The sequence below is a fragment of the Conger conger genome, chromosome 19 (genome assembly GCF_963514075.1).
Source record: "Conger conger chromosome 19, fConCon1.1, whole genome shotgun sequence".
Taxonomy (NCBI): domain Eukaryota; kingdom Metazoa; phylum Chordata; class Actinopteri; order Anguilliformes; family Congridae; genus Conger; species Conger conger.
This window is the reverse complement of record NC_083778.1, coordinates 21,431,262-21,498,761: the sequence shown is the minus strand read 5'-3', so window position 1 is coordinate 21,498,761 and position 67,500 is coordinate 21,431,262. Positions and strand designations below refer to the sequence as shown.

General features: G+C 49.3%; 4 protein-coding genes across 4 annotated transcripts in view; 2 read left to right on the top strand and 2 right to left on the bottom strand.

Moving 5' to 3' along the window:
• Positions 1–117: 117 nt before the first annotated feature.
• Positions 118–17,001, bottom strand: LOC133119170 (decorin-like). The gene is made up of 8 exons (XM_061229629.1): positions 16,864–17,001; positions 10,879–11,096; positions 8,454–8,566; positions 6,214–6,427; positions 3,476–3,589; positions 2,823–2,916; positions 1,948–2,086; positions 118–1,854 (listed from the first exon to the last, which is right to left on the bottom strand). Exons 2-8 carry the CDS (start codon positions 11,087–11,089, stop codon positions 1,654–1,656), a joined length of 1,086 nt encoding a protein of 361 aa, XP_061085613.1. The 5' UTR covers positions 11,090–11,096; positions 16,864–17,001; the 3' UTR covers positions 118–1,653.
• A 17,543-nt stretch (positions 17,002–34,544) lies between these two features.
• LOC133119185 (HMG box-containing protein 1-like) lies at positions 34,545–42,448 on the bottom strand. The gene is made up of 11 exons (XM_061229648.1): positions 42,351–42,448; positions 40,507–40,693; positions 39,946–40,147; positions 39,718–39,784; positions 39,638–39,682; positions 39,127–39,348; positions 37,996–38,152; positions 37,564–37,708; positions 36,673–36,951; positions 36,182–36,323; positions 34,545–35,513 (listed from the first exon to the last, which is right to left on the bottom strand). The coding sequence occupies exons 1-11, from the start codon at positions 42,363–42,365 to the stop codon at positions 35,493–35,495; spliced, it is 1,482 nt and encodes a 493-aa protein (XP_061085632.1). The 5' UTR covers positions 42,366–42,448; the 3' UTR covers positions 34,545–35,492.
• A 2,673-nt stretch (positions 42,449–45,121) lies between these two features.
• On the top strand, positions 45,122–61,394 carry LOC133119019 (nicotinamide phosphoribosyltransferase-like). The gene is made up of 11 exons (XM_061229389.1): positions 45,122–45,284; positions 48,112–48,268; positions 51,511–51,614; positions 52,588–52,716; positions 54,397–54,555; positions 55,238–55,374; positions 56,182–56,407; positions 57,686–57,805; positions 58,706–58,846; positions 59,403–59,537; positions 59,681–61,394. The coding sequence occupies exons 1-11, from the start codon at positions 45,231–45,233 to the stop codon at positions 59,792–59,794; spliced, it is 1,476 nt and encodes a 491-aa protein (XP_061085373.1). The 5' UTR covers positions 45,122–45,230; the 3' UTR covers positions 59,795–61,394.
• Positions 61,395–64,815: 3,421 nt separating this feature from the next.
• LOC133118819 (ataxin-7-like protein 1) overlaps positions 64,816–67,500 on the top strand; it is a 13,451-nt gene continuing 10,766 nt past the window's right edge. The window contains exons 1-2 of the mRNA XM_061229080.1: positions 64,816–64,926; positions 65,472–65,540. Coding sequence (XP_061085064.1) covers positions 64,830–64,926; positions 65,472–65,540 — 166 coding nt within the window. The 5' untranslated portion in view covers positions 64,816–64,829. The remainder of the gene's footprint in view (positions 64,927–65,471; positions 65,541–67,500) is intronic.

Genomic DNA, 67,500 nt, shown 5'->3' with positions numbered 1-67,500 from the left:
AGCTACACTTCCCTCTGCAGGAGACACTGTGGCGCCCTCTACTGGCGGTGCAGCTAAGTGCAGCGCCCCACACCTCCTCCACAGTACAGGTCAGCTCAGTTGCGGAACCCAGAAGTGTTTTTTTTTTTTTTTATCGTTTATTAGATTTTTATATGGTTGAGGACCTCCCCGGGGCAGAGCCCATGGAGGAGAGAGCAGCGAGAGTTTAAGGCAAAGCCAGAGTTTTTATACAGCTCCTATGTACAGCGTCTATACATCAAACATTCACACCACCCCCTGTCACTTGCTCTTTCTTTCACAAAAAGACTCAAACCAAAAAAAAAAGAAGAAAAAAAAATGCACAAATGTCAACCTGCTGATGAAAAAAAAAATCCCAATAACTGCATGCGGACAGATCTGTGTGAGAAGTCTGTGTGAAAACATATACACTGTTTATTCTATAGCTTATAGGACGGCGCACGAGCCGAACGTTTTCTTCTTCTGACTGTATGTTACAAGTGCGGTGGTTATTCTGCGCAAGCAGCGGCTAGGGAAGCGAAAAGATAGTGAACCGTGACAATAAAAGCTTCGTTTTTAATCTACTTCACTTGACTACTATATGAGAAGGACGTGGCACACTTCAGGGTACACGCCGCTCCGCGGCAGCGGGGCACTCTGAACTCTAGCGCTACACACTAATATTCCGGTACATTCTGTGGTTCCTGTGCTTGGCGGTGTTGGTCGGGCTGAAGCTAAGTCTCGGCTCCCTGCTCTGCAGGGCAGCTGTCTCTGTCTCTCGGCACACCGGTGACGTGGTGGCCTGGGTCCAGGAGAGTCAGTGTGGCTGAAGGACTTTCAGTAGCTGTGTGTGCTCTTAAAGGCTGAAATGTGTTTTTCTCATATTATCATTATTATTATTTTTCTCAAGTGGTCATAATTTTATTTATTTATTTGCATTTGCCTTTGAAAATCTTTACAATAAACCTTTTTTCATAATCTCACACCTCCGTCATAAACTCTGCATCATGTATTTTTGGAAGACGTGGTTGAATGGACTTGTGGTTCTGGGTTCTGCTCGATCATTATTCCTATGAAGGGAGGGTTAGGATAGGTGTGTGCCTCGGATATGGACTGTTTTCTCCTGTGGATGGGCTATCACTGTGCTCATTCCTGACTGTATGGAGCGTGTCTGACCTGGTTCTGTTTATGGTTTTATTGCTGTATGAAGTATGGTTCTGGTTTCACTGCTGTCTGGAGTGTGTACGGTACGGACTGGGTTCTGGATTCCTTCCTGTCATCAAATCACGGTCCTCGAGGTCCGAGAAGTGGTTTCCCACCCTCCCTTTACCTGGGAGTCAGGTGTGAAGACAGCCTGGCCAATCAGTAGCACTAATTGTTCAGCTAATTACCCGGGAGTAGAGAAAACCAGGGCCGGATTTGGATTCAAGGTCCAGATCTGATGGTTGGTGCCTCGCTGTGTTTGGTGTGTAACTTGTCCGTTTATTGCAGTGTTGGGGGCATATGATGTGGCTGTTATTGCAGTGGGTTGTTTTGTTTAGTACACACAACTAGGTCAGGGGGGCGGAGGCACACAGTGATACAGAGTCGTGGTCTGGTCTGTGGGGAGGGGGGGGGAGGGGGGTAAAGGGGCAGGGGGTTGGGGGGGGGGGGGGTCTACTTCTTCCGGTAGTTTCCGAGCTGGATGGCGGAGCGGTCGAAGACGCAGCGGAAGGTGATGGGCTGCACCTCCCAGTAGGGCACGGGGTTGCTGAACAGGCTGATCCCTGAGTACATGGCCTTCTTGGTGTTGAACCCGGGCGGGCAGAAGTCCTCCGTCCCCACCGTGGCGATCTTGTTGTTATGGAGATAGACCACCTGCGGCAAACCACAGAGCAAGAGCGGCCTCATTGGATGAAGTGAGTGAAGGTGATGTCACTCAGGTTTGGGGGATGTGGGGGCGGGCCTCACCTGTATGTACTTGTGGTCGGGCAGGCCCGGGGGCACGGTGGTCAGCACGTTGTTGTCCAGGTGCAGCTCACGCAGGTGGGGCACGTTGGCCATGGTGCCGTTCTCCACGAGGCTGATCTCATTGTCACTCAGACCCAGCCTGGGGGGCGATAGCCACACGGCAGCCAATCAGAGAGCTCGGTAACACAACGCCAGCCAATGAGAGAGTTTGGTAACACATCACCAGCCAATGAGAGAGTTCAGTCACCAGCCAATGAGAGAGTTAGGTTGCACACATTGCCAGCTAATGAGAGAGTTCAGTTACACACAACGCCAGCCAATGAGAGAGTTTGGTAACACATCACCAGCCAATGGGAGAGTTTGCTAATGGAAGCGTTCAGTAACATTTCAGAGCCAATAAAAAGGTTTGGTTACATGAGCCAGGGGCCAGATTTGGGTATGCAGTATTTAAGCCAAGCCTGGAACATCAGATAATGTTTAATATTAGGTAATGCTTGCTCAGCATGCTTTAGGAGCCAGTGGGACCGTTAAGATTCGTTCATGTGTCCAGCTTCTTGGAAGTCTGGAAATAATATAGTAATAAATTATATTATTGACAACTCATGGAGACGGTTTCCCAGTTCCCCCATGCAGAGAATAGCAGTCTCTTCTGGGATATCGAAAGGACTCTAAAGTGTCTCTAAAGTGTCTTTTTAACCCCGGCTCACATTGAACAGCACTGAAGTTTGTGCCTCGATAAGAACAAATGGCCTTGTTTGTTTCAGCTGAAAAGCGTTGTTTATGTTAGCAGGCAGTGAGAGGGATGGGACACACAGGGAGGGGAGGAGAGGGATGGGACACACAGGGAGGAGAGTAGAGTAAACGGGCTTCAGTACTTAGCGAGGTGCTTGAGGCCCAGCAGTCTCTCAGCCTGCACCTTGGTGATCTTGTTGCTGTCCAGGTGGAGCTCGGACAGAGAGCTGGGAAGGCCTGGTGAACGACATCGAAACCAATCACAGGCTGTCCCCTTCCGACTCCCACCAATCACACGCCGTCTCCTTCCGACCCCCACCAATCACGTGCCGTCTCCTTCCTCCCCTCCACCAATCACATGCCCTTGCCTTCCTTCCCCCACCCTACCTGGCTGGTATCCCCGTAATTGCGGGGGTGTCCAATCTGATCCGAAAAGGGCCAGTGTGGGTGCAGGTTTTTTGTTTTAACCCAACACCACGACACCTGCTCCAACTAATTAATTAATCATAGTCTTCAATCAAGACCTTGACAAGTAGAAGCTGGTGTCATGGTGCTGGGTTAAAACAAAAACCTGCACCCACTTTTTGGAGAGGATTGGACACAACTGCTGTAATTAGGACAGCATGCCCCCCGTGGAAGGCAGTTAGTACTGCAGCGTCTTCATCTTCTCAATGCCAACCCTCGCCCCCCACCCCCCCTCCCCCCCTCGCCCCCGCTGAGTCTGAGTAAATGTTCCGCAGCGCAGCGTGACCCCCCTGCGGCTCCACACACGTCTCCGCGGGGAGCGGCCGCTCACCTTTGGGGATCTCCGTGAGGTTGGTGTCGGCGATCCGGATGTAGGAGACGCGCCTCAGGTCCGCGAACGCGCCGTCGTCGATCCCGGAGCTCTTCAGCGGGTTGGAGCCCAGCTCTGCGCCGGCGAGCGAGAGAGAGAGAGAGAGAGAGGCAGAGAGAGAGAGGGGGAGGGGTACAGATGGAGCGCATTCATACGGTCATTCATCCGATATTGACACGGACAAAGTCCTCATACCACTGTGGGCGTCTCTGTATGTTTCTGCTCTCCTTCTGACAGGTGATAGGCTGTCGCTGCTGCCAACGTGATGAGTGTTTGGGCTGCCCGCAGTGTGTGTGTTTTCAGTGTGTCAGGCTGAGAACAGAGAGCGTGAATCAGGGTGCTTTATGTTGGCCCCTCTGTGGTGAGTAAGGAGGCCATGCTCTCCTGGCACTGCTGGAGTGCGGAGGGGAGAAAGTGTTCGCTGTTCCTGGCAGTGGAGAGCGAATCAGGGCCCTCTATCACTCACAGCCAATCAGATTTGAGTGATCAAAATGCGGGCATAATGTAGGCCTGAGGTCCTGGTGTCACGCAGGAAACATCAAACAGAGAGTTTGGAGGAACCCAAGTGGGAACCCTCGCTGAATAATAATACTTTGTTATTTAGCTGACACTTTTGTCCAAAGCGACTTACAGTCGATTAGACTAAGCGGGGGACAATCCCCTCTGGCGGAATGCAGGGTTTAGGGCCCAGCAGCCGTGCGGATCTTACCATGGCTACACCGGGGCTGGAACCACTAACCTTCCGGGTCCTAGTCATGTACCTTAGCCACTAGGCTACAGGCTGTCCCAGTCATGTACCTTAGCCACTAGGCTACAGGCTGCCCCAGTCATGTACCGTAGCCACTAGGCTACAGGCTGCTCCAGTCATGTACCTTAGCCACTAGGCTACAGTCTGCCCCAGTCATGTACCTTAGCCACTAGGCTACAGGCTGCCCCAGTCATGTACCTTAGCCACTAGGCAACAGGCTGCCCCAGTCATGTACCTTAGCCACTAGGCTACAGGCTGTCCCAGTCATGTACCTTAGCCACTAGGCTACAGGCTGCCCCAGTCATGTACCTTAGCCACTAGGCTACAGGCTTCCCCAGTCATGTACCTTAGCCACTAGGCTACAGGCTGCCCCAGTCATGTACCTTAGCCACTGGGCAACAGGCTGCCCCAGTCATGTACCTTAGCCACTAGGCTACAGGCTGTCCCAGTCATGTACCGTAGCCACTAGGCTACAGGCTGTCCCAGTCATGTACCGTAGCCACTAGGCTACAGGCTGCCCCAGTCATGTACCGTAGCCACTAGGCTACAGGCTGCCCCAGTCATGTACCTTAGCCACTAGGCTACAGGCTGCCCCAGTCATGTACCTTAGCCACTAGGCTACAGGCTGCCCCAGTCATGTACCTTAGCCACTGGGCAACAGGCTGCCCCAGTCATGTACCTTAGCCACTAGGCTACAGGCTGTCCCAGTCATGTACCTTAGCCACTAGGCTACAGGCTGCCCCAGTCATGTACCTTAGCCACTAGGCTACAGGCTTCCCCAGTCATGTACCTTAGCCACTAGGCTACAGGCTGCCCCAGTCATGTACCTTAGCCACTGGGCAACAGGCTGCCCCAGTCATGTACCTTAGCCACTAGGCTACAGGCTGTCCCAGTCATGTACCGTAGCCACTAGGCTACAGGCTGCCCCAGTCATGTACCGTAGCCACTAGGCTACAGGCTGCCCCAGTCATGTACCTTAGCCACTAGGCTACAGGCTGCCCCAGTCATGTACCTTAGCCACTAGGCTACAGGCTGCCCCAGTCATGTACCTTAGCCACTAGGCTACAGGCTGCCCCAGTCATGTACCTTAGCCACTAGGCTACAGGCTGCCCCAGTCATGTACCTTAGCCACTAGGCTACAGGCTGCCCCAGTCATGTGCCTTAGCCACTAGGCTACAGGCTGCCCCAGTCATGTACCTGAGCCACTAGGCTACAGGCTGCCCCAGTTATGTACCTTAGTCACTAGGCTACAGGCTGCCCCAGTCATGTACCTTAGCCACTAGGCTACAGGCTGCCCCAGTCATGTGCCTTAGCCACTAGGCTACAGGCTGCCCCAGTCATGTACCTTAGCCACTAGGCTACAGGCTGCCCCAGTCATGTACCTTAGCCACTAGGCTACAGGCTGCCCCAGTCATGTGCCTTAGCCACTAGGCTACAGGCTGCCCCAGTCATGTACCTTAGCCACTAGGCTACAGGCTGCCCCAGTCATGTACCTTAGCCTCTAGGCTACAGGCTGCCCCAGTTATGTACCTTAGTCACTAGGCTACAGGCTGCCCCAGTCATGTACCTTAGCCACTAGGCTACAGGCTGCCCCAGTCATGTGCCTTAGCCACTAGGCTACAGGCTGCCCCAGTCATGTACCTTAGCCACTAGGCTACAGGCTGCCCCAGTCATGTACCTTAGCCACTAGGCTACAGGCTGCCCCAGTCATGTGCCTTAGCCACTAGGCTACAGGCTGCCCCAGTCATGTGCCTTAGCCACTAGGCTACAGGCTGCCCCAGTCATGTGCCTTAGCCACTAGGCTACAGGCTGCCCCAGTCATGTACCTTAGCCACTAGGCTACAGGCTGCCCCAGTCATGTACCTTAGCCACTAGGCTACAGGGTGGCCCAGTCATGTACCTTAGCCAGACTGAAGTGCCCCCCCCCCCGGGCCCCTGGGCGAGAGCGTACCCATGACGATGACGTTGAGCAGGCCCTCGAAGGAGGCCTTCTTGATCTTGCTGATCTGGTTCTCGTGGATGCGCAGCTCTTGCAGGCTCTTGGGCATGTTGTTGGGCATGTCCTTCAGCTGGTTCTTGGACAGGTACAGCCTCTGCAGCTTGGCCAGGGGCATGAAGGCCTTGGCGTGGATGATTGAGATCTTGTTGTTCACCAGAATGAGGGCCTGTGGGAGATGAGGGGGAAAACCCTAATTATCTCTGACCTTTCGCCTGGAGTCTGCTGCTGGGTCTCTTAGATCCTCTGAGCAGACACTGCTGTCAGTCCCACTGGCTCAGTCTCTGTGGCCCATTTGAGACCTTCATCAGAGTGTATTCATTGTGTTTACTGTTTCTATGTTTTTATTTATTCTTGTTATTTATGTGTCTTTATTTATTGAGGTTGTACTGCACGTTGGTCAATGTCCGTTCGTTTTGAATGCGCTTCATAAATAGTTGACTTGACTTGAATGAATAGTTGACTTTTCTGTTCCAGTTGACAGCTGCCCTTTGCTGTAGACAGGACAGAAAAAATGTTTTTTTTTACTCTGACAGTCTGAAGTTTTACAGTGTGAAAACAGAGCCTGCTCTGTTATGGGTTTTTATTTTGGATCTTAATTTTTACACACCAGTGGAAAAAAATCTGTCAGTGGACAGCACACATACGCACACACGCACAGGCACACACACATTTACACACACAAAACGCGCACACACACACACACAAAACGCGTATGCCCACACATACACACACGCAAACGTATACATACACACGCACATTCACACACACACACACACATACATGCACACACACTCTGACACACATGTACATCCACATAAAAACACATCCACACACACACACACACTTGCAGACACAAAGGTTTTTTGAGAATGATTTACCGGAGGGGAGGACAATTAAAGTGGGTGGAAATGAGTGGGGACCTTTGACCATTTGGGCATTAGTCAGGACTTCAGGGCTCATGATGTGAGACCAACCTCCCAATCCAAACTCCAGTCATATCTAACACCATGAGAGACCAGCCTCCCAATCCAAACCCCAGCCATCTCTAACATGATGAGAGACCAAACTCCAGTCATCTCGAACATGATGAGAGACCAAACTCCAGTCATATCTAACACCATGAGAGACCAGCCTCCCAATCCAAACCCCAGCCATCTCTAAAATGATGAGAGACCAAACTCCAGTCATATCTAACACCATGAGAGACCAGCCTCCTAATCCAAACCCCAGTCATCGCTAACACCATGAGAGACCAGCCTCCCAATCCAAACCCCAGTCATCTCTAACACCATGAGAGACCAGTCTCCCAATCCAAACCCCAGTCATCTTTAACACCATGAGAGACCAAACTCAGAATTCAAACCCCAGTCATCTCTAACATGATGAGAGACCAGCCTCCCAATCCAAACCCCAGTCATCTCTAACACCATGAGAGACCAGCCTCCCAATCCAAGCCCCGGTCCTCTCTCACGGGCGTGGGGCCACAGAGACGCCACGCTGAGCATTAATAGGAGGGAGGTGCGCGCCACAGAGACGCTTGGAGAACAGTCAGGAGATCGGCTTTCCCAAACAGAGCGCATTGCCATCCAGCCCTTACAAACGCGCTCCAGAATAAATCTTCATTCGGGCCCGTCTGCCCAAGCCAAGCACTTTTTGGATGACGGTTCAGTCTGCAAGCTTGGGCGTGCCCACAATAAGTCTGTTAGCACGCTGGCCAGCATTGCTGACGGTTCGGTGGAAACGCGATTGTGTTGTAAAAGCAGGCTTTCTTAGGTTTTCCTGCTTGGGCTTCAGAAAAGGGTTCAACGGTTGACTGAACTTGCATTTCAGCAACAGAAGAAGTGAGGGAATTCACAAGTCCGATTCTTGTTTCTTAAATCTGCGAGATTTCTCCACTTGTTTTTGATTTAGTGAATATGTGAATGGATATAGGAGACTCTAAACTCTATGCAGGCCTATAAATAATAATAAATAATGAATAAACAATGTTAAAGGATGGTCATGACTTGGACTGTCAGGTGCAGCAGGTTTGGTTTGGTTTGTGATGGTTTCAGTGACGTCTTCAGTGTAGGGGTGGGATCGGGGAGGTGTGGGCGGGATCAGTTTGAAGGAGGCGGGGCCAGAATTGAGGGCTCAGGGAGAAGGGGTGGAGTCAGTGTATGGGGGCGGGGCCCGGTGGGGGCGGTGCTCACATGCAGGCCCTTCAGCACTTTGAAGTCGTTCTCTTTGATCTCGGTGATCTTGTTGTTCTGCAGGTCCAGGAGCGTCGTGTCCGAAGGGATTTTATCAGGAACAGATTTCAGACCTGCAGACCAAACACAGACACAGCAGCTCAGTCAGATGAGCAGGTAAACATACCCCTGTCCTCACACACACACACACACACACACACACACACACACACACTCCTGTCCACACACACACTCACACACTCACACACACACACACACACTCCTGTCCACACACACACACACACAATCCTGTCCACACTCACACACACTCACACACACACACACACTCACACGCACACACACACACTCCTGTTCACACACACACTCACACACACACTCACACACTCACACACACACACACTCCTGTCCACACACACACTCACGCACTCACACACACACACACACACACACTCCTGTCCACACACACACACACACACTCCTGTCCACACACACACACACACACACACACACAATCCTGTCCACACACACACACACACACACACACACTCCTGTCCACACACACACACACACTCCTGTCCACACACACACACACAATCCTGTCCACACACACACTCACACACACACACACTCCTGTCCACACACACACACACACACACACACACACTCACACACACATATTCACACACACACACAGACACACACACTCCTGTCCACACACACACACACACACACACACACACAAACAATCCTGTCCACACTCACACACACTCACACACTCACACTCACACACACACTCACACACTCACACTCCTGTCCACACACACAATCCTGTCCACACACACACTCACACACTCACACACACACAATCCTGTCCACACACACACACGCACACACACACTCCTGTCCACACACACACACAAACAATCCTGTCCACACTCACACACACTCACACTCACACACACACTCACACACTCACACTCACACACACACACACTCACACACACTCACACACACACACACTCACACTCACACACACACACTCACACACACACACACTCACACACACACACACACACACACACACACACACACACACAATGCCCCTGCCCAATATCATGACTCCTGCCAGAAGAACTAGGGAACTAGGGCAAAGGGTGTCTATTCTCTGTGGGTAAAACCGCTCAGCCTACGTGGAGCATGAACACATTACAGAGAGAGGGATGAGGAGAGAGGGAGGGATGGAGGGGGAGAGAGAGGAAGAGAGAGGGAGGGGTGAGGGGGAGAGAGTGAGAGAGGGTGAGAGAGAGAGAGGAAGTGAGGGGGAGAGAGGGAGAGGAAGAAAGAGGGAGGGGAGAGGGGGAGGGAGGGGAGAGGAAGAGAGAGGGGGAGAGAGGGAGAGAGAGGAATTGAGGACAGGAATTCTCGCACATCTGTCTTTGTGTAAAAATATGGATTGAGCTGGGAGTGGGAGGAGCCAGTGACTCAGTGCCCAGGCATGCACCAGGTCTTAGGTAGCGCTCCTGTTCAGTCTGCCCCCCCTCTCCCTGCTCCCCCTCTCCCCTCTCCCCTCTCCCCTCTCCCCCTCTCCCTGCTCCCCCTCTCCCCTCTCCTCTCTCCCCTCTCCCCCTCTCCCCTCTCCCCTCTCCTCTCTCCTCTCTCCCCCTCTCCCCACTCCCCCGCTCTGTGACACAGTGACAGGGGCAAGTGCTGCTAGCCCGCAGAGCTGGGTGATAAGATACACTTTATTGAACCCCGTGGGGTAATTTGTCCTCTGCATTTGACCCATCCTAGTTACCTAGGAGCAGTGTCAGTCAGTCAGCAGTGATAAATGTCAGTGGATTAAGAAGCTGCCCAAAATCACCACACAGTACTACAGGAGAGCCAGTGACTATTGTAGACCCTACAGGCCACACATAGTACTACAGTACGTAGACAGTGGGCGTGGTCTGTGCATAGTGGGCGTGGTCTGTGCATGGTGGGTGTGGTTTCTGCATGGTGGGTGTGGTCTGTGCATGGTGGGTGTGGTCTGTGCATGGCGGGTGTGGTCTGCATGGTGGGTGTGGTCTGTGCATGGTGGGTGTGGTCTGCATGGTGGGTGTGGTTTGTGCATGGTGGGTGTGGTCTGTGCATGGTGGGTGTGGTTTGTGCATGGTGGGTGTGTTCTGTGCATGGTGGGTGTGGTTTGTGCATGGTGGGCGTGGCGTGTGCATGGTGGGTGTGGTCTGTGCATGGTGGGTGTGGTTTGTGCATGGTGGGCGTGGCGTGTGCATGGTGGGTGTGGTTTGTGCATGGTGGGTGTGGTCTGTGCATGGCGGGTGTGGTCTGCATGGTGGGTGTGGTCTGTGCATGGTGGGCGTGGCGTGTGCATGGTGGGCGTGGCGTGTGCATGGTGGGCGTGGCGTGTGGCAGAGCGGGCGTGGCTCACCGAGGTCGGAGCACTGTATCACACGCAGGTGGCACTGGCACCTGAAGGGGCAGACGGGCATGTCCGGGGGCATGGGCGGCATGGGCGCCATCGCGTCAGGCACCCCCGACCCCACCTCGTCCTCCATCATGAAGTCCAGGAATCCCGACTGGCGGAAGGGCAGCGCCCAGCAGGCCGACACCAGGAGCAGGAGGAGGCAGGCCGACTTCATTCTGCGACTGCGGGTGGGTCAGGGGTCAGGGGTCAGGGGTCAGAGGTCAGAGGTGAGCACAATGACACAAATCATATCATTACACATTACAGGGACTGGGACATCTTAACACAGTCGTTATCTGTAGTTATCTGTATTTCAGTTTGGGCCTGCGAAGCCGATCCACTCCCGTTGGTCCGTGTTCCACAATGTTCCCTTGTTCCACCGAGTTTCCGCAAAGTTCCGCAGTGTTCCTCAGAGTTCCGCAAAGTTCCGCAGTGTTCCTCAGAGTTCTGCAAAGTTCCGCAGTGTTCCTCAGAGTTCTGCAAAGTTCCGCAGTGTTTCTCAGAGCTCCTCAGCAGAACTCCACAGCCAGAGACATTGCTTGGACATTGCAAAGCCCTGTCTGCTTTGCTTCTCGACCTGACCGTTGAGAGGGTGAGAGGATGTAGCTGGAGTCATGTGACATCGTCATCTGGTAGCCATTCGGAACGACACTGAACGGGTTTTAAACGGCAGCGACTGAACGTGAACGTGTCAGTGAAATAAAGGCGCAGAGGGACGTGTGTCATGACAGCATGGCTATAACCACGAATACGGCAACGATATGGAATCAGAAATTTAAAAATACACAACAGCAACCTTTGCTCAGACTCCTTCTCTTTTCTTGTATATTTCTCACAAACGCAATAGCAGCCCTGCTGGCTCAGAACCACGATCGCGAATGCTGGCACGGTCAGAACAGCATTTTAGTGACACGTACAGAGCACACACAAAGCGCACTGTTTGCATTTCGGGCAGACTGGCTTCAAATAAATCATCATTATAATGACTCACACAAGGCTCACAAACTGCTGTTTTGCACATTAAATTGTAGCACAGAGCCAGCAGTGCACTGCACTGTGCATGTGTTACTCTGTGGAGCCCTGACAGAACCAGGCCAGTGGCCCAGGCTATCCCAATAATTCAGCATATATACAATAAAGGGCTTTATATTCATTGTAAACCAAAATGCAAATAAGGAGCTATCACATAACGTTATTATGTTATGGCACTGATAGCCCCATCCCCAATGGCCTCTGCTGAGAACTACAGGTCCCATGATGCTTTGCTAGCAGTGTTGACCTTTGGCCTTACACATGTGTAATTACTGTGTAATACACTGAAATTACACTTCCTTATATCCCACCGTCACACTCAGTCCTTTGCTAAACTGGACTGTGTGTAACTACGTCTTTAACTGCTGTGGGGTTTCCCTCTGTTACAAGGCCTACTTACGTAGTCCTTTGAGTGTATTAACGTGTAATTACATAGGGACAAGGCCACGATGTCTCGTAGCCAATGATTATCAAAACATTATATTCGGATAGTAGCAAAGTGAATAGCAAACAAACACCAGTACATGAATTATGTATTTGCCCTGTACATAATTGGATAGATGCAGTATAGGCTTGGGGTCCATAATATTTGTTTCACATGTCTTATGATCAGCTATCATTCAAACTTGAAACTTGGAATACTAAACCATAAATGTATGAATAATATGTTGAATGTATGATAAATGTACAAGAGAGAAAAGAGTACAGAAAAAAACTCTAAATCCCATGATTCATTGGGGGAGCACATTGCATTGTGGGTACCCAGATGACAGTTGACAGTTGACAGTTGTAACTGCTTCTGCTGAAGTTCAGCGGTTGGGATGTTCGAGGCTTTGAGGTGCTGGATGAGCGTGTGATAGCATTCCAGGTGTCGTGGGCCTGTATCTGAGGGCGATTTTGTCTCCGGGAGAGACGCGTGGTGCACTCCCTACTCTGCCTTCCCCTCACCTGCCCGCGTGGCTCACTGCTCCAGGTGAGGAGGTGAGACGGGGCTAGCGTTTCTGGAGCAGGGCCTGACGCGTACAGAGCACCCGGAGGCCTGCCGATAGCCATCAGTCCAGACTTCCGACAAGCCTCAGCCTGACAGAGCATCCACCAAACCAAGCTGCAGCCTTTTTACTGACAGAGCTCATTTTCACTGTCTGTACAGTCACTGCGCTGGAGGGCCTGGCCCCGCCTCCCTGGGTCACACTACAGCCAATTACAGGCTCCACTCTGTGCTGAGCCCTGATTGGACAGAGGTCCTCTGAGCTCCACTCTGTGCTGAGCCCTGATTGGACAGAGGTCCTCTGAGCTCCACTCTGTGCTGAGCCCTGATTGGACAGAGGTCTTCTGAGCTCCACTCTGTGCTGAGCCCTGATTGGACGGAGGTCCTCTGAGCCCCACTCTGTGCTGAGCCCTGATTGGGCGGAGGTCCTCTGTGCCGCATGCTGTGCTGAGCCCTGATTGGGCGGAGGTCCTCTGAGCCCCACTCTGTGCTGAGCCCTGATTGGGCGGAGGTCCTCTGCGCCGCACGCTGTGGGAGCCTTGGTGCAGATGGCTAATGTTCTCCAGCGTGCAGCCAGGCATAATGAGTCCCAGGCACACCAAATAAGAAAACAAACAGCCTCCCCCACTGGTGACACAGACGTGTTTATTAGCTAGAGGCCGATAAAAAAAAAACCCAGTCTAGCGCAGTTCAGACCCTAATTGCTACGGAAAATTAAGTGTCAGATATCAGCGCCTGCCAGGTCGTTACTGCGCCTCATTTCCTTTCTGAGGAAGAGTCGTCGTCCTTCCTCTCAAGCTCTAAAATAACCTTTCCAGCTTGTTCTAGATTTACAGAACATCTTATGGAGACCAGAGTAACATCTTATCGAGGTCAGAGACCTGATTAACATCCTATAGATTATCTCTTTTCTCTCCATTGTCCCCTACTGCTCCTCTCCTGATGTTTCTCACATTGTGAGTTCATGACTCTCTCTGGACCTTCTGTAATTTACTGCTTCCTTATTTCGTCGTAGTGGCTGCAGAATTCCCCTAATTTCCTCATCTTTTCTCAGACAGTACGGAACGCCCAGGGGCTGGGCTCCAGTCAGGGTGTGAGAATAACAGGGTTATTGGTTATTAATTCTAAATTCTCAATGATACTGAGACTCTACTTTCTTCGTAGACTTAGAGTACATGGCGTAGACAACAGGATTATGTTTATTTTTTATCAAGCTGTGCTAGAGAGTATGGTCAGGTATGGGATGTCAGCATGGTATGGCAAACTGACAGTAAAATTAAAATCTAAGCTGATGCGTCTAGTACAGACTGCCATGAAGGTCATGGGGAGGAAGGAACAGCAGTCCCTCCAGTCCTTCTATGAACAGTCTGTCTCTAGTCAGACGCAGAGAATACTGTCTGACCCATCCCATGTCCTCCATAGTGAATATGAGCTCTTGCCCTCAGGCAGACGGTATAAGGTACCTAGATGGAAGCTTAACCGGTTTAGATATTAGTTTGTGCCTACTTCCATCAGAATTTTAAATACTGTATAGTTTGTTAGATAGTGTCATGTGTGTTTGTTAGATGGTGTCATGTGTATTCAAGAGATGATGCAATATATGGAATGGTGCAATATAAGGGTTGGTGCAATACAGTATGTGGGATGGATGGTGCAATATAAGGGATGGTGCAATATATGGGATGGTGCAATATAAGGGATGGTGCAATATGATTAACGTGAATATGCAAGACTGTTGTTTGTGATTGTATGTGTACTTTTTGTAATGTGTTGTCTGTTATCTTTTTTGTAGAGCCATTGATAAGCTGTATGTAGCCATGAGTCCAAGACAAATTTCCCTAAGGGGCTTTAATAAAGTGTATCGTATCGTATCGTATCGTATCGTGATAAATCACACAGTGAGCAGAAGGGTGCTGAAGGCCCACGTTGCGAGGGGACATTGTTTCAGCCAGAAGGTTGTTTATTTTGCTGGTAATCACCAGATTGAACTGTTGCCGCGGTGTTTTTTCCCGGCGAGACCCCTGAACAGTTAAAGCTCTTTCTGGAACATTCCACAAGAAATAGCTTATCATTAGCCACAGCTGTATCATCTGCAGTTGAGCTTGGACAGAAGTCAACTCTCCTCTTTCCTGTCTTATTCTTTCCGACTCCCTCCCTCGCTCTTTCTCTGCTCCCTCCCTCCCTCCCTTCCTCTCTCTCTCTCTCTCTTTCTCTCTCTCTCTGTCTGTCCGTCTCTCTGGACCCAGCGGAAGGTTCAGATGCGTCCCTTTGCAGTGACATCAGCCTGCTGTCCCGGCCCCAGGCTCTGGAAAGTTCTGTTGTTTGAACGTTTGAAAGTATTTTTTTTGACGGTCTCGGCTCCGCCCCCGACGGTCTCGGCCAGGTCGCGCGGAGGCCCGGCCTGCTGTCCAGGAACGCGGGAAACACCGCGTAACGTTTTCTCGCCGTTGCGCCAGCGTTTGGCGAGCACTCTAGAGGAGTCGGGGTTATTATAACGTTTTCTCAGCGTTGCGCCAGCGTTTGGCGAGCGCTCTGCGCCGGACAGGGTTGTTGGAGGACCGATGAGGTGCAGGTCACCGGGTTTCTCCCATTTGCCTCAGACTAGCCCCTCCCTTTTACTCTTGGTTGCCCGCGGCAATACGTGTCGATGCTGGAACATGCAGAGTGAACAGGGCCAACATGGCCATACTGGGCTTAGCTGGGCCAAACTGGGCTTAACTGGGCCAAAAATGGCAAAACTGGGCTTAACTGGGCCAAAAACGGCCAAACAGGGCTTAACTGGGCTAAACTTGGACTGGAACAGGGCTGAACCAGGCAGGAAGAGGACTGAGACAGGGGGGAAAGGGGGATTAAGGGCAGGCTGACGCTCGCAGAGGGGATAAACCGTGCAGAACAGAACTCAGACTTTCCGGGTTGATGCTTGTCTGGTCTCGGATCTCCTGTTTTTCCGTTTCCAGATGCGCTGCCGTTTCCACAACAGCGCCGGCCGCTTCCACAGGCATCAGCGGCGGTAAATTACCCACGACAAAACGCAACAAAGGAGGGAGCCCTCGCTTCTTGTCCCTCTGAATGTGCGAGAGCCGGAGCCGGCGAGGGACTGAAAGCCGGGCTCGTGAACGCCTTGGCTTTGCCCCGCGCGTAGCAACCCAGAGCAGAACGGATCTGAACCTGCAGGGCTTCATTCGCCTCCAATGCACCCCAGCCCAGCGCCCTGCTCACTAACAACACAGGAGCTGTAGCGCTGTGTGTGTGTGTGTGTGTGTGTGTGTGTGTGTGTGAATAACTGCTAACTTACGCACATAGACACACAACACCATCGCCCAAGAAAGAAGAACAAACTTAAATACAGAGAAAAGAAGTCAGCAAAACACTATGCCCCCCCCTCCCCCCCACTCTCCAGTACACAAACACTCTTCCACAGTGCAAGGCGCACACACACACACACACACACACACAATGCAAGGCGCACACACTCACACACAGTGCAAGGCACACACACACACACACACACACAGTGCAAGGCGCACACACACACACACACACAGTGCAAGGCGCACACACTCACACACAGTGCAAGGCACACACACACACACACACACACACAGTGCAAGACGCACACACACACACACACACACAGTGCAAGGCGCACACACACCTGTACGATGTGTGTCAGGTGTGCTGCAGTAACAGGACACAGCACCGGTGGAGGGTGGGCTCCTAAAACCACGTCACACACCGCACACACTCTCACGCAGGAGAGACACCACACACTGCTAAACACAAGGCGGCTGACCACATCCACCCCATGGGAAACGCAACAGCAACAAAACATCAATTTCTCACTTTCTGTCTCCTCAAACTCAGGTCGCCCTCCCTCCCTCTTTCCCTCCCTCCCTGTCGGTGGTGCGGGCGAGGAGCGGCCAGCCTACCTGTGCTCTGCAGACTGAGGTGAGACAGTGTGTGTGGCTCCCAAAATCCAGCCGGGGAAAAGGTGCTCTCTGCCACTCGGTACGCTCGGCGGTAATGAGGCTACAAATGTGTGCAGCCAAAGCAGGCAGGTGTGTGCAGTCACGAGAGAGAGAGAGAGAGAGAGAGGGAGGGAGGGAGGGAGGGAGGCAGGCCGGGGCCACGGAGGGAGGGAGGGGGAGAGAGAGAGAGAGAGAGAGAGAGGGAGGGTGGGAGGTAGAGACAAAGTCAGGGAGAGGGAGGGAGATGTGGAGAGCAACAAAGATGGAGAGAGAGAGAGAGAAAGAGGAAGAGAGAGAAAGGGAGGGTCCCTTTTCTCGGTCCTGCTTGAATGGATGAGACAATCAGTGGAGAACTTCCCTCTGCTCTGAGTAAAGTGTGGGGGGAGGGGGGGGGGTACTTAGGGCTCCTCTCTGTAGGCTCATCCACACCCTGCTCACCCCCCCCGCCCCCATAGCATAGCAGTACTGTCTGCTGCTCACCCCCCCCCCCCCCCCGCCCCAATCCACTTCCTTTCATTTATACACAGTGGGATGGGGGCAGGGAGAGTGTCAGTGTACGCTGGTTCTCAACCCTGGTCCCAGGGGACCCCTGTTTAGCCTGGTTTCCGCTCCAACCACAGTCGCAGCCCATCAGTCGAAATGAACTGTTCTTTCTTTCTTTTTGTCACTTTCACTGTGTTATCAGGGACGACAAAGTCCTCAGGCTTTTAATTTCTGCGATGATTCCTTCAGACGTGGCCTTTTGTTGGAAAAAGAAATGAGGAATTGCAGTTGAATTCACTGGGGTCTTAACTGTTGAAAGATTTCATCGGTGACCCTAAAAACGGAAAGATGAGAGAAAGCAACGCTGTGAGAGTTTTTGAGTTTTCAAAAACCTTCGCTGAGCCGGAGACTGACTGCTACAGCAGACATTCGGGTCAGATGGGTGGATTTAATGCTCTTAAAATAGTTGGCATCGCAGCCCGCCTCAGAATCGGTCTCTGATTTGAAATGTAATACGTGTCTGTTTCCCATTAGCGGAGGCACAGGAGGTGACCCTCCGCAGTCCGTGTGGAAAAAGAAACAGCGGGACGAGCTCGACGCACGGGGGTTCATGGGAAAGTCATCGCGCTAGCGCGCTAACGTGCTAAGCGCGTGTTTAAAGTGCTCGATTGGCCGGCAACAGTGACGCGCCGCAGACGTGTACTTTCGCACGCCTTTAGTCGTGGTGAAGAGCTGTACACTGTGCATCACATCGGTCTGGACTCTCTCAGCGTTTCACTCAGGACTCGATGCCGCTCACAGTTCTGCGTAGTGAGTTCTTCTTCCCAAGGGCAGTTTGGCGACCTCTGAACTCTCCAGACTGTGTTTGTTTGACGCAGAAGAAACAGTAAGGACATTTTTAAGAACCAAGGCTGCCACACATCCATCTCCACATCCTGAAGGGCTGCAGCCCATCAACATGCTGACAGCACATGGGGGGATAGAGTGAAACATGGCCCCCGACATTCAGTTCAACAGACTTACTCAAGTACAGCCTGCTATACCACATTCAGCTCAACAGAGATACTCAAGTACAGCCTGCTATACCACATTCAGCTCAACAGAGATACTCAAGTACAGCCTGCTATACCACATTCAACTCAACAGAGCTACTCAAGTACAGCCTGCTATACCACATTCAGTTCAACATAGCTACTCAAGTACAGCCTGCTATACCACATTCAACTCAACAGAGCTACTCAAGTACAGCCTGCTATACCACATTCAGTTCAACATAGCTACTCAGGTACAGCCTGCTATACCACATTCAGCTCAACATAGCTACTCAAGTACAGCCTGCTATACCACATTCAACTCAACAGATCTACTCAAGTACAGCCTGCTATACCACATTCAGCTCAACAGAGCTACTCAAGTACAGCCTGCTATACCACATTCAACTCAACAGATCTACTCAAGTACAGCCTGCTATACCACATTCAGCTCAATAGAGCTACTCAAGTACAGCCTGCTATACCACATTCAGCTCAACAGAGCTACTCAAGTACAGCCTGCTATACCACATTCAACTCAACAGATCTACTCAAGTACAGCCTGCTATACCACATTCAACTCAACAGAGCTACTCAAGTACAGCCTGCTATACCACATTCAGTTCAACATAGCTACTCAGGTACAGCCTGCTATACCACATTCAGCTCAACATAGCTACTCAAGTACAGCCTGCTATACCACATTCAACTCAACAGATCTACTCAAGTACAGCCTGCTATACCACATTCAGCTCAACAGATCTACTCAAGTACAGCCTGCTATACCACATTCAGCTCAACAGACATACTCAAGTACAGCCTGCTATACCATATTCAGTTCAACATAGCTACTCAAGTACAGCCTGCTATACCACATTCAGTTCAACAGACATACTCAAGTACAGCCTGCTATACCACATTCAGTTCAACAGACATACTCAAGTACAGCCTGCTATACCACATTCAGTTCAACATAGCTACTCAAGTACAGCCTGCTATACCACATTCAGTTCAACAGACATACTCAAGTACAGCCTGCTATACCACATTCAGTTCAACATAGCTACTCAAGTACAGCCTGCTATAACACATTCAGTTCAACATAGTTACTCAAGTACAGCCTGCTATACCACATTCAGTTCAACAGACATACTCAAGTACAGCCTGCTATACCACATTCAACTCAACAGACATACTCAAGTACAGCCTGCTATACCACATTCAACTCAACAGACATACTCAAGTACAGCCTGCTATACCACATTCAACTCCACAGACATACTCAAGTACAGCCTGCTATACCACATTCAGTTCAACAGACATACTCAAGTACAGCCTGCTATACCACATTCAACTCAACAGACATACTCAAGTACAGCCTGCTATACCACATTCAGTTCAACAGACATACTCAAGTACAGCCTGCTATACCACATTCAGTTCAACAGACATACTCAAGTACAGCCTGCTATACCACATTCAGTTCAACATAGCTACTCAAGTACAGCCTGCTATACCACATTCAGTTCAACAGACATACTCAAGTACAGCCTGCTATACCACATTCAGTTCAACATAGCTACTCAAGTACAGCCTGCTATACCACATTCAGTTCAACAGACATACTCAAGTACAGCCTGCTATACCACATTCAGTTCAACAGGCATACTCAAGTACAGCCTGCTATACCACATTCAGTTCAACATAGCTACTCAAGTACAGCCTGCTATACCACATTCAGTTCAGCAGACATACTCAAGTACAGCCTGCTATACCACATTCAGTTCAACATAGCTACTCAAGTACAGCCTGCTATACCACATTCAGTTCAACAGACATACTCAAGTACAGCCTGCTATACCACATTCAGTTCAACAGGCATACTCAAGTACAGCCTGCTATACCACATTCAGTTCAACATAGCTACTCAAGTACAGCCTGCTATACCACATTCAGTTCAGCAGACATACTCAAGTACAGCCTGCTATACCACATTCAGTTCAACATAGCTACTCAAGTACAGCCTGCTATACCACATTCAGTTCAACAGACATACTCAAGTACAGCCTGCTATACCACATTCAGTTCAACAGGCATACTCAAGTACAGCCTGCTATACCACATTCAGTTCAACAGACGTACTCAAGTACAGCCTGCTATACCACATTCAGTTCAACATAGCTACTCAAGTACAGCCTGCTATACCACATTCAGTTCAACATAGCTACTCAAGTACAGCCTGCTATACCACATTCAGTTCAACATTCTCAAGTACAGCCTGCTATACCACATTCAGTTCAACATAGCTACTCAAGTACAGCCTGCTATACCACATTCAGTTCAACATAGCTACTCAAGTACAGCCTGCTATACCACATTCAGTTCAACATTCTCAAGTACAGCCTGCTATACCACATTCAGTTCAACATAGCTACTCAAGTACAGCCTGCGATACCACATTCAGTTCAAACAGACATACTCAAGTCCAGCCTGCGATACCACATTCAGTTCAAACAGACATACTCAAGTCCAGCCCATACCACTTTCAACTCAACACAGCTGTTTGCTCAGCCGTGCTGCCAGCCTTTACACTAACCCTGGGGCCCACTCTGGTTTCCATGCCCGGTGATTGGGGATGATGCTGGATCAGGTCTTTGGGCACATGGGATTCATTTTAAAGCCCTTCATTTCAGGCCAGAGAAGCGGACTCTGAGTGGGTCAGTGCTGGACCAGGCCTGTTCCAGACCTCGCCTCAGTGCCAGCCTGTCTGTGGACCCGTCCACACACACACGCACACACACACACTCACACACACACACACGTACGCACACACACACACATGCACACACACACACGCACGCACACACACACACGCACGCACGCACACACACACACACACACACGCATGCAACACACACGCACACGCACGCACGCAACACACACACACTCGCTCACACACATTCACACACATGCACACACACACACGCACGGTCACACACGCACACGCACACACACTGATACACACACGCACACGCATGCAAAACACACACACTCGCACACACGCACTCACACACTCACACTCACGCACTTGCACACATGCACTCACACACACACACACAATCACACACACGCACATGCACGCAACACACACGCACTCGCACACACACAGGCACACTCACACGCACACACACAGACACTCACACACACACGCACACTCACACACACACACGCTCACACTCACACACGCACACATACTCACACATACACACACTCATACACGCACATACACAGGTGTGTAAAGCCCCAGGTATGCCTGCCTTCCCTGCACCAACCTGGAGGCCCTGGAGGTTAAATATGAGAGAGAGGAAAAAGATGAGAAACAGATAGACAGATAGAGTTTGCGGTCGTATAGTGAAAACGTTATCGCCGGGTTTTAAACACAGCACTGAAACAGACCTCGTCTATTTTTCTCTCTGTTAATTCCCGTGCTAAAATACTTCAGCGTTTGCTTGGTAATGAGTTTGCGATTGCTTTTATGGAGCCTCTTTATGGAGCTGCGGCTCCACGCTTCACTGCAGGTAACGGTGCGAGTGTGCGGGGGCAGAGGCGGTAAACAGGAATTTCGGAGGGGAAAGTTTGTGCGGTGCCAGAGAGGAGGGGAGGGAGAGCGTACGGTTCTGGAGCTGGGTCATAAATACCGGCCTGAGCAGCCGTCCGCACGCCGTCCCGGCGCATATGGTTTCCATTCTGTGTGAAAACAGTGTGGACTGAGCCGCGGCGTATATCGCTCGAGAGCGGCGTCCGACCGACCCGCTGCTGCCGAGGCGGGGATCTGGAGAGGGGGCCGAGCCCGGCGCCCGGTCCTGCCAAAAACACCCACGTCAGGCGTCACACGCCGGAAAAACACACTTCAGCTGACAGGAGGCCCCTTTTCGCTCACTAAAAACGTAACGTCTGATTCAAACAATAAAGAAGGAGAGAGGTCGGGATGGAAGGAGGGTGATGGAGAGAGGGAGAGGGAGAGAGAGGGAGATGAACCACACAGACAGGTAGTCTTGTCTCTTTCCAGTGGGGGGCTGACAGGTTGTGGCGCTGGGGGGTTAAAGCCGTGTTCTCCCCGCTCCTCACACAGCTCGTAGAAGCGTCTCTCATAGCAGGCAGACCAGTCCTGTCCGTCAGAGAGCAGACGTGCCTGGCGGGTAACGGCCCGTCCCCTCCAGCGCGTGAGCGAATGAGTCTGGTTAAAGTAGCCCCGCACCCTGCACTCCTGTGGAAGCAGGCCTAGGTCTGGGCAAACGGACCGGAACAGCCCCCGACACAAAACAGCCCTCAAGTGTCCTTATTCTCGGTTTTACATCCATATAGTGCGTTCATATGTGTAATAGCAGGCTGTGTAGTCATTGAGACCATGCGTGTGTACTCAGCGTCCATGTGCTTACTTTAGTAGAGACGGTGCATTAAATAAACACCACTTGGATCAGATTTATGTCTTAAACAGGAAACGGTTAATAAATAAGCACTTCAGTTTTAAATGGACTGTTTTTTAAACGGCCTCGCAGGGCGGTGAGATGTTTACTTATATTGGTGTCTGTGTTGAAACCGGTGTTGGTGATATCACAGATTACTGCAGCTGAGACCGGGCTCTGCTCCAGGTGCACTCGGGGGAATGTCTCCTGTCTGTAATCTGTTGCTGCGTCTCTGGGACCTGTGCGATGAAGGAGAAGGAGACGATGATATCACAGTCCCATCGGTGAGGTGGTGAGGTCACAGGCCAATTCTGGGACAGTCCCGTCGGTGGTCCTGGGTTGTGTTCTGAGGGATCTCAGTGGTAGCGTTGACTCTAATAACGGCTCTGTCATGTGGCTAAGCCCCTCTTTAGGCCGAAGTGCGGCGGTCTCTAGGCACAGCCGTCTGGATCACCTGCAGCTCACCTGTGTGACACCTGAGGCTCAGGTGTTAATGATGCACGTTTGCATTCCTCTGAGCTGTGGGTCTAACCCCTCTGCCTCTAACCCCTCTGTCTGTAACCCCTCTGTCTATAACCCCTCTGTCTGTAACCCCTCTGTCTCTAACCCCTCTGCCTCTAACCCCTCTGTCTATAACCCCTCTGTCTATAACCCCTCTGTGGGTCTCTAACCCCTCTGTGGGTCTCTAACCCCTCTGTCCATAACCCCTCTGTCTCTAACCCCTCTGCCTCTAACCCCTCTGTCTATAACCCCTCTGCCTGTAACCCCTCTGCCTCTAACCCCTCTGTCTGTAACACCTCTGTCTGTAACCCCTCTGCCTCTAACCCCTCTGTCTATAACCCCTCTGTCTGTAACCCCTCTGTCTGTAACCCCTCTGCCTCTAACCCCTCTGCCTCTAACCCCTCTGTCTATAACCCCTCTGTCTATAACCCCTCTGTCTATAACCCCTCTGCCTGTAACCCCTCTGCCTCTAACCCCTCTGTCTGTAACACCTCTGTCTGTAACCCCTCTGCCTCTAACCCCTCTGTCTATAACCCCTCTGTCTGTAACCCCTCTGTCTGTAACCCCTCTGCCTCTAACCCCTCTGCCTCTAACCCCTCTGTCTATAACCCCTCTGTCTATAACCCCTCTGTCTATAACCCCTCTGTCTATAACCCCTCTGTCTATAACTCCTCTGTCTGTAACCCCTCTGTCCATAACTCCTCTGTCTGTAACCCCTCTGTCTATAACTCCTCTGCCTCTAACCCCTCTGTCTATAACCCCTCTGTCTGTAACCCCTCTGTCTGTAACCCCTCTGCCTCTAACCCCTCTGCCTCTAACCCCTCTGTCTATAACTCCTCTGTCTATAACCCCTCTGTCTATAACCCCTCTGTCTGTAACCCCTCTGTCCATAACTCCTCTGTCTGTAACCCCTCTGTCTATAACTCCTCTGCCTCTAACCCCTCTGTCTATAACCCCTCTGTCTATAACCCCTCTGTCTATAACCCCTCTGTCTATAACCCCTCTGTCTATAACCCCTCTGCCTCTAACCCCTCTGCCTCTAACCCCTCTGTCTATAACCCCTCTGCCTCTAACCCCTCTGTCTATAACCCCTCTGTCTATAACCCCTCTGTGGGTCTCTAACCCCTCTGTCTGTAACCCCTCTGTCCATAACCCCGCTCCCTCTCTGTGGCCGAACATCCCTCTCCTTTTCTCAAACTCTTCTGTGGTCACCTGAAACAACACCGTAGTTCAGTTTCCTGTTTCACTCTGCTGTTTTTGGCATGGTCAAGGATCATCTTACCAAGGCCTAAACGTGTACCAAAAAACTTCAACGTAAGATGGAAGAAATTGGAAATTTTGGAGAAAAAAAACCGTACAAGCGGATTAGCACAGCAAACAGGAAAGTAGAATCTCTCTCTCGCTGTGACTGAAACTTTACTCACTCAAGCTCTCTCTGCAGTCTGAGATAATTATTTATACCCAGCATAAAATACTGCTGTTCTAAACAGTGGAGCTGTCGCTCTGCTAAAGCCATTTTGTCGTTGGGAGCGAGAACTCGCGCGTGATGCAGGAAACAGATCCGCTCGGAATGGGGAAGGAGGTGCCAGGCCCAGGCTCCAGGAAAAGGAGAGCAAGGCGTCTGGAGCCAAGATGGCCGCTGGGCTTCTGGAGCCAAGATGGCCGGTGGGCGTCTGGAGCCAAGATGGCCACTGGGCGTCTGGAGCCAAGATGGCCACTGGGTGACGTGCTGGACGTGGGATTGGGCTCCGTGGTCAGTAAGCCAGGCAGGGCTGGACCAGGACTGGAGGCCCGTAAAAAGACCAGTGTGCTCATCTCTGCCCTCAGCAGGTGTGACTGTACCATGGTGCGCACACAGATACTGGGCATAGACTGGAGGGGCCAATGGCAAAGAGCGGCTTCTCCCTGCCTTGCATGGTATGTGAAGGGTAGCCTTAGGGTCGCATCCAGATGCATAACTGTGTGGTATTTTGAGGCTGTTGTGCAATGAAAAATTCCATCCTGGTTTTCCTGAACTTTCACCTTTAACCTTCAGCACTCCCACTCATCCCTCTCCTTTCACTGTGCCAAACATACCAAATACATACACACACACACACACACACACACAAACACACACTCTCACACACACACACACACACACACACACACACACTCTCACACACACAAACACACACTCTCTCACACACACACACACACACACACATGAACACAACCATAGTCATAAACACACACATGGACACACACACCCTGCTGTTCCTTTGCAGTGGTTAATAAACACCTCAAGCACGTCTCATTAACTCCTCTCCATGTATCATGTACTACTGAGCTAATGTTATATAAGAGTTTATGTAAGAAATTATGACAAACTCGTGTCCCAAATATTGTTCCAATTAAAAGGAGTTTCCTATTAGTGTACGCCACAACCTTCGTATGAAGAAATGTGTCCAGAACACGTCGTTAACAAATGTGGAGCGAGTCAGGGATCGGCCGATTACTGTTGTTGGACAAAACATCTTTGGGAGTCGGCTGAGCTCTCCCCTTTGACTTCGCAGATCGCGTTCTGTCACGTAGTTTGAAACGGAGCTGAATGAGGGAAATGGAGTCAGAATAATAAGCCCCTTTCTGGCTCCAGAGCCGTTCAGGGACTCAGAGGTGCACGAGTCTGCGTGCGCACGGCATAACTCCTGCGGTTTATTGGGTGAATCAAACGGACCGTCTGCGTTTAATCATCTTCGTCATTCCTGTAACTGGACGTCTATTGTTTGAGATGCCACAGAATAGGACAACGATCATCAGATCTGGACCTCAGATCCAAATCCGGCCCTGATTTTGTTTTCTCCCCCGTAATTATCTGACTAATTAGTGCTACTGATTGGCCAGACTGGTCTCCACACCTGACTCCCAGGTAAAGGGAGGGTGAACACACCTGACTCCCAGGTAAAGGGAGGGTGGAAAACCAGCAGTTCTCAGACCTGGAGGACCACGATTTGATCATCTCTGCAGTGGGATGTAAACCAAACCGGAGTTATAAAGCACCCTTAGTTTCACATAATTTATGGCGCTCGCCTGCTTTTAACATCGTTCAGTAATACTACAGACGTCCACAGCCGTCGTCTCAGTGAAACTACTGACACACGTGTGAAAAGAGTGCCTACGAGCGCAGTTTTAACTCTCATTAAATACCCGAGTGTGAAACCTGAGGAGATCAGAGACTGGTGAACAACTCTTACTGCTGCTCTCCCCTGGTTCAGCCACAGGAGGAGCCTGTCAATCAGGAGGGTGAACACATTACATTAATGGCATTTGGCAGACGCTCTTATCCAGAGCGACGTACAGTTGATTACACTAAGCAGGAGACAGTCCTCCCCTGGAGCAATGCAGGGTTAAGGGCCTTGCTCAAGGGCCCAGCGGCTGTGCGGATCTTATTGTGGCTACACCGGGGATTCGAACCACCGACCTTGCGTGTCCCAGTCATGCACCTTAACCAGTACGCTACAGGCCGCCCGAACACAGTCACACAGGCCCTGCGTGAAGGGGCAGAGCTCAGGGAAGGGTCAGTCCTGCTGAGTTAGGCACAGCCAAGGCTGCACGGCGAAGGCCGATCCTGTTGTGAAAGGACGGAGTGGGTCAACGAACCGCGCAGGCAAACAGATCGGAACTTTTAGTCATTATTTATTTATGGGAAATTCTCCTCGCGGTGGGTGCGGCCAAAGAAACGGAGAGAGAGAAAAGCAATGATTCATTAAAAACGCTCTCCCTCTCCAAAAGGAAAACATGCACCGTCTCCGGAGGAGCGCACGGTGTGTCTGAGAGCGGGAGACGGGCCTGAGATGTCTGCAGTTTGTTCTGTTGGACAGGATGTGGGGAAGAACACGGCGCTCAGCATAAATTCTGAAAAGGACAAAAAAAACGCAAACTCCGTCTCTGACGGGCGGTGTGCGTGAAGCAGCGTGAACCGGGGTAAACCCAGTTTGTCCAAGTGTGCGAGCAAGGCTGTCGCAATCTCTGCTCTTAAACAAAGTCCGTTATACCATTGTGTCTGCACGTTTTCTCACGAAAACAAGTGACATTTGTGGTTGATAATCAATATTACTGATTGGTTGGTTTAAATTTATTTTGGAAATCCTAGAACGTATCTGTACAGTCAGGGCCAAGTCCTCCTCAGACCTAGCAGTTTAATTTTGTAACCCTGTAGGGAACAAAGCCTCTGGTCTTCATCTAAAGACCATATATTCTGCAATGCTGAAATGTACACTATCAACTTTCTATTCAGATAAAATAATAATATTTTTCTAAATATATTTACTGCAGCATGTTTTTGTCATCTGAGATACTTGTATTTTATGTCACAAAGTATGAAAATATTTTAACTTCTTTGTGCCGGGTCCCAGGATGATCTAAATACTGAAGGCTTCACGCTGTGTGTAGACGTGTCCTGGGAGGTTCCATTGCGTGGCCAACGAACGCTTCTGCAGTTTGTAAGATTCCGCTGGACCATCAACAGCATGATATCTTTCCCATTTCTCTAATCTCTGGTGACATCACCTGGGACCGAGCTGCAGCGTGTGGGAAATCCATCAACCTTCAGGCCCATCCCAGGGATGGGTGCTCGATTGCTTCGGTCTTTGCGTTTGGAAAAGCACAACAAAATCCCTGGCACTTCTGACAGTCTCGTGGAATGGATTCCGTGATGACGTGGATGTCTTTGGGGTCCAAGATGGAAGACTGTCTTAAGCACACACACACACACACACACACACACACAAACAGTCATAAATTGTCTTAAGCACTGCACACTGACTGGCGAGTGAGGCTGGAGGAAGCTCTGATTTCTCTCGAGACTCAGACTCTCCCTGTGTGTACGGAGATACACGCTCAGGCATACAGAACATTCTCTCACATCCACACACAAACACTGTTACTCTCTCTCTCTCTCTCTCACACACACACGGATGGCAGTGTTACGATAAACCATTCCTCGGTGATGTGAGGGAGAGAGGGGGATGGGCACAGAGAGGGGAATTGTGGGTAAACCTTCGCCGCGTTCGGCCGTCAGAATCGAGTCGCTTGTGATGCCTCACCACAGGCCTCACCGAAAGATAAATAACGGGCGAAACGAAACAGAGCGACGTGAGGAGCCAAGAGCAACATGCACGGAGCTCGGGGGGGGGGGGGGGGGGCGCGGGCGGGCGGGGCGGGGGGGGGTGAGCACGGGGCTCAGACTGAGGGCAGGATGTGAGAGCAGCTCCGTCTCAGTCCCTCAGACCTGCGTGGCATTCTTCAGCCAATTAATGTTCAACACATGACAGAAAGTGTAGTATCAGTCACCCTGTCACCCTGTGTGTGTGCGTGTGTGTGTGTGTTATGGTGTGTGATGGGGTGTGTGTGTGTGTGTGTGTGTGTGTTATGGTGTGTGATGGGGTGTGGGAGTGGTGTGTGTGTGTGTGTGTGTGTGTGTGTGTGTGTGTGTGTGTGAGATATGGTGTGTGTTGTGGTGTGTGTGTGTGTGTGTGTGATGGGGTGTGTGATGGGGTGTGTGAGTGGTGTGTGTGTGTGTGTGTGTGTGTGTGTGTGTGTGTCTGAGTTGGAGCTGGTCTTTCCCGGCAGTCTGCGGGCCCTGACTCAACATTCCTGCTCTGTTATTGCTCCCAGACCCTGGCGATGCTTATCCTCTCAGCTCCCCCGATGGCTTCCCCTTCCCACCAGAGCCCCAGAGCCCCTTCCCACCAGATCCCCAGATCCCCTTCCCACCAAATCCCCAGATCCCCTTCCCCCCAGATCGCCAGATCCCCTTCCCACCAGATCCCCACCCACTGAGACCCAGATACAGTATTGGCCAGTATATCCAGTATATCCAGTGTTGGCCAGAAGGCTCACCCTGAAGGGTACACCAGGCTACACCCTGTTCCTGGAGATCTACCATCTGGTAAGTTTTCACTCCAGCCCTGACAAAGCACATCTTACTCAACAACTAGAGCAGGGCTGCCCAACCCCTGTTCCTGGAGATCTACCATCCTGTAGGCTTTCACTCCAACCCAAACAAAGCAACACCTCACTCAACAGCAAGAGTTCCCATCCAACTGTCCATTGAGTAGAGTCAGGTGTGCCAGATCAGGGTTTGAAATGAAAACCAACAGGACGGTAGATCTCCAGGAACATGTCAGGTGAGGAACATCTCAGCAGCGTTGCTCTTGGGCATCGAACTGGCAGGACGTGGAGCGAACAGAAACCACACCCGGCTACATCCCCCCACCCCCCAATTAAAAACTCATTTGTCTCATTGGGTCAAGTCTACAATAACAGCGGGGTCTTCCAGATTGGGTTATACGGGGATTACAGGATGTTTTTTAGCAGCCCGTTGTTGAGCAGCGCAGAAGTGTGCGTCGTGGAGGAGTGTGTTTACATGCAGTTCAGCTGAACTGCGTCACACACAGTGCCAGAGGTCGGTGTTAAAATGTGTCCGGGACACGCCGATTGAACCCTTTCATTGTTTTTAAGCAGGAAGAAACATTTGGCCCCAAGTGATAACACTCGTGTGCCGTGCGATTCGGCCAGAGTGCCTTGTGTTTACGTGCCGTCTCCTGGAGCCCTCGCTGAAGTTTATACTGTTTACAGAGCGCTCCATTACAGATACAGTATTGTAGATACGCTGCCCGAGAAGGTGCAACACTGCTCAACGCGAAGCGCACATTTTCATGTCGTGTTATTTCACAGTCCGTCATAAAGCTGTCATAGATGTTCCCTTAAGATTTTCCCCCAATAGCCGGGTTCCTCCCAAGATTTCTTCCCATCGGGGAGTTTTTTCCTCACCATTGTTCGAGGGCTTTTATTGTTCTTTTGGGGCTCTGGCCTGGTGTTTGCCCTTCCCCTTCTGTGGCGGTCTCTGTAAAACGAGACTTACACAAATGAATGTGAATTTAAAATGTAAATGCAGCCGTCGAGCTCCGCGGTGTCTTCACCGAGGAGTTACAGTCCGCGTAACGCGTAACACGGCGTTTTCACCGTCGGAAATAAAACCGACGCGGCATCTTGAGTGCGTCAGGCTGCCGTCGTGACCCCGGTCCTGACCTGACTGGTGGCGATGCAGGCCGGGAAGGGAGTGAGTCGAGGCCGGTCTTACTGGAAGTGGGGCACGGGGAGGGGCCCCCGCAGACGCGGGCCTGCACACTCACTCCTAATTAGAGGCAGATATCTGGGCCTGGAGGTAAACACGCTGTCGGGAGGAAGCGGGCGTGGCCTTCCCTCGGCTGCCCCCGCCCCCGCTTCCTGTTCCCAGAGCCCCGGGAGAGAACTGCCCTTTACCGGCTCTGGATCTGCCCTGCGGACGGGGCAAGTAAATCTGATCTGAGTCACCAGCCTCTTTCTGCTGTCCTGTTTTTCGTTTGTTCCCCCGTTCCCCGGGCCCGTGTGAGAGCTCTGATTAAGGAGGGACATGGGGCTACAATTGTATACGTATCTGCATTCGCATTGATTTGCAGAAGGAAGCAGGCTGCGGATTTGTCCACAGTACCTCGTGCACCATCTCGCATGTGGCCAGTTGCTGCTGGTCTCAGCAATGCTCTTTTTTTTTTTGTTTGTTCTGAAACCCCCTCCTTGAGCTTGGCTGGGAGTGGGAGCGTGCCTCGCCTAGCGGGCCACTGGCTGCACACATCTGCTTTCACTCTCTCTGTGCTGCCATGCCAGGGTCTGGTTCTCTATGCTGCCTGTGCCAGGGTCTGGTTCTCTATGCTGCCTGTGCCAGGGTCTGGTTCTCTATGCTGCCTGTGCCAGGGTCTGGTTCTCTCTCTCTACGCTGCCAGTGCCAGGGTCTGGTTCTCTCTCTCTGTGCTGCCAGTGCCAGGGTCTGGTTCTCTATGCTGCCTGTGCCAGGGTCTGGTTCTCTCTCTCTACGCTGCCAGTGCCAGGGTCTGGTTCTCTATGCTGCCTGTGCCAGGGTCTGGTTCTCTATGCTGCCTGTGCCAGGGTCTGGTTCTCTATGCTGCCTGTGCCAGGGTCTGGTTCTCTCTCTCTACGCTGCCAGTGCCAGGGTCTGGTTCTCTCTCTCTGTGCTGCCAGTGCCAGGGTCTGGTTCTCTATGCTGCCTGTGCCAGGGTCTGGTTCTCTCTCTCTACGCTGCCAGTGCCAGGGTCTGGTTCTCTATGCTGCCTGTGCCAGGGTCTGGTTCTCTCTCTCTACGCTGCCAGTGCCAGGGTCTGGTTCTCTATGCTGCCTGTGCCAGGGTCTGGTTCTCTATGCTGCCAGTGCCAGGGTCTGGTTCTCTACGCTGCCAGTGCCAGGGTCTGGTTCTCTCTCTCTACGCTGCCATGTCATGGTTTGGTTCTCTATGTTGGGTACAGTCTGAAGGGACCTGCAGGCCTGGGGGACAGAACTCAGTGTCCAAGAGCGTCTCACAGTAGGTCTCTGTCTTTAGATGAAGAACAGATTTGCAATATAACAGAGAGTACTCAGTACAGTGAGGAGCAGGGCAATGTGCGAATTATCTCGGGGATATAAAACCTTGATGTCAGTAGGAAACATTGCAGTTTGTACACAAAACGTCTTCCTTACCCGTAGCTTTAATTTCTCCCTCATTCTGACACCTCCTCTCTCTCATTCTCTCTCTCCCTCCCCATCTCTCATTTTCTCTGTCTCTTTCCCTCTCTCTCATTCTCTCTGAAAGTAGCAAACGGGCTGCCTTTACAGATGAGGCTAAGGGGAGTTAGGAGGCCAGTTCAGGCTGATGTGTTAGGTAAGGTAACGCTGCTGGTGTGGTAAAGGCTTTTCCAGTAGGTTCTCCTCTCGGCCCCGAATAAGACTTAATTACTCTCGTTTTTAAACGCTGAATATTTTCCACTGGGCTGTGTGGCAATGTACCCTTGGAGGCCAGCGTGTCTAGACTCTGACACGACGCCGTCTGGAAACGCTTCATAAACCCACCGCGTCCGTTTGTCCCGTCAGGGGACGGACACGGAAAGGTCCGTACTTAACTCCAGGTTCCTTGGTCCTCGCTCCTGGTCCCAGAGAGCCGCAGGGTGCCCTGGCTTTCGTTGATACTCGGCGCTAACAGCGATTGATCGATTAAAGCGGTTAATTTCACAGTTACCTCACCTCACCTGGCTTCTTGGGTCTGAATCGGCTGCTGGGTATTAACACCAGAACAATAACCGGCACACCCTGCTGCTCTCCAGGACCTGGAGCGAGGCGCGCTGATGTAAGCAGTGTTGTCACGGCGACTGTAACTTGCACACCAGCATCTCCGCTGGCCGCGTGCCTCTTGCACGGTGACCCCTTCACTTGCAGCGGGTCACGTGACCAGACGACGGAGCCAGATCAGCTGACCGTGATGCATTTCCACAAACACACAACCTGACTCAGCCTGTGCAGCGGTCGGCGTGTTTACACGCTGGGAGCTCCAGTTCAATACGCTGATTACATCACATCTCTCGTGTGTAATGATAAGCTCTGGATAACAAGCGCAAATTAAAGGACTGCAAAAATATTTCAAACAACAGGTTACTTGTGTCTGTGCATTGTCTCACTCTTTATCTCCTGAACAGCACTGTGCAGTTACTGTAAATTTGGTCTTTGGTACTTATTTTTGTGTGTCAGTGCAATAGAGCAAATTTTGAGACTTCCAGGCATTCATTTTCCAAAAAATATAATTTGCAGTGAAATGTCATTTTGTCAAAAAAAGTAAGATATTAAGTAATAAGCCACTTTTCAGATACAGACTTGATCGATGCTGTCTAGGATTACCTGGAGAGCCAGGAGCAAGCAGGACAGCCAAAGTCTGTCAGAGAAGAATAACTGTGGCAAATTCTCCAACATGTTTGGTGCAATCTACCAGCTGATTTTCCTATAAAACTGCAGGACAGTTTTAACTGTTCACAGCTCTTCATATAATTACTTTTATTGTATTGTATTATTGTATTGTATTATTCTTGAAAGCATCTTTGCCTTACGAATGTTTTTTTTTTTTTACTTGTGACTAAAGCTTTCGCACAGTACTGTATGTGCATAGTACACATACATTCCAGTGTTTATCTGTTCTTTAGCTAAGAGACTCCCCCAACCCTCCACCCCCCTACCCTCAGTGTGTCTGACCCCCCCCCCCCCCCCCCAGTTTTAGGAGTGTGTGTGTGTGTGTGTGTGTGTGTGTGTGTGTGTATCAGAGCTGTGTGCAGTGTGAGCTGTGTGTGTGTATGTTTGTGTGCATCAGAGCTGTGTGCAGTGTGAGCTGTGTGTGTGTGTGTATGTTTGCGTTTGTATGTGTGTGCATCAGAGCTGTGTGCAGTGTGAGCTGTGTGTGTGTGTGTGTACGTTTGCGTTTGTGTGTGTGTGTGCATCAGAGCTGTGTGCAGTGTGAGCTGTGGTACTGTATTAAAGGCTGAAGGATATCTTTATGTGTGGAGGTCCGTCTGGCTCCCATGGTTCCCTCCCTCTCTCTCTCTCTCCTCTCCGCTCCTCTCCTCTCCGTTCTGCTGACTCCAGCGCCCCCTCTCTGTCACACGTGCAGCTGCAGGGACCGTGCTCTGATGAAGCCGGCGGATGTGGAGTCGGTTTACACGGCAGCAGCAGCAGCAGCAGCAGCACATGTAGGTTACAGAGCGCGGAGGCTGTGTACGTCACGATATCAGACGACACAAAGCACTGTTTGTCAGAAGGTCCTGGAAGTACGGGTGCTGTTGTTTTCGCACGGTGAACCTCAGTCTGCGTAATTTAGAGAAGCACACAAGCCCTCTCCCCAGCCTCTCAGCCTTGTCCCGACACCCCAGTGATCAGACACTCACACACCGGGAAGACTCAGACTCCCAGCATGCCCTGTTGCCTCTCGACTCTCTCTCCTACATCTCCCAGACGGCTCTAGAGCGTACGCATCATTTCCTGTTGTGAAGTCTGATGTCATTTCCTGCCCAGGTAAAGTCTGGGGCCTCATGTTGCTGTGGGAGGCCTTGCAGTGAGGAAGCTACTGCAGTGTCACTGTTCCGGTACATTCTGTCCGTCTTCTTCATCCGATGTCTCCCCAAGTGACAATCCCCCATTATTTAAGGTACTGTGCTAATGAGGACAATACAGTCACTATCTCACGCTGAGTGGAGTTTCTGCCTCCAAATTGTACATCTGCGCTCACAAAACAACAGCCACAACACAAATAAAGAAGTACACAATGACCTCAGGAGACCAAATAGACAATATTTAAATGTATAGTCATTATACAATACAGTAAATGTTGTGCAAGAGTTTGCCGGAGACCATATATTCTTGGCAAAAGATTTAAAGATTTAAAAATGCAATACAACGGAAGCTCAGAAATTATACACAATATAAAATATATTTTTTATATTTATATTTTTATGTTTGTATATTAAAGTGCAAAGAGACTTGGGGGCAGGTCATAGCCCCTAAGTGGTGTGTGCCTGTGTGTGCCTGTGTGTACCTGTGTGTGTGTGTGTCTGTGTGTGTGTGTGTATGTGTGTGAGTGAGAGAGTCCAAAGGAACATGTGTAAGTTCATGCATGTCAGTGTGTGCATTTGCGTGTGTGTTTGCATTTGTGCACAGGTGTGTGTGTGTGTGTGTGAGAGAGAGAGAGAGAGAGAAGTTCCACCCCATGTGTCATTATATGTTACTCTGTGTTACTCTGATTTCACAGCCATAGTGTATGTGAAGCCGGTCTTCTTACGCAATCCCCCAGTCCTCCAGCAGACGCATAGCAAACACACTCACCATGTCTGTGCAATACATACTGACACGCACAAATATCATCACACGTACAGCGAAAAAATAAAGCATCTCTGTTTCCCCTTTTTACACTAAAAACACTGAAAAACAAAATACATCTCCACCTCCCACTACTTACAATCAGCACCACAAGGTCTCCGTTTCAAGCATAGAATAGATACCTGAAAAAATTTTACCTGAAGTAGAACTGCGTAGCATCTTACTTTGGAAGAATAAGGCATTTTTGTGGTGAAAAAAACAGGAGAAAGTGATTCGGCACACCGGTGTGTGGTTTATAGTTGCTTGTTTCGTGGTGTTGTGTTTGAAGTGGAAGATGGCGACTTTAAAGTGTCTGAGGCGTGGCATCTGGTGCAGTTCCACACAGGCCGTCTGCGTTGGGTCTGTCTGTTCAGTTCGGCTGTGGTCCCTGCTGGAGTACAGGAGAGAGAGAGAGAGAGAGAGAGAGAGAGAGGGAGAGAGGCGTTACCTGATCCCAGATCAGCACTTTAAACTTAAAAAACGTCATCAAGCGGGAGCCGACAGGTGAGCATCCCTGATTGGCCACCGAGGTCACACAGTAACATGCTGATTGGCCAGCGTGCGCATGTGGTTGCGTTCATCAGCACGTAGTGCAGTTCAGTTCACAAGACGCGAATGTGGTGCAAACAAGCAACCCTGTTTACCTTTAAAATAACTGAATGTTGTATCAACACATTCTCTCACAGGTGTGTCCCTTTTCAGAGATCTGTAGTGGGCTGACCTCATTGGCCCATCCCTGCCATGTGACCCTGGTTGAGTCACGCTCAGGTCATGTGGGTGCTGTGCTTGCTGTGTTAGCATTAGCGGTATTGCCTGGGTTGTGTGGTTGTTGTGCTTGCTGTGTTAGCATTAGCGGTATTGCCTGGGTTGTGTGGTTGTTGTGCTTGCTGTGTTAGCATTAGCGGTATTGCCTGGGTTGTGTGGTTGTTGTGCTTGCTGTGTTAGCATTAGCGGTATTGCCTGGGTTGTGTGGGTGTTGTGCTTGCTGTGTTAGCATTAGCGTTAGAGCCTGGGTTGTGTGGGTGTTGCACTTGCGGTGTTAGCGTTAGCGGTGCTCACTGAGCTGGTTCTCCTGCGCTTCCAGCAGTCTGGATTGAGGCGTTTCTGCTCCTCAGCGAGGGCCTTGGCCTCTGTGGCAAACATCCTCCTCTCCTCCTGCTTCATCTTCTTCCACTTATCCCCCAGGATCACACTGATCGCCCTGCACACAGGTCCGGGGTGAGAGGTCACGTCATGTGATATGATGCAGTACTCGCGTGCTGTCTAGATATTTGGCACTATACCACATACCCCACGTGCTCAACACACCCACACACACACACACTCATACACATACACACACACACACACACACACACATACACATGCACACACATACACATGCACACACACACACATACACACTCACACACACCCACACATACACACACACACACACACACATACACACTCACACACACCCACACACACACACACACACACACACACACACACACACACACACACACACACACACACACACTCACAGACAGACAGACAGACACACACACCTGTTGTCCCGGCCAGGGTACATCTGTGTGTACTCCACCCTGTACTTCTTGGCGAAGAGCATGAAGGCATTCATTGGCCGCTTGCACTTTGTGGGCGTGGCCGGGCTGGCTGCCCCCGGGGAGGGTCTCCTCCTGGCCTTGCTGTGGGGGGGCTGGGCGGGGCTGGGGGGGTCAGGCCCGGGGCTGACAGCGCCCCCGCTGGACTGGGAGGTCCTGCGCTGGCGAGCCATGCTGCTCAGGACGTACACAGCTGAGGAGTCCAGAGGCGTGAAGTCAAACCTGCAGAAACACACACACTACAGGGTTACAGTCTCACACACACACACACACACACACACACAGTCCAGAGGACTGAAGTCAAACCTGCACACACACACACACACACACACACATATACACACTCACAGACACACACACATACACACACAAACACATACACACAGTCACACACAGGGACAGGGTTAGTCACACACACACAGGAACAGACAGGGTTACAGTCTCACACACACACACAGACACAGAGGAACAGACAGGGTTTCAGTCACACACACTGGTGCATTACTATACACACATGGAGCACATTATTGCACTACTTCAGTCAGGAAACTTGGACAGAAAAAACAAGTCATAATTTGGATGGACAAGAAAACGTGGACTATAATTTATGACAAAGAACATCATACTGCTCGACATAGCCACTAATCTAAGATGCAGAAAAGGTCTGACCTATTTAGAAGTTAAACGACTACTTTTTAAACTTGTCGAATTTAAACAAGAGGGAAAAAGGCCACTGAAATTCATGCAGCTTGACATCTTGTAAAAATGTGGGTTTTTGGAATCGTTATCTGCAGTTTCTCTGTGCAGACGACAGTGAGCCGCCGGGCCCTTCACCTCCTGAAGGTGTGGAAGACCAGGGAGTGGGCAGAGCCGACGGCGTCGCGGTGGCCCGGGGGCAGACACACGTCGCCCGGCTGGGCCTCGTAGCAGGGGATCCCGTGCTGCACCACCGTCAGGCTCGGGTGGAAGGAGGACCATCCTGAGGGGGCCGGAGAGGACAGCGCTGACATCACTTCCTGAATGTGTTCCGTGTTCTCTCGCTCACAACGCGGGCGCCATTCTCACAGTCCATCCATCCATCCATCCATTATCCTAACCGGCTTATCCTGAACAGGGTCGCAGGGGGGCTGGAGCCTATCCCAGCATACATTGGGCAAAAGGCAGGAATACACCCTGGACAGGTCGCCAGTCCATCGCAGGGCAGCCATTCTCACAGTAATCATTTTTATTTATTTTTAGTTATATATTATTTTAAAGCTTCCCTACCTTTGTTTTTCACATAAAAAGGATGGCCCAGGCTGCACTCTGCGGTCAGTAAGTCATGGCCCGCAGAGCCGGGGTCAAAGGTCAGCTTCAAAACCGACTGGCCAAAAGACACGACCTCTTCGTGTGCCACTAACGTCAGGCCCTCAGAGCCGTAGCCCTGCAACGTCAACAGAGAGGAGCATTACAGAGAGGAGCATTACAGAGAGAGGAGCATTACAGAGAGGAGTATTACAGAGAGAGGAGTATTTACAGAGAGGAGCATTACAGAGAGGAGCATTACAGAGAGAGGAGTATTTACAGAGAGGAGTATTACAGAGAGGAGCATTACAGAGAGAGGAGTATTTACAGAGAGGAGCATTACAGAGAGGAGCATTACAGAGAGAGGAGTATTTACAGAGAGGAGCATTACAGAGAGAGGAGTATTTACAGAGAGAGGAGTATTTACAGAGAGGAGCATTACAGAGAGGAGCATTACAGAGAGAGGAGTATTTACAGAGAGGAGCATTACAGAGAGAGGAGCATTACAGAGAGGAGCATTACAGAGAGGAGCATTTACAGAGAGGAGTATTTACAGAGAGGAGCATTACAGAGAGAGGAGTATTTACAGAGAGGAGCATTACAGAGAGGAGCATTACAGAGAGAGGAGTATTTACAGAGAGGAGCATTACAGAGAGGAGCATTACAGAGAGAGGAGTATTTACAGAGAGAGGAGTATTTACAGAGAGGAGCATTACAGAGAGAGGAGCATTACAGAGAGGAGCATTACAGAGAGAGGAGTATTTACAGAGAGAGCATTACAGAGAGAGGAGCATTACAGAGAGGAGTATTTACAGAGAGGAGCATTTACAGAGAGGAGCATTACAGAGGCGGTCCGGACTGATAACCGTCCTGCTGTATAATCCAGCTATGCCAGCTTGGCCAGCATGAACATTGAGCTGGTCATAAAGCTGGTCTAGCAGGGATATACACCATCACTCCCCCCCCCCCCCCCCCCCCACCACTGACAAGCACCACTAGGAGTTGAAATCCTTGTCCACACCATGCCCTTTGTCCTTTACAGCAGCAGGAAACGTCGTCGTAACGCACAAAAGGATTGTCAATAAAAGCGTTTCGTCAGGAGGACGGCCGTACCTGGCGGGCGGGGCCCGGCGTCTCTCCCTCGCCCTCAGACTCCGAGTCGGACAGGTCTTCCACGTCCCGCCACTCCGCCCCCCGCCCGCCGTGGAACCGCACGCGCGTGCCTTTCAGGAAGCAGAGCCAGGCCGTGGCGGGCCAGGACTGAGACCAGCCCACGTCCTCCTCATCCCAGAGGGACGTCCTGCAGGACGCTCCCGGCTCCCACTCGCTCCTGGCCTGGGTGAGGTTACAAAACACCCGTGACTGTCTGGGTAAGGTTAAAAAACACCCCTGACTGTCTGGGTAAGGTTAACACGCTCAGTTTGACCCCTGACTGTCTGGGTAAGGTTAACACGCTCAGTTTGACCCCTGACTGTCTGGGTAAGGTTAACACGCTCAGTTTGACCCCTGACTGTATGGCGCAGTGTGTGTGGCACGCAGTATCGTGGGGTTGTGGTCTACGAGCAGCTGAACAGGAAGTGAGTGGTTTATGCCGAATATGTAGGTCATAGGTCAAAGGTCATACCCTGAGGCGCCTGCGCTCTCTCCAGTGACTCCGGGCGGGGGCGGGCTCCGGGCGGGGGCGGGGCCAGGTTCATTGCCGGCGGCCAATGGAGGGCGGGCGTAGGAATGTAAACTGCTGCTATTGGCTGAGATGTGTACAGGAGAGGACCTAAAGTGGGAGACAGTGGGATGGTGTCAAACTCCTGATCTCGGCTGTTCACAGAGATGGGATAAACATGCGAGCTGTTTACAGTTACAATGCTGCTCCACACTAACATGGGTTTTGTAAGAGACGGAGCTTTGGCTTGAACGTGTGTCGGAGGAGCTCACCTGTTGCGGGCGGGGCTCAGCAGGAGAGGACTCTGGGTGCTTGTGGCGATGTTGGCCAGCTCAGTCAGCCAGTTGGTGTCGGGGAGGTCACCTGGCCTCCAGGTGTCCCGCGGACGCTCCTGATGGGACACGCCCACCGGCACCTGGAAGGCCTCCGACGACACCTCCACCTCCTGGGCCTCCTGCAGCTCGGGAAGGTCATCTGGGGGGAGCGGGAGCGAGGGCAGGTGCCACGTTTTAACACGGCCGGATCTTCACTGCTCGTTCTCCACAAGTTTAATTCAACTTCAACTTTCTGTCGGTTATGTCGAAATGAAATGGAAATGAAATGCCTTAGTAAGGAGGGGCCTTTCCCCTGGCAAGTAGAGACACAGTGTGTGTGTGTGTGTGTGTGTGAGAGAGAGAGCGCGCGTGTGTGTGTGTGTGTGCGTGCGTGCGTGCGTGTGCATGTATGAGAGAGAGAGAGAGAGATTACTATACTCCACATGACTCTCACTGGACGGGTGTGAGAGAGTGTGTGAGTGTGTGTGTGTGTGAGAGAGAGAGAGAAAGAGAGATTACCATACTCCACATGACTCTCACTGGACGGGAGTGTGAGAGAGGAGGGCGTATTGCACTTGAGCATGTTGAAGGCCTCGGCCGTTCTCACAGCACCCTGCAGCGCCCCCTGGTGGGGCTCCTCGACTCTGTCCGGTGACCCTGCAGTCTTCACCTTCCAAACCATGTTACGCCTTGATGCTTCGCCTGACTACACACACAACAATAAGCGGGATCAGCTCTGTTTTCACAATACCTGGTTAATGTGAATAACACAACACCAACATAACATAATAACAAGAACAGGCCATTCAGCCCAGCGATGCTCACCCTTCCCCACCACAAAAGTGTGCCTACAGCTTAGTTTGCCTAACAGCTAAATAGCATCTAGCAGCATATCAAGCTTATTCCACATATTGACTATGTGATAAAAACAACTGTAGACACTGTTTTAAATTTGCCCAGCACAGCACAGCTGTGACCTGAACATCTTTACATCTTTACATTACATCTTTGTCAGGTAGAACTATAAGGAGACCGTAAACAGAACCAAAAATAAGGCAATAAGATGTCTAGCTGTGGATACAACTTCCCCCTGTAGCCTAATATAGACCCCTCTTACAGGAAAAACTGTTACAATCAGCAGGCATGTCTTCTACAGTCGGCAAATACAGTAAGCTTGCACAACGCATATTCCAGCTAGGCAATAATGGCTTGCCCCATAACGGACACCCCTGTACTTTATACAGCATTTTGCTGAACTGGCAACTTCCTGTTTCGGTTTGCTACACGGTTACCTTGCGCTGATTCATTTGCCTATTAATTCTATTCTATAATCATATAATCCAATTACATTTGACTTTATTATGAATTAGAAATAAGAAATACGTGCTTGTCGGCAAGTGTTCTTATATTTCATCGATCTCTCTCTTTATTTTCGATTTTACGTATGAACTGGCGACAACACTGATTGGCCAGCCTGAGAAGTTAAATGATGGACTCGATATGTAAATTTAAAATGATGTGTTTTTTGGTGGCGTTCAAAAAACAACCTCCCATGAATCACGTCCTTTGTCCACAAACTCTCAGAATGGGTTTCGTAATAACCATCATGTGATCTTTTGCATGCGAGACTTGTTGATAAACTTTAGGGACTTGGCGCATGCGCTTCATAGCCCATTCATTCGAAACTGCGTAACAACAAATGAACAATAACAATGGAATTGGTATGAAAGTGGGAGTCATTAACCATGATCTAGTTTCAAAAGAAATGTGAACCACACTTTTGAATATAATGTACATTGTTTCACTGTCAAATATAAAGAGTTTGTCATAGCAACTGCTGGATAAATCTTTCTTTATTTTTGGATAAAAAACGATTTTAGAAGCGATCAAATGTCGAGCTTTCACGTTGGTTAACTCCTGGCTAACTAGTGAGTTAGCCGACAATGGCTGTCATTATGTGACAAAGCGGAACTCTTTTGTTAGCGGATACCGAAATGAAGAAAGAAAAGAATAGCCTACAAACGATCGTAAGGTATCTGCTTTAAAACGTATTAGTGTACAAAATAATGTCAACACGTTGCACAAATATCCTGAACACCTGTCATTCAAATATATGAAATTAATGAAGGAAAAGCTTAGCTCGCAAACAACAAGGCAAACAAAACAAAACTAACCAGCTGGACTCTGCCAAAACAACAAAGTAACAATGAAAAAATAGTCGAGCAAGAATGACACTCGGAATCGATGCAATCGTTGACAGCCTGACACTTTTTTCCATTGGATTCCGCTTTAAAATGCAAAGTTCACTGCTCATTTCGCGATTAATTTTTTACATTTTGATTCTGTATAACTTTCTCACTTACCCAGACCGTCGCCATTAGCGAATATCTCTGGCATTCTTAGAAATGGGTGGGAATGATTACTTTTAGATAAGCAAATCTATTGGCTAACGGGAACGTTCATCAAAACGATCATCCTCTCGATTGGCTGGAATTTCTCATGACGGTTTTCCTATCCTTTCGCTAATTGGCTGGAATGCACGCCTGTTCTCATATATTTAAATTTATAGCGTAGCTCCGCCTGCATAATTACTGTAGTTTTTAACTCAATTTGTTTTGTGGCGCTATATACGTATTTGACTACAGATCCCATGTGTAACTAGCACCAGAAGTAAACAATGAACATGCCCCGAGTCTTGTTTTCCATTGTCATTTTCTGAAACGCATTTCTATTTACGAATGGAATTTTGGTGACAGTACATGCAATAAAGCTGACACAAATTATGGGAATAAGACCAATAAATTGAGATAAATCATTCCAGATACAAAATTTAACCTGTGTTGGCAAGGTTTATGAGGTTGCAACCAAAGGACAGGACAACATAATACCCCTTCCACTAATTGATGATTAAGTGATTAAGCAATTAAGAAGCCATCATTATTCCGTAACCTATTTTGAGGAGCAAACAGGTGAATGCGGCCATTCATTTTCCTGCAAGCTTTTAAAAAGCCTCAATTAAAACAAGTTGTTAAAAAGGGGCGGCCTGTAGCGTAGTGGTTAAGGTCAAATGACTGTCGCTCTGGATAAGTACATCTGCCAAATGCCAATAATGTAATGTAATGTAATGTAATGTAAAAAAAAGCACACGTCCAGCATATGTCAGGTATGTCCCCTGCCCCGGGAATAGCATTACTGTTAAAAATATCAATAATAATATCATGACGCACGACACACACGTGCCATTGCGCAATCAGCCGAACGCATAACTGCATACACACTGTGCCAAACCATCAACATTAAATCACGGTCATCTGAAGACACTGAATATTAATCTCATCAAACAAACTAATAAAGCAAACAAGGCCTTAGTGATTCATATGCATATATATTATGTATTTAATTGATTTGGTTATTCATGTGTTGAATGTATTGAGTTACGACTAAGTCCAACTTTATCAAATTAAAACATTTATCAAACCAAGTAAGTCATGTGCACAAGCTTTATTTGTAATAAAATGTAACTTTATTGTTGTGAAAATCCAAATATAATGAACAGTGTAGTGTAAATCAGTGGATGCCACACGTGCCACAGGGCAGGATACAATGCACACAGTGGTGTGGGCTCACATTTTAAAGCAATAGCTTTTATTTGCTGCCATTAAAGAGCGTGCATGCACTTTTCCACACCTGTAGCCAGCCTCGTTTTGCTGAGGGGTTAATTGTTACTTTTTGCAGAATCTCCTCTGAATACATTGCCCTCCCAAAAATGCTTCTGGATCTGCTTTTGACGTGTAAGGAAATAACATCGTTAAATCTGGCCCTGGTGGTGACTACTTGCTCCGAAATTACGGTGATTATCCAGTAGAGGGCGCAAAATAGCTAAAAACGGCTCGTCTGTGCAGGTTTCCTTCTTTTGTGAAAATGTTCCTGCATGAAGTCAGAAAGTTAAATATCCTGTTCGTTGTTGTAATGCCAACGAGCATCAGCAAGCTACACAAGATGAACAACAGTATGAACATAAATATACACAAATTGAAGCATGCTGAGTCAATTGTAGTGTGCTTCACTGGATTTTATACCTCATGCACTTCGTTGTACGTCGCTCCGGATAAGAGCGTCTGCTAAATGCCATGTCATGGAATGTTTATAACCCCAAAGATCACAGAACTACATTACAATTGGAACAGTTAAGCCTTATTTTAGCAGATTTGCTGTTCCAGCCAGTTATAATACTCAAGAGGTTTAATCCTTATTATGCTTATCATGCTTATTATGGTTAAATTGACCCATGGTATGTAATTCCCTGGCGAGTCCTGGGTCAAATACATAATTGGTTTGTATTCAAATGCTTTTCTGTCCTCAATGAATCTTGCCTGGTGCAACTGAGCCAACCAAGAAGACCAGCTGTTTGCATATATACCATTTGAGTATATACACCAGACGAGCTCAGTAAAGCAAATAAAAGTATTTGAATCCAAAAGACGTGGAAATGACGTATTTGACCCAAGTCTGCCCCTGACTTGGGTCATACTCAATCACAAGGCACACAGGAACACCAGGCATGCTGGAGAAGCAGGTGATTCATTCCAACATCTTCTGTTCCTCTCCTCTTTTGAAACATACAAGCACACAAAGTGAGAATCAATTCAGAGTTAAATTCCGTTGAAATCAGTTCAGGAAATGAATTGGAATTCGATTAATAATTAGAAAATCATCATGAAAAATTCAACAGAATTCCTAAACGCAATAGTCTGATGTCAGCATTAAAAGACAAATAATTTTGTCACATTATACCGCGACAGCAAAGCATAGCTCTCCCATGTCACTGCCAAATAGATCCAGTTTCACCTAAAGCACGGAAACAAATTACAAACGACTAGATGTTTTGTTTTTTCCACATCCTGATTGACTGTTGCTTTCTTACAATATTAGCTGCCTTTGCTGTTATAACACGAAAGCACAATGAGCGACAGCACGGTTGAGTCGTGCTCTTGCGCACGCGTAAAAAACACCAAACAGTGACGCAATACTCGTCACCTGTCCTTGCGTCATTTGCGTTTGCAATGGCTTATCATTCCCCGCCCCCTGCTCAGAGTCGGCCGTAGACATGCAGGGAACATGAGCTCTTAGACACGCCTTTTTCCGGGTACGTCGTCCCCCACAGCAACGCGCTTGGTTGTGAGAACCCCGGCAGAAGCGCGCATAGTCACAATACTGACAGACGTGACATAAGTCGAAGAAAGATGGAGCACGGAGGCACAGACTTCAATATATTGCTCGCGACCGATTCGTACAAGGTGAGTGCTCGATCGCGTTCTACGAACGGAATTGCCCTATCTCTTAATGCTGGCTGTTCTTTGGTGATTACTGAAAAAGCTACGGTGCTACATATAGTCCAAGGCCATCCCGTTATTCCGTGTGTGCTAGAAAAGGTAGGCCGAACGACTGGGAGGATAGCAAGGATAGTATCTGGCCAACCAGCAACAGTACAATGCAATTGATCTTTCTGATTGGGACCAGCAGTGCGTACGCTTATACATATGACTGTGGAAGGTACAGAGTTCGTGCGACCCACTATACTATGCTGCAATAACCGGGTTGTTTTAACACTGTTTGACGGGATGGATTGATTATAGTTAGCGACCCGATGTTACATTGTAGCAATTGATGCCACCCCAATCATCCGATGTCGTAGCGAAACGCGCTGCCCCGTTCCCAGAAACCGAAAGTCACTGCGGGAAATGCACCTCTAGTTTCGGTGCGCATTGTGGGAACACATGAAGTTGGCTTCAGTATGACGAGTTTGATTGCAGTAATTCTGAAAGGTCAGTCTTGTAAACCACACAGTGTAAGTCAATTATTGTTTTTATGTCGACAGAGTAAAATAAACAATTATATATAGGCTGGTATAATCAAGAGAAATGTAAAATTGCATTTCAATATACACTCAGAAATAAAGTGACTGAGGATCAGATTTCACATTGGTACCCTGAAGGCAAAGTAATGTCCTCGTTGGTTACAAATGAGTACATTTTCCGAGCAAAAAAGCCAGAAATTACTTTATACGGCTGGTCAGAGGTGCACCTATTTTTTAGACACTTTTTGTATCGACTACACACGTGTTCATGACCAGGCAAAGAAGTTAAGTACAGTACACCCACACATAACTACTTTCCATATTCTCTGACGTCGCCATTTCCACTTGAACGTCAATGAATGAGATCACTACTACCGATAGTTTAGCAACTTCTGTGCTGGTGCTGCGCGTTGGCAACCTGTTCATACTTGCGTTCTTTCTACAAAGGACGACTTTACCGTCCCCGCAGTATTACACTACGTTGACCGAGCTGTGAAAATAATCGAAGGAATGTGAATAAAACGGATTATTGAATATTTATTTTTGCTCCTTTCCTGTTTGGGCCGTCATTCAGGTCCCGTTCAGGATGGGTATCTACGCGCGACTGTACGGGTTGGTTTAAGGGTATATGAACAATGTGCAAGACTTAGGGGAAAAACGTCCATGAAGGATGCGTTAAGATTTATTGAAGTCGTAATCATCATCTCAGGGAGAATATATATATGTATGTGTATATATATATGTATATTCAGTATATATATATTTTTTTAATTATTATTATTATTATTTATTTTTTGTTAAACACTCCCAGCTGACAGGCACGTAATTGTTTGTCAGCTGGCAGTTTCAGCAGTGTATCTACTGAAATGGCAATATTGTGTGCCTTGGTTCACAACATTTAGAAAAATGGGTGTCCTTGTGATTCCAGAAGGAAATTATGCAATCAGTTGTGCTTCTCTGTGTTAAAGAAGTGCAGTCCCAAGACTGCAGTGAAGCTTTATTATGTTCATTATTATACGCATAAAAATATATTATTTGGGAGAATGGCTGTTTAGGTCTGTCTACTGATGTTGATCAGAGAGAATGGAGGTATCTGTCTACTGATGCTGCACTCAGTCCTGGCCCTGGCCTCAGGAAGGGGTTAGGAAGGGGTTAGTCATCACATCACATCACATCACATCGCAGACTAGGGTGGAGGGACTCTGCGTCCTCAGCCTCCCAGCCTGGATCAGAGGTCAATACCTCTCCACACACTTTGTTACTGGGACACGTTTCTGTGAAGAACACAATGCACGACACAATTGTCCGGGTTGTGTGTGTCTGTGTATCTGTGTGTGCGTGCAGTGAGTTTCTGTGTCTGCCTGTGCACGTGTGTGTGTGCGACGTACATGTAACTAAGTTAAAGATTTGCCTGAATCCGAGGTGGGATTTGAACCCACGTCCAAGCCAGATGAATGTGTTACCAGTCAGCTAAAGGGGAACTCGCCACTGGCCAAGGGCAACAGTTTATTTATTTATTTAAGGGTTACGTCATCAGGAAGTGTTGTCGTGGTAACATACATTTACATTACATTTACATTTTAGTGATTTGGCAGATGCTTTTAATCCAAAGCGACTTACAAGTGCATAGGTTCTACCATAAGTCAGAGCATCACATCCAGAAACTAGCAAAATACACAGGAAATGCTGTTCTAAACATAGTCGTCATCAGAAGTTTTTTTTTTTTTTTACTGTACTCCAGGCCTTCACCGCATGGGCAAACTAGCTGAGCTAACCCTGTTACACGTGTGTGTGTGTGTGTGTGTGTGTGTGTGTGTGTGTGTGTGTGTGTGTGTGAGAGAGTGTCCGTGTGTGGGTGTGTGTGCGTGAGAGAGTGTCCGTGTGTGTGGGTGTGGGTGTGTGTGTGTGTGTGTGTGTGTGTGTGTGTGTGTGTGTGTGTGAGAGAGAGTGTCTGTGTGTGTGTGTGAGTGTGTGTGTAGAGATGCTCAACTGCATCTTGACACATCAGTGTCTCCTGCATGTCCAGTCTGTGTGCAGATATCACACACAGCCACAGAGACTCCACTTCCTCAGCTGGTTATCTCCCCTCCAGACTGCTCTGTTTCCTGATTGGTGTCTGACAGCATCTGTCCTTCAGACTAAAATGAAACATTAAAGATGCACCACTCTGAGGGTACAGTGTACTAGTATACTGTATATTAGTCGTGATATTACTGTGTGTGGATACTGCTGTGTACTTTAACATGCTGTGTTTGTCTCTCCTCTAGGTCACACATTACAAGCAGTACCCGCCCAACACCAGTAAAGTGTACTCGTACTTCGAGTGTCGCGAGAAGAAGACTGATCCCTCCCGGATCAGGAAGGTGAAATATGAGAGAACGGTGTTCTACGGCCTGCAGTACATCCTGCACAAATACCTGAAAGGTAGGAGCGCTGAGCGCCGTTCCGTTCACATCGTCCTGCTCTCCGCTGCAGGGCGGCCTGTAGCGTACGGGTTCAGGTACGTGACCGGGACACACAAGGTCGGCGGTTCGATCCCCGGTGTAGCCAGAATAAGATCCGCACAGCCGTTGGGCCCTTGAGCAAGGCCCTTAACCCTGCATTGCTCCAGGGGAGGATTGTCACCTGCTTAGTCTAATCAACTGTACGTCGCTCTGGATAAGAGCGTCTGCCAAATGCCAATAATGTAATTAATGTAGTGCTCTCCTTGTAACACACAAGCAAATAATAATCACCTTTCACAGTGATTATATAGATGGCTAAATAGTTGTTTACCATTCAACAGGTAGCACAATTTGTCAAATTGTGAACTCTTTACAATTACATTACATTACATTAATTTGGCAGACGCTCTTATCCAGACCAGGGATAAGTGCGCTGAAAGACCCTAGAGGGAAGTACAATTTCAACTGCTACCTGTACAACAACGATAAGGACCAGGGCCTATTTGATTTTTTTTTTTTTTTTTTTTTTACAAACAAACAAACAACAAAGCAAAAGTGACCAAACTTAACTAGCCAAACACTGCTTACCGAGCCAAACTAAAAATACTGATACACAAAAAAGTAAATCACAGAAAGACAACAATTAAGGTTCACAGGGAGGTAGGGAGGGATGGGGAGAGGTGCTGCTTGAAGAGGTGCATCTTCAGTTTGCGCTTGAAGGTGGGAAGAGATTCTACAGTTCTGACCTCAACAGGGAGTTCATTCCACCACTGTGGAGCCAGAACAGACAGTAGTCGTGAGCGTGAGGTGGAGATTCGGAGAGGGGGAGATGCCAAGTGGCCTGTGGAGGCTGAATGAAGAGGTCTGGCAGGGGTGTAGGGTCTGATGATTTTTTCTAGGTAAGCTGGGGAAGACCCCTTAACTGCTTGGAAGGCTAGCACCAATGTTTTGAATTTTTAAAATTGTGATTCTTCTGCTAGACGAGGGCATCCATAAATGATGTGACCTAGTCGGGAAAAAAATCATACAAATGGTTTATTCTGAGGACGTAACTCCCATATGGTATCTAATTCCACTTCTATATTGTAAGAAACCCCCCAAATACACCAAAAGGCGGAAGTATCCGAGAGATGAAGGAAACACGTGTAGTCTGACCAATGCTCCTGGAACAGGGTTCATTTTATTTTATTCTCGTTTATCTGACTCCAAAAGATAAGTTCAACTGCTCCTCTGTTCTAACAGTTCAACAAAACGAACTGCAAATGTCCACCAATAGTGTGGCTCTATATGATCGCTATCTATTTGTATAGACGCGGACGTGCCTGTGGCCTGTATAGCCTACAATTATACACTCAGTATGTATCTTGTGACGGCACTGGTGTATAGGCGAGTGACTACGGGGTGCAGGTATCCTAGGCTGTCTATATCTGTGAGGACTCTAAACTGCTAAGTGTGCAGTGGTGTGAGCCAAGATGATGCAGGTTCAAATTAATACAATTTATTAAACAATGTGTATTGCAGAAATAGAATGACAGTGTGATACAAGAACTACAAGTTGTAATATGAATGGCTATACGCAAATGGTGCGCTGGAGATCATATTAGCGAGTCTCCTTAAACCATTCCACGTTCCCCTCTATATACCCAGGGTTTACAGGAAAACAACAAATCATCAAACAAAGAGTAAAAAGATGGCGGTAACAATGGTCCTGCTGATGTTATCTCTGTTTGTCCAACAAACCTGGTTAACCTTTGTAGCACAGCTGGATGCTGACTCACAGGTAACTTGCATTGCCTGTGGTTTATTCCTACAAGATCATTATTCAACAACCAGTGTACTACACCACCAATGACACCAAACTATTTCCCACATAATTAGCTATCTAAAGACACCAAACACTGGATGTGGAAAACCCATGGTTTCTACAGTACTATTTCAACTTAAGTTCTGGGGTCATTCCACTGAGGTGGCAGAGTTGCGCAGAGGCAGCACAATGATGGGAGCAATAGTCCTGTATTGACGAGCACTGTCTTTTCATCAAACCTTGCTGACCCTGTGTCAACATGGTCAACACACTCTGTTTCCCTTTGGGGGTCTGCAGAGAGGCACACTTATGTAAAATTCCCTGCAATATCACAAACGGTCAATTTCAGTCACTTCTCAGTCGTCTCTCCTGAGCGAGGACCGTCAGTGCTTCTCTTGGGACTGTGAATCGCCTTGGAGGCGCAGAATCCTTACACGGCTAAAGCTTTAAGATTATCCTGAAGGGAAATCCAAAGAACGACAGGGTTTCTGTCAGGGGTCAGGGGAGTCATGGTGTGATCTGAAGAGGCGAGTCTTCAGTCTGTGTCCGAAGGTGGGCAGGGTTTCTGCTGTTCTGACTGCAGTGGGGAGATGGGCAGGGCTTCTGCTGTTCTGACCACAGTGGGGAGATGGGCAGGGTTTCTGCTGTTCTGACCGCAGTGGGGAGATGGGCAGGGTTTCTGCTGTTCTGACTGCAGTGGGGAGATGGGCAGGGTTTCTGCTGTTCTGACCAGTGTCCCTGAGGCAGACACCAACCCCAAATTGTTCCTGACGAGCTGATTGGTACTTTGCTTGGCAGCCCTCTCACTGTTGGCGTGAGAGCGTGTGTATGAATGGGTGAACGAGAGGCATCAGTTGGAAAGCGCGTTTTGGATAAAAGCGCCGTATGAATCCAGTCCCATAACTACGTGGCTGCAGAGTTCTCTGGCTGCGTTGTGTCGTGACGGGTGAGTATCGTGTGGAGGTGAGGTTAGCACTGATAGCCTGCTGTGGCATGCAGAAGGGCAGGAAAGCTGGGGTTGTTTAGGCCCGGCAGACTGAGAGAGCATGCTCCTGACTGGCCCGTTCCTGTCATCAGGCCGGGAGACCAGTTCTCATCCAACCTGCTTTTCCACCGCTTATTCCTCCGTGCGTCTGCGGTGCAGCCACAAAGGAAACTGAGCTTTGTTTCCTAAAACACACCTGTCCCTTTCGCAGAACTGTAATATGATACCCCCCCCCCATTGTGTAATGTGATCTGTGGCTCGTGCGGGGCAGTGGGAGGCAGTCAGGCGGGACACCGTAACTCTGCCTGACGGCCTTGTGGGGGCCCCTGTCTTTTAAACTCCCTGTCTTGGTGACCTAGTCTGGCCTCAGTGCCTGCAATCCCCTCTTAAATACAGCGTGTAATAACCAGGATCCTTTGCTTCTGGCCTCCAGGGAAGGTTGTGACCCCGGAGAAGATTAAGGAGGCGAAGGAGGTGTACCGGGAGCACTTCCAGGATGACGTTTTTAACGAGAAAGGCTGGAACTACATCCTGGAGGTACGGAAGGGGCAGGGGGCGCCGGTCACGGCTGGGTTTGATTCCACGCGAACACTTTCCCTTCTCTCGTGGTCTTCCCTTGAGAGAGGTATTTCCCAAATGCATTTGTGACGGCCAGCAAGCGCTCTTTGCAGAAGCTCTGCAAGGGAGGATAGGCGATGAACAAACCAAAATGTAACTGGACCAGCCTCGCAAACAATATCGCCACAGAGCTGTAGCCTAGGCTACATTCATTCAGGAACGCGTCTTTGGTCACATCAGAGATTATGATCTGAGGCCTGTTCAGGCCCTAACACTATGCTTGGTCAGTGTTTACAGGACTTGAACACGGAACGTTACTTCTGACCTTGAGCCAGTGCCGTGTTGAGCATGATCTGTGACGAACGCTAACTGAATTGCTAGTGCTAACTCTGAGGAATGGCCAATGCTAACTCTTACGAGTGACTAATGCTAACTGAATTGCTAGTGCTAACTCTGAGGAATGGCCAATGCTAACTCTTATGAATGGCCAATGCTAACTGGATAGCCAGTGCTAACTCTTATGAATGGCTAATGCTAACTGAAAAGCCAGTGCTAACTCTTATGAATGGCTAATGCTAACTGAATAGCCGGTGCTAACTCTTATGAATAGCCAATGCTAACTGAATAACCAGTGCTAACTCTTATGAATAGCCGATGCTAACTGAATAGCCAGTGCTAACTCTTATGAATGGCTAATGCTAACTGAATAGCCAGTGCTAACTCTTATGAATGGGTAATGCTAACTGAATAGCCGGTGCTAACTCTTATGAATAGCCGATGTTAACTGAATAGCCAGTGCTAACTCTTATGAATAGCCGATGCTAACTGAATAGCCAGTGCTAACTCTTATGAATGGCCAATGCTAACTGAATAGCCGGTGCTAACTCTTATGAATAGCCGATGCTAACTGAATAGCCGGTGCTAACTCTCTCTTATATCCTCTGGGTGACAGAGGCACGAGGGGCGGCTGCCCATCGAGATCAAGGCTGTGCCGGAGGGCAGCGTGATCCCCCGCGGGAACGTCCTCTTCACCGTGGAGAGCACCGACCCGGAGTGCTACTGGCTCACCAACTGGGTGGAGGTGAGTGACATCATCCGTCTCCCCGCCCCACAAAGACCCTCCTTCTCTGTCTTCAGGTGCTTTTAGTCATGACACCTTCTGCTCACGCCTGGGTCCAAATATGGAATTGTTTTTGATTCAAATACTTTTCTACGCTTTACTGAGCTTGTCTGGTGTATTGGAACCAACTAAACTCCCAAAAAGTGCAAACCCCACTTTCTGGTCCTCTTGGTTGGCTCAGTTGCTCCAGGCAAGATCAACCCGATCCCAGAAAAGTATTTGAATCCCAAGCAATTACTTATTTGACCCAGGCCTGGATCTTGCATAACCGTATTCATGAAGGAAGTCTATTTGCACATAAATATTCCTCCCCTGAACTCTGTGCTTTCGTGTGAATTGTCGATGACCTGAGAGAGGTGATCCACAGAAAAGGAAAAGCAGTACAGTGTTCTGTGTAAAAGGCAGCTTCCTGTCTCTGAGCGTTTCCTGTCCTTGTGTGTCCCGGGAGGGTGTCACTCCCCCACGTGACAAAATCTTTTTTTTTTTATAAACTGAATACACAAATGTGACTGGTGAAATTCATGTCCTGAATATTGGAATATAGACTTTTAAGTTCTATATTCCAATATTGCACATATAATTTTCACATTTCTGCCACATTTTAAGTTGCTTATTGAAATCGGTACCGATGATAATCGATTCTACCATTCCAAATTGATGCAGTTGAATCGCCACCTCAAGATGGATCCCTGCCTTGTTACCCCCCTCCTGGCCTTTCCCCCTGTAGATAATTGAGTCAGAAGGGCGTCAGGGTGTTTTATTACAGGGAGTGGAGACCAGGCTCATCTGCAGCTCTGTGTGCGAGCGGTACGGTCTGAAGAGGGTCACATGACACATGCGTCCGTGAGTCGCTCTGGGTGCGAGTGTTCGCCTGGCGGTTTCAACCATGTGACTCCCTGTCCACCAATCAGTGACAGCGGTGGGACTGTCTTGGGCCAATCGCTGCTGAGGATTGGTACCATGTCCGTGAAGGTCACTGCTACTTGGCGGCTGTAGAGACGGAACAGGGGATTCTTTTATAACTTTAGGTAAACAGCGTGGCTAGTTCAGTGCTGACTGCTGCTGTTGTGAAACTGCTGTGTGGTCGTACAGGATTTCACTGCACTGCTTGTGTAAATATGGCCCAGGAGGTGACGCAGTACGTGACTTCATCAGAGTATAAAACGGGCGGTGGCTTTATCAGTGAGGAGCACATTCGACCAGAACCCCCCGGAACGCCCTGCTTACAGGAAACGGGGCGATAAACAGCCTCATAATTCAGCGTACCTTATCTCCAGTATCGTGATTTAGCGTTTGAAAGGAGGCCTTGGCACATTCCCTGGGTCCTTAACGAAGAGAGTCAAAGGCTGTGTTCAAAGCTGCATACGGAGCATACTACTCAGTATATACTACGTACTACATTTCAGTGAAAATCAGCCTGAAATGTAGTATGAGTACAGTAGTATGCTAGTATGTGGTTGTGAACACAGCCATAGTAATAGAGGGTTACAGCAGGGTCACTGGCTTGTCCATAGACTGTGTTTCAACATTGGACTTCCCTCCCAACGCAATGCAATGCAAAGGAAATGGACTGGTCAGAAAGGTTGCGTAACGTGCGTTTCCCAACATCCTCTCTGTCACTCACACACTGCCCCCCCACAGACCATTCTGGTGCAGATCTGGTACCCCATCACCGTGGCGACCAACTCACGGGAGCAGAAGAAGATTCTGGCGAAGTACCTGCTGCAGACGTCCGGCAGCCTGGAGGGTCTGGAGTACAAGCTGCACGACTTCGGCTACAGAGGGGTCTCCTCACAGGAGGTAGAGGCCCCCGGCCTGTCTGCCACCCCACCGCTGTGTCCCCCACACGCACATACACACACACACACACACACACACGCTGGTCCTCCACACACACACACATACACACGCACACACACGCACACACACACGCACACACACACACACGCACACACGCACACACACACACACACACGCACACACGCACACACACACACACACACACACTGTGTCCCCCCACACGCACACACACGCACGCGCACGCACACGCACACGCACACACACACACACACACACACGCACACACACACACACGCTGTTCCCCTCAACGCACACAGTACACACATTTTATTCCAGTGTACTCATTTAGTGTACTCAGTGGGGGCGACTCAGGAGGTAAGAGCGGTCTGGCAGTCGGAGGGTTGCCGGTTCAATCCCTGTTTCAAAGTGTCCCTGAGAAAGAAACCTAACCCCCAAATTCTCCTGATGAGCTAGTTGGTGCCTTGCATGGCAGCCAATTGCCGTTGGTGTGTGTGAGTGTGTGTCTGTGTGTGTGTGTATGAATGGGTGAATGAGAAGCATCAATTGTACAGCGCTTTGGATAAAGGCGCTATATAAATGCCAACCATTTACCATTTACCATTCAGTACATTCAGAAAACATGCTGATGTTGGTCCTCCCGCTCTTGTTCTGTGGTGCTCAGACTGCAGGCATCGGGGCCTCTGCACACCTGGTGAACTTCAAAGGCACGGACACGGTGGCCGGGATCTGCGTGATAAAGAAGTACTACGGCACCAAGGACCCCGTGCCCGGGTTCTCTGTGCCCGCAGCAGAGCACAGGTGAGGCAGACACACCGGCTACGCAGGTGAACCATTCCCACACGTCGTGTGACACCCCTGGGAGGGAAAGTCCTGGGATTTTACTGTCATTTCAGAGAGAGAGCACAACCACGCCAACAGAAAATAAATCATAAAATTGATTCACCCCTTCCGGCCAAAAAAACTAACGAATAAAACGACAAAGATAACAGAAAGCAGAACCAAGATGGCCAATAAAAACAATGCACCATAAAGCTTGCTCTCTTGGCATGTGCCCCGGTCTCGGGCCTGGACTGTGGAGAGGAGCTCAGCTTTCAGCGCCTGATTGTGTGACTCAGCCCAGGGGTGTGGCCCTCTCCGCCTGTCGGCGTGGAGACGGCCCGGGTCTCCACACTACGCCCGTCGTTCCTGAAAAGGCTGCATCGGCACAGCTCTGTGACCTTTAACCCTTGTCTGTTCAGTCCACATACAGCCTATGGTGCCCTATGGTGCCCTCTCATGCCATCTCATGCCCTCTCCTGTTCTCTCCTGTCCTCTCCTGTCCTCTCCTGTTCTCTCCTGTCCTCTCCTGTCCTCTCCTGTCCTCTCCTGTCCTCTCCTGCCCTCTCCTGCCCTCTAATGCCTTATACTGCCCTCTAATGCCCTCTCCTGCCCTCTCCTGCCTTATACTGCCCTCTAATGCCCTCTAATGCCCTCTCCTGCCTTCTACTGCCCTCTCCTGCATCTCTCGCTCTGCCACCTGCAGTTGCTGCACTGGGAGAATAGAGTCATGATCAGCCGGAGGGTTGGGGTGCTTTGCTCTGATTGGCTGTTGTTTTTCCCCGCCAGCACGATCACCGCCTGGGGCAAGGACCACGAGAAGGACGCCTTCGAGCACATCATCAAGCAGTTCCCCTCCGTCCCCGTGTCCATCGTCAGCGACAGCTACGACATCTACAACGCCTGCGAGAAGATCTGGGGCGAGGACCTGAGGAGCCTGGTGGAGGCCCGCAGCGCGCAGGCCCCCCTGGTGGTCCGGCCCGACTCCGGGGACCCCCTGGACACGGTCCTGAAGGTGGGCCTCGCTCTCGCTGTGGGGCGGCCTGTAGCCTAGTGGCTAAGGTGCCTGTAGCCTCGTGGCTAAGGTGCATGTAGCCTAGTGGCTAAGGTGCATGTAGCCTAGTGGCTAAGGTGCATGTAGCCTAGTGGCTAAGCTGCCTGTAGCCTAGTGGCTAAGGTGCATGTAGCCTAGTGGCTAAGGTGCATGTAGCCTATTGGCTAAGGTGCATGTAGCCTCGTGGCTAAGGGGCCTGTAGCCTAGTGGCTAAGCTGCCTGTAGCCTAGTGGCTAAGCTGCCTGTAGCCTAGTGGCTAAGGTGCATGTAGCCTAGTGGCTAAGGTGCATTTAGCCTAGTGGCTAAGGTGCATGTAGCCTAGTGGCTAAGGTGCCTGTAGCCTAGTGGCTCTGGAGCCTGTAGCCTAGTGGCTAAGGTGCCTGTAGCCTAGTGGCTAAGCTGCCTGTAGCCTAGTGGCTAAGGTGCCTGTAGCCTAGTGGCTAAGGTGCATGTAGCCTAGTGGCTAAGGTGCCTGTAGCCTTGTGGCTAAGCTGCCTGTAGCCTAGTGGCTAAGGTGCATGTAGCCTAGTGGCTAAGGTGCATGTAGCCTAGTGGCTAAGGTGCCTGTAGCCTAGTGGCTAAGCTGCCTGTAGCCTAGTGGCTAAGGGGCCTGTAGCCTAGTGGCTAAGGTGCATGTAGCCTCGTGGCTAAGGGGCCTGTAGCCTAGTGGCTAAGGGGCCTGTAGCCTAGTGGCTAAGGTGCCTGTAGCCTAGTGGCTAAGGTGCATGTAGCCTAGTAGCTAAGGTGCCTGTAGCCCAGTGGCTAAGGTGCCTGTAGCCTAGTGGCTAAGGTGCCTGTAGCCTAGTGGCTAAGGTGCCTGTCGCCTAGTGGCTAAGGGGCCTGTAGCCTAGTGGCTAAGGTGCATGTAGCCTCGTGGCTAAGGGGCCTGTAGCCTAGTGGCTAAGGTGCCTGTAGCCTAGTGGCTAAGGTGCCTGTAGCCTAGTGGCTATGGTGCCTGTAGCCTTGTGGCTAAGGTGCCTGTAGCCTAGTGGCTAAGGTGCCTGTAGCCTAGTGGCTCAGGTGCATGTAGCCTAGTGGCTAAGGTGCATGTAGCCTAGTGGCTAAGGTGCATGTAGCCTAGTGGCTAAGCTGCCTGTAGCCTAGTGGCTAAGGTGCCTGTAGCCTAGTGGCTAAGGTGCATGGCTGTAGTACTGTAGGTAGGCCCTAGTCAGCTCAGATCTACACGGGCAGACACACTGATCAGAACCTCCCTGACTCACTGCCGTCGTCCTCTCTCAGGTCCTGGAGATTTTGGGGAAGAAGTTCACCCCAACGGAAAACAGCAAGGGGTACAGGGTCCTGCCCCCCTACATCCGGGTCATCCAGGGGGACGGCGTGGACATCAACACCCTGCAGGAGGTAGGCCTCAGCTCCGCCCCCCTCGCCATCCCACCAATCCCGTCCTGCGCTTATCTGAGCCCAGCTACACTCGTAATTAGTCGGTTAATTGCTGCCAATAGACTGGTTTTACACCATTCCAATGGTCCAAATTGCGCATCTAAATCTAGTAACCGTAATAAGTATCCATTTTTGCTGAAGGGACGTATACATAAATAAAGGAAAACGCTCAAAGGACAAATCCATTTCCATATTGACTTAGGTCACTTTTATTTGTATGCCGCTTTTTACAACAAACTATCACAAAGACACTTTACAGAGTAACAGAAGGGCAAAAAAGGGGCAAAATCCAGGCCTGAACCCCAAAGTATTGTGTACAATAATGGTGGGATGGATGAAATAACGTAATACAGAAGGTTACAGATGAGGTTATAAACTAGCTGTGAAAAGGAGAAGTGTACATTACATTACATTATTGGCATTTGGCAGGCGCTCTTATCCAGAGCGACGTACAACAAAGTGCCTACCCATAACCAGGGATAAGTTCGCTGAAAGACCCTAGAGTGTAGAAAGTAAATAAGATGTCTGTCTGTAATGTCATTGTGATGAAATTTGGGAGCCTAAGGTACTTTCCTTCTCCCCATGGCAGACTGGAAGCAGCACCCAGCTCAGCCAATGTGTAGCTACGTTTCTAAAATAGCTCATTTGCTAATCACTCGTTCTATAAACCGCTGACTTCCTGCCATCACTGAGGGAAGGAAAGTACCTTGGGCTTCCAGATTCTGCACAATCATGACATCACAATGGCAATCTGGGAGCTGCGTAAAAACAGAGGCATTCTGGGAAACGCGGTCCTACAGAGGCGGGTGCTTGTGTGAAGGCGTGCTGGGCAGCCTGTGCTGAGCTGTGCTCACTGTGCAGATCGTGGAGGGGATGAAGCAGCACAGGTGGAGCATCGAGAACATCGCCTTCGGGTCGGGCGGCGCCCTGCTGCAGAAGCTGACCCGGGACCTGCTCAACTGCTCCTTCAAGTGCAGCTACGTGGTGACCAATGGGCTGGGGGTGAGAGCCAGGGCCTGCACCAATCACACCACGGACTACAACACCCAGGCACACTGATCTACCAATACAGAGCCAGGGAGTGCACCAGTCACACCACGGACTACAACACCCAGGCACACTGATCAAGCCAGGGCCTGCACCAATCATATCACAGACTACAACACCCAGGCACACTGATCTACCAATAGGAGTGAAGCCGCCTGTCTGACAGAGCCCACACTGGTTGATGTTCACATACACTTTGTGAGCGCTTTATTAGGTATTTATTAAACTTATTTTTTAGACTTATTGCCCGTCTACTGCTGTAGCCTATCCACTGAAGAGGTTTGACACACTGTGTGTTCAGCGATGCTCACCTGCATACCACTGTTGTAATGTGTGGATATTCGCGTTACTGTCACCTTCCTGTCAGCTTCGACCAGTCTGGCCCTTCTCCTCTGACGTCTCTCATTAACAAGGCGTTTCTGTCTGCAGAACTGCTCCTCACTGGGTGTTTTTAGTTTTCCGCACCATTCTCTGCAAACGAGACTGAAGTATGTGTTTTGTTTTTCCTCAGGTGAACGTCTTCAAAGACCCGGTGGCGGACCCCAACAAGCGGTCGAAGAAAGGCCGGCTGTCGCTGCACAGGACCGCGGGCGGAGAGTTCGTCACGCTGGAGGAGGGCAGGGGCGACCTGGAGGAGTACGGAGCGGTGAGCGTCTCTCTGCTGAACTGAAGCAGCACTCGCGCTGATGGCGCTTTCAGTCCTTTTCATTCTGGCACAGGAGGGAACCCTTGGTTGTTTGGATAATCTCTCTCTCTCTCTCTCTCCGTCCTTGCTCCCTCTCTCTGCAGGACCTGCTGCACACCGTGTTTAGGAATGGAGACATCTTGAAGATGTACTCTTTCGACGACGTCCGAGACCATGCCAGCCTGAAGAAGTGTGAGCTGGAGGAGCTTCTCCAGTGACCTGCGCCACGTCCAAAACCCCCCAAAACCCTGCACCCCCAAAACCCTGCACCCCCTAAACCTCTTCCCCTCTCTTCCCCTCCTCCCCTCCCCTCCCCTCTCCTCCTCTCCTAAGGCACTATTCTCCAGTGGAGTGGAGGCCCACGCCCTGACCCGGGCCCAAGCGCTCACGGCGGGTTCACTGGGGCACAAATGCACTGCGTTCCGTGTACAGAGCTGTTCTATGTTTCAGATTCCACAGTCTGTTGTGCTTTGTTGTGTATTTGTTTATCATTGGGCACATCTCAAGTTATTATTCCATGACATTAGGACTTCCTCTATTGTACATAAAGCAACACCTATGTTCAGCACACCCACTTGAGGTGAGGAGGGGGTTAGGAAGAAGCGCACGTTTATTTAACCAGAGCACAAGCAGGCATTGCTCACAGACTGCAGCTTGTGAGAGGGGGCTCCCTTATCTTTTTGCCGCCTAGTGGTAGGTAAAGGTACTGCTGTAACTTTAAGAGAGCCCGTCACTCATGCAGGTAGCCAAACAGTAGTGCGCGCAGGATGAGGCCTTTTTGGCCCGTTTCAGTCTCCGTCGTAAATAGTTCGGCTCGCGAAGCTACAAATCCTCGTTAAATTGTTGTTAACCGCGTTGGCTGAGTGTGAGCGTTGTGTGTGTGTGTGTGTGTGTGTGTGTGTGTGTGTGTGTGTGTGTGTGTGTGTGCGCGTGCGCGTGCGCGTGCGCGCGCGTGTGTGTGTGTGTGTGTGTGAAGCAAAATTCCGTACCGAGGATCCCAGTGGATGTCCTCTATGCAAATGAAATCGTTTATTTGGGCAAGCACGTTTATTTTTCTGCAGATTGTTTGCCTTCTGTTTTCAAAAAGTGGACATTTTCCTTCCGAATGCCAAATGCGGATCTCGAAAAGGCCAGTGCTGCGGAGGTGCAGGGACAGTCGACAAGAATCGATCAACTATATCTATGGAAACGGGAATGCCAGCTGCTTTTTGTACATATTTGTTTATGAATCAAAGTTTTCTTTAATTTGGAAAAACTGGCTGCTTTAGGGTGTGCCTTAAAAAAAAATCATATTACTGCTGTTTGATTTAATGCTTTTGTGAATTATTAATGACAGTAGATGTCATTGTTTTTTTTTTTCTGAAATGGGTCCAGAACTGGAAAGGTATCAGTGAGTGTTCTATGTTGTGCGTGGCAACTGATTAAATGTGAACTGGCAGGTCAGCAAGAACAGATATAATTTTTTTCTGTCAAAACTCATTTTATACCACTATAAAATCATCTTGTACAATACTGTGTGAATGATGTGAATTGATTGATACTGCTTTTGAAGATTTTATATGTGGCTGTTTTTTGCTTCCCAAATTACATTTTGAAAGGCTAATATTGTAGGAAATTGTGAGATTGTCAAAATGATCACGATCTGTTTGGTAAAATGCATTCCCTTTTCTAGACGCTGTGATTTTTTTTTTTTTTTAACTACAACATTTGTCCGTCCTGCTCCACTACATTTAATCTGATTGTGACATTTTTAAGAAAAGTGTGTGCTAGACATGCATGTGTGATCGTTTAAATAAAAAGCACTATCAATCAGATGGACTAGGACTAGAAATGTTATCCTTTTGTTGTCATAAAGCAATTTTGTCCTTTTTTTAGACCTGAATGATATCTTCCACAATATTATGTCTATGTAAGTAATGTGGAATAATCATAAATGGCAGTGGTTTATTTTTCGACCTGTTTCCTTGTCTGTGGTTTGACCCTTTTGGGTGTTCCGGGGTCGTTAGGGTCAGAAGAATCCGTCTTTCCTGAGGGCCCGTTCTCTTGGTGGTGATGTTATGTGTGAAATCCTCTGTGTTGGATCGGAGTTGCCCTTCAGAAAGGCATCATATCCATGCCATTATGCTATTGGTACTAAACTAGTACTTTGCAGTAGGCATTCATAGATATGAGAGGGTGTTATTTCCTTTATCAGAGAATATTTATTAGACAATAGTGATTCTAATTTTGTTTGTGTCTCTTCTTGACATTTGATGATCAAACCTGAAAGTGGGGTATCGTTTAACCGACAGTTTTTAAGAAACACCGCACTATCGCTTTAATTTCATTTTATTTTTATAGTGCTTTTTACAGTCTGTCACAAAGACGCTTTGCAGAGTAGCAGAAGGACAAACACCAGGCCTGAACCCCCAAAATAGCAAGCAGCATATCCTAAATTTAATGGGTTGAGACAGGATTTCAGTTAAGTTTGACTCCAGTGAGAAAACCTCTTTGCTTCATGAAAGTATGAAGAGTGCGTAGGTTTATTTGCAACATTCATTTATATTGTAAGGTAAACTCAACTACAGTAACTACTGACTTTTAAATGCAAATGTGTTTGTTTTGAAGCACCACTTTTTTTTACTCATGCAATTTGGCAACTATTTGAATGTCTTATAGATACCTTCCTACTGGGAGGAGCAGCAGCCTGTAGTAATGAAGTTGGAGTACATAATCGGCTTTATTATGTTGTGTGGACGATTTGGAAAATTGATTGGCAGTATATTTCACAGCACATTTATTACTTCAGTAGGTGTCATTTGCAAACATTGTGACATGTCCGTGTTGGAGCACGATGTTTGACTGATGGACCTGTAGGGAAAATGAGCTTGTCTCCTCTTTTCCATTCCTGCCACTTTAGTGGACACTTGATTTTACAATTGATCTTGGACATCTGTAAACAGATTTTAGTCCGAGGAATGCTACAAAAGGCCAATCGCTGGGTATGTATCAAAGTGTTAGGCTGAGATGCAACTCCAGTCTGCTTGTGCCAAGTCAAGGCAGTCACACATGAAAGATCTGTATTTGTAGAGTGGGCTTAGGGCAGCTTTTGTGAACCAGAAACAAACCGATGGCCTGACTTTTAAGTGCAGATTTATTAGCATTACAGCATGCAGACACCACATTCATTCTTTATATTCACACATGCCATTTGTCATGCTCATCGTTTGAACGATGGGACCAGATGTTGCTCAGGGGCTCTTCAGCCGTGATGGAGGTTTGCTGGCTTTGTGCAGAGGTTCTAAGACGGGTTACGGGGACTCGGGATATTGGGTGCTGACTGGCTGGCCTTGAGAAGAGCAGGGATTGCAGAATCATCGGTGAGGAACGCCGGTAGCGAGGTGTGTCCGGGCGCGAGGTACTCGTACAGGTCCTCGTGGTCCGGAAGGTTCCTCCAGCCGGGCTCGGCCGGGTCCAGTGTGGAGGCGGACGAGTGGTACCGGTGGAGCACGGGCGCTGAGCTGGACCGGTACGGGTGGCCCGTGATCAGCCCCACCAGCTTGGTGGCGTGGTCCTGGTCCGTTTGGATCCTGAGCGTGTACGAGGGTCGGCCGTTTTCATTGGCCGCTCCGGCACGGACCACCACGATCTGGGTCAGCCTCCTGAAACGACCAGAACCGACAGAACACATGGGCCGGGGCAGCCGGAGGCACCGTCACGCACACACACACACACTCGACAGGTTTACGTTTCGGTTTCGTTGTGGATAAAATGCCAAACGGCGCCACCTGCTGGAACACAGTGGACAGTTCACAGTGTTGGGCGTGTTGGGATCTACAGCATCAGATCTTTCACATTTAACCACTGCCCTCAGCTACTGCTGGGTGACGTGACCCGGCACCGGAGATGACCACAGTCATGTGCAGGGTGGTCTGTAGTGTAGTGGTTAAGGTAAATGACTGGGACCCGCAAGGTCGGCAGTTCGATTCCCGGTGTAGCCACAATAAGATCCGCACAGCCGTTGGGCCCTTGAGCAAGGCCCTTAACCCTTTTTTTTATTGCTCCAGGGGAGGATTGTCTCCTGCTTAGTCTAATCAACTGTAAGTTGTTCTGGATTAGAGCGTCTGCCCATGGCAGAAAGTGTTATGTGTACGTGTGGCGGTGCGAGACCTACTGCGTCAGGAGCCTCTGGTTCTGCCGGCGCCGGTGGATGCAGCAGATGACCGCGATGGCGAGGAACACGATGACCAGCACCACCGCGACGATGATGAAGATGTCCGAGCGGAAGAATTCCGCGAGTTTCCGGAAGCGGGAGCCGGTCTGAACCCCTGAATCGCTCATGGTCCAGACCCTGCCCCCAAACGCAGCCTAAACCAGGGGGGAGGGGGGAGCGGTCATCTCTGAGAACGTCCAGCACAACACCAACGCCAGAGCATCATCCAGACCTGATTTCAGCACCAATGCATATACATTCATGGTGGATATGTTAGCCTTCATTCATTTGTATTTTTATCCTTCTGACATTTGACAGCAGATGCTAAATAGCCGAGGGTTTAAATAACCAAAAATGGGTGAGGCCGCTACGCTATCAGTGCCTCACAGAAGTAAACCAAGCGTAATGATTTCCAGTGAGCAAAATCATTTTCACTGATTGACAAGTTAATTGTCATGGGGTTCATGAACTCACTTTGACCACCACTGAGTCTTATACTATAACTTATAATGGCAATCCTGATAAGCACCGTCCATCCCTGTGTAACTTCGTCATGTCCATAGTTCACACCTCTTTTATGCTAATAGTAGGCCACATGATATTTAAAATAGGCCGACATGTTGCATTGGGGACGGTCAAAACACTGCAGCAGTTTTTCTTACCTATGATTCCACGTTCGTTGTGTTTGTTTTCTACGTGCTCTTTCAATAAAAAAGCGCCTGGAGATAAGAATATAGACAGTTAGCGATAACCCACATAAATAATCGGATTTTGTTTTGTTACGAACTCGTAGCCTAGTGCCCTCTATGACAATCTCCGACGTCATTGTGTTCGGTGGATCGACTTGACTTGACACCTTAGAAACTAGTTCAGGAAAGATAGGATGCACTGGAACGCTGCTTCCCCGATGTGAACAGTTAACTTTTTGAACTTCATTACGTACCCTCGTTCGCCATTCGATTCGTCAGCTGTCGGGTGAAAGCGGAGTTCACCGAAGGTGACGTCAGACGCTTAGCAAGTCCTGTGCGCTAGCTGCGAAGAGGCAACAAGACGGAAGCGCAATGGCGACATTGGATCGAAAAGTACCCAGTCCGAATACGTTCCTGTACAAACCGTGGTCTGCTTTCGTCGATGCCGTAAAATTACAAAACTCTGACAGTAAGATCACGGCACGATATTTCTCATGTTTCAGATCGAGTTTTCACTTATGGATAGAGTTGTTAAACTGAGAATGAACGCCTATCGCTGACTAACTAGCTGGCTAGCTGCTGTAGCTAACGTTAGCTGGATGATGTTCTGTCCGTGCATTTCTGTGCTAAATTAGCCTAGCTTTTTGCTCATGGCTTGTTCGCCTGCTTTGTGAACAAGATCAATTCTCGAAGTTAACAGCAAATTGAGTTGTTCGGGCACATTGTTTTCGTAAACGAAGAAGTGTCAGCGTGCTGTCACTGTGATTAATGTCTTGGCTGTCAGAGAGACGGTATCTCACTAGCTGGGTGAGCTAACTTGGGTTGCTAGCGAAGTGTTTAGGTTGGCTAGCTCGTTGGATGTATTTTTCTGACATGTGGGCCAGGTAGAACAGTTAGTTTATAACTGGCATCACAGCCAGGTAACCAGCATAAAATGCCATTGCTGATTTAATGTGCAAATCTCGAACCGAAGAACGGCTGACGTAACGTTGGTGGCTTGGCTGTGTCCTACAGTTGCACATGTTGAAGATACGGGGAAGGATTTCGGGAACGGCAGGGAGGCGAGGAAACTCAGCCGAGAGGGTAAGTGTGACTGGCACCGGGGCAAAGCTTCGTCGAGCCGTCCGTCTCTGTTACGTCTGCATGGTGGCGATGGGCGTGACGGCATCCAAAACTTAAAATGCGCGAAAAACCGTCCAGGAATTGTAACTTACTCTGTGGAGTGGGCGGTCCCTGATTACGGGACGTGATTGCCTGGCTGCAACCTGCATGGTGGTTGTCTTCGGATGCGGTGATCTAAATAATACCGTTTTTTCTTTTTTCTGTCAGTGGTTTTTTGTCTGCCCTGGTGTAAATTCGCATGAATTCAACACTGCCGAACAGCCTAGCCGTTGACATTTCCTTATTCATTTATCTGCAAGCGTAGAAAAAGGGAGGGCTGATATGATATGATGCGTATTTAAAGTTTAATTGTTAATTAGAACATCTAAATGTTCTGCGCATTTGGATAGAAGTACCGGTCTCTCATGACCTCCATTGCTGCTTCATCAGCTTATCGACTGGGTCAAACAAGTGCAGATCAGCTGCAATCCTGCCATAAGAAATAAAAAGTGTCCACATCCTGTCCATAAGTGCTGCCCACCTCAGTGTTCTGCAAATATTCACAGCATTTTGATGAGAATCTCAGTCCGTTGCCATTCTTCTGTCAGTCGTGCAAATTGGTCTGTGTTTTTGTGGGGCGTATTTTTTCCATACATTTGAGAGCACACGCCCATGTTTCCACCAAGCCCTTATGCCACCTCGATGACAACTCGGTTTCCGTCGAACAACCCAGCTAACGCAAAACTTTGTCGTGATGTCACTGCGGTGTATTGTTGTAACATTGACAAAACATTCCAGTAACATTGTGAGAACATCTTGTGTGAGCTGGGAAGGCAGTCTGCTGGACAGAGACTTGAGGGCTTGGTGCTCCTGCCAGGAAAGTTTTAGTTTAGCTTTCTCTGGAGCTCAGTTTCATAGAGAGCACATTACTATTACTGTTACATTACCGTATACATCACAGTCACTAGGCAGAAGCTCCTATCCAGATGTATGTTCAGTGGAGTTCATCCGTATCAGGAATACAGCAATACAGTGTCACCAAGATGCCTATTTATAATCACTGGGTGTAATGCTATTATAACAAACGACAAAACTGTAACGAAAGAAAGTCCCAATGGCCTGTTGTTACACAGCCAGAATGGTATCCAGAAGCAAATAAAAAGAAAGAAAGAGAAAAGGTGCATTCCACCCCCCACCACCAGGGGGCAGAACAGGCCAGAGACATGAGCTGAGCAAGCCTTCTGCCTCTATAGTTCAGTGACAGTTTGCGGTGTTACTATAGCTAACCAGATGGCAAGCCCAGCAGAGCTGTGTTTACATTCCCCAAACACAAACCACGTCACTACAGAACGATGAAATCCTGCATATTTTGAGGAGGACATTTTAAATGCAGCTTTGCTGATAGAAGTGAGAGGGAGGTTCTTGTAGGTCAAGAGGTGAATATATTTCTCCTCAAACCCTGTCTATTTTGTTGACTAGCAATGTAACAAAACATCTTAATTCATACAAACAAGTGGTCGTAAACTAGTCTCCTCGCCATGGCAACCATCTGTCTTTGTTTCATCCACTCTGTGCAGGAGTTTAATCTGAAAGCGGCTTCCCGGCGAACACAGAACGTTCTAACAACGTTACTGGAAAGTTTTTATTGACGTTATACCATTGCCACTGTGGCAGCAACATTGTGAGAACGTTGTCAGAGCAGAGTCACCCTGCAGGTCCTGTCTCTCTCTGACAGCACGTCCTCATTAGTTGTTGGCTAAAATCAGTCCACTCGGATTTGGCAGAAGGGAAATGCGCTTAATGACCAGGTCGCGAGTGGTTTTTTGGGGGACTGATTGTGTTTCCCGTCTTGCGCACATATGCCCACAAAGGGCTGTCATCAGGCTGACGTTGTGAATCACGCCAAGGTGTGATAACGGGTAACGCACTTTAACGCCCTCCG

Excerpts from the sequence above, each read along its gene's own strand:
- LOC133119170 (XM_061229629.1), bottom strand. The coding sequence starts at position 11,089 with ATGAAGTCGGCCTGCCTCCTCCTGCTCCTGGTGTCGGCCTGCTGGGCG. Across the intron at positions 6,428-8,453 it reads AAGTGCTGAAGGGCCTGCAT|GCCCTCATTCTGGTGAACAA; the intron begins GTGAGCACCGCC and ends CATCTCCCACAG. Across the intron at positions 2,087-2,822 it reads GGCCTCAAGCACCTCGCTAA|GCTGGGTCTGAGTGACAATG; the intron begins GTACTGAAGCCC and ends ATCGCCCCCCAG.
- LOC133119185 (XM_061229648.1), bottom strand. Across the intron at positions 39,683-39,717 it reads ACGCCCGCCCTCCATTGGCC|CCCGCCCCCGCCCGGAGTCA; the intron begins GCCGGCAATGAA and ends CCCCGCCCGGAG. Across the intron at positions 36,324-36,672 it reads TACCCTGGCCGGGACAACAG|GGCGATCAGTGTGATCCTGG; the intron begins GTGTGTGTGTCT and ends ACCTGTGTGCAG.
- LOC133119019 (XM_061229389.1), top strand. The coding sequence starts at position 45,231 with ATGGAGCACGGAGGCACAGACTTCAATATATTGCTCGCGACCGATTCG. Across the intron at positions 45,285-48,111 it reads TCGCGACCGATTCGTACAAG|GTCACACATTACAAGCAGTA; the intron begins GTGAGTGCTCGA and ends TCTCTCCTCTAG. Across the intron at positions 56,408-57,685 it reads CCCTGGACACGGTCCTGAAG|GTCCTGGAGATTTTGGGGAA; the intron begins GTGGGCCTCGCT and ends GTCCTCTCTCAG.